Source organism: Panthera uncia, chromosome B4, assembly GCF_023721935.1.
Source record: "Panthera uncia isolate 11264 chromosome B4, Puncia_PCG_1.0, whole genome shotgun sequence".
Taxonomy (NCBI): Eukaryota; Metazoa; Chordata; class Mammalia; order Carnivora; family Felidae; genus Panthera; species Panthera uncia.
This window is the reverse complement of record NC_064809.1, coordinates 78,436,540-78,508,628: the sequence shown is the minus strand read 5'-3', so window position 1 is coordinate 78,508,628 and position 72,089 is coordinate 78,436,540. Positions and strand designations below refer to the sequence as shown.

The 72,089-nt window shown below is 45.1% G+C and overlaps 1 protein-coding gene and 1 long non-coding RNA gene across 4 annotated transcripts; both read left to right on the top strand.

Annotated features, from left to right (window-relative positions):
• The first annotated feature begins 42,150 nt into the window (after positions 1–42,150).
• Positions 42,151–46,285, top strand: LACRT (lacritin). The gene is made up of 5 exons (XM_049625670.1): positions 42,151–43,230; positions 44,020–44,067; positions 45,207–45,311; positions 45,689–45,775; positions 46,211–46,285. The coding sequence occupies exons 1-5, from the start codon at positions 43,173–43,175 to the stop codon at positions 46,270–46,272; spliced, it is 360 nt and encodes a 119-aa protein (XP_049481627.1). The 5' UTR covers positions 42,151–43,172; the 3' UTR covers positions 46,273–46,285.
• Positions 46,286–60,272: 13,987 nt separating this feature from the next.
• On the top strand, positions 60,273–63,722 carry LOC125919156 (uncharacterized). Of its 3 annotated transcripts, none has more exons than XR_007456683.1 (4): positions 60,273–60,655; positions 61,573–61,617; positions 62,366–62,590; positions 62,831–63,722. It is a non-coding gene; the product is annotated as an uncharacterized LOC125919156 (long non-coding RNA). The 3 variants fall into 3 exon arrangements; XR_007456684.1 differs by having other exon boundaries at positions 62,366–62,724; XR_007456685.1 differs by having other exon boundaries at positions 61,573–61,854; positions 62,366–62,724.
• The last annotated feature ends 8,367 nt before the right edge of the window (positions 63,723–72,089 follow it).

Below are 72,089 nucleotides of genomic sequence, written 5' to 3'. Positions count from 1 at the left end.
TTTCCCAGAGGTCCCCAGAAATTGGCAAGCAATGTGATTAAACATCTCTCACCCAAGGAGTTCAAGGTGGACTATTTCTGGAGGACCATTTACTCCCAACAGTTCCAGAGGACAACAGAAAAAAATTACAGAATAGCATTCACTTAATATTTTTAGCAAGTTATAATACAAGTATAAATGTTGAAATTCATAGAATGTAATAGACACATCATGCCTCAAGCCATACATGAAAAACTAACTTAAGCAGAATAATTATTCTGGGTGTGTACTCACAGACTTTAATCTGTATCCCCGCCATCTCTGTCTGAGGCCATGGCAACTGGTTTCATTCTCAAGAATATTCTTTCAATATGATTTTATTATTTTTTACCTCTTCTTAAAATTGCTAATAACCTTTGCCAGAGTTACATTTTACAATAAATTAGAAATTGTTGGCACCCTTAATTAACTCTTTTCTGTAGATCATGATATTTTAAGGAAGAATAATACTGTCCAAAATTGCTGAAGTACCTGGTAAACTCAGAAGGTTCTGCCAAATAAAATACTTCATTCTAACTTTTTCTTATTGAAATGTGTAAATATCTCAGGTCAGAAATTTCCACAGATACTGTCTTCTATCCTGTTCAGAGGAGCATTACTTGACACATAGTTTTGGAAGGCGCAAAGAATCAAAAAGTAATCTTACTGATGATTCTTGAATGTCTCACCAGATTGAGATGTTGCAATATCATACGCCTTCTTAATTGCGTCGAATCCCAGGATGAAATATCAATTTGTTTGTTTAAATATAGAAACTCTGTCAAAACATTCTTCCTACAAGGTTGAGCTGTTCTGAAATCTCGAAATTAAACCTTGTAAAATGTTTGAGTGCTCATCGTTTGATTTGTTTGGTATTTTGCTAGCTTTTACAGAAATAAATTTTAATGTCCTTCTGTTGCAGGCCTTACTTACCATTATTGCAATGTACTAAAAGTTTCAAACGCTGAAGTTTTTGGCATTTCACCAAATGAGTATTTTTATTAAGGACTTCCCATGAATTTTAAATCAAATGTGCTCAGAATTCACAGATTGACATCCACGAATATAAATCAGTAATAATAATAATCTGCTTATTTTTAAAATTAGGTTGATGACATCAGCTTCCTCACCAATTATATGGGTACAATTTATGATATGGATGTTTAGCATAGTATGTTTAGTATATCTAGAATGTTTAGTATAGTATGTTTATTATGTATATAAGTATTCTTATATGTATATTAAATATATACTAGTTTGTAATTATATATATATATTTATAAGTTGAACGCATATTTTTAAGTTTTGACAAATATACCTCTGTTTAGTTTGGTAGAATACTATTGTTTGGCCTCAATTATAAATTATATGGGCACCACAGGCACATTCCTATTTTTTTTTTTTCATTTTAAAACATTTTTACCACATCATGATCCACAAAACTTATATTCCAATTCTCACCATAAAAACAAAACATTTTTCTCTTCAAATTTCAACTGTTTAACTAAATTGACAATAGCGTTCCCAACAATGTCAAATGGACTTCCAAATCTTTACTTTGATTCCATGATTTGGATGGGGAAAAAAATTGAACCATTATTGGAATTAATTGAAAATATCTGATGACACTGATACAAAATCGGCATCTTTTAAATGTTTGCCAAGTGCTTTTGTTAATGGAGCCAATAATTTCACAGCCAGGTCACTCTTCACACGTGCTCAAGAAAACTTGGAATTTAAAGTTAACAAAAATTTTTTTAATTGACAAAATTAGTTTAGAACAGCCATTTTATCTAAATGAAAACTCATGCTTTCATAGAATAATACAAAAATATGCTTTCTGCAGCTGTAGATGTTAAATCATTGCCTTTAAGCGCAGTCTTTTTTTTTTTAAGTTTATTTATTTTGAGAAAGAGAGAGGGAGAATGAGAGAATCCTAAGCAGGCTCTACACTGTCAGCACCGAGCCCAACGTGTCGCTCATGAACCATGAGATCATGACCCCAAGATCAAGTCGATCTCTGGTGAGAGCCCCCTTCCTGGTGTATGGCTAACTCCTCACTGTATCCTCACATGGTAGAAGAGGCACAGGATCTCCTTTTAAGTCTCCGTATAAGGGTACTAATCCCGTTCATGGGGGCTCCACCCTCGTGACTTCAGCACCTCTCAAAGGCCCTACGTCTTAATACCATTGGGCACTGGCACTGCAACTTAAGAATTTTAGGGGAATATGACATTCAAACCATAGCACTCTGGTTTCTGTAATGGATAGTAAACGTCAAACATTTCATGCAAGTGTCATGTTCATCAACAACTTCCTCTAAGAAATGAATATCAACTACTTAATTTTTGTTTGTTGTTTTAGTTCATGGCTGCCACAAATGTTCAAAATTTCAAAAACAATACCAAACAATGAACTAAGTAAATGAAATTCATACCCTAAAACAATTAACAAAAACCACAGTCATAAGGGAAGTCGGGCTATTTACTCAGGTCTGCCTGTTGCAGACCTGATCAACCTCTGTGTCCCACAAATATCTCACATAACTTCCCAAGTTTCCTGTTGACTCTGTTAACCTACCCCCTGATTTCTGTTGCGCTTCCCAGGCCACTTCCCAAGCCACCAAACAAGTGCTCACATGCCAAGCGGCCAGCAGAGGGGGCCATGTCAAATACATCTCCCACACAATCCAGACCGAAAGGAAATCAGTGTCCCTAACTCTTCCAACTGTTCCGAGTATCCTGTGTGCTGTCTTTGAAAGGTAGGTGTTAGTCAAGTTGCATCTAGAAAAGACGAGAAGAAAGAAAGGTTATCACTAGCTGTCTTTCAGATTTAAACATGTGTTAAAGCCAGAGCATGGGTTTCCCCTGCTACCCAGTGAGACCATCGCTGAAATTCAAAGTGAAGATCTACCAAGCCATCTCAGTTTATTTTATTGTAGCCATTAATAATAACATTAATTTTTGCTACCACATGAAAAATCCAGATCACATGCCAACTCAGACCGGACTCTGGAAAAAATAGGTCTAGACTGGGACGGCACCAGGCAAAGCAGGACATATGGTCACTCTTCACAATACCCATTTAAAGCTTCTTGTTTCCACCACAGAAAATATAAAATCCCAAAGTAATAATCAAATCCTTTGACTTAAAAAAGAAAAGCTATTCAAATAAGGGGTGTCTGTCAAGAATTTAGCCAAACTGAATAAGATGCCCAAGCAGAATTGCATTAACAGAGCTCAAATATTATGTCTCAGTTTCATTGATTCAGCTTCTCCACTGAAGTATATCACTGTAGTCGTCTCTAAGGGAAGGTCAAGATTTCTCTTCACTCCTTGAGAAAATGCTTGGAAGAAGAGTCCAGATCAGATTGCAGACCCCCACTGGCCATGTTTTCCAGTTGGGGTTGGGGCAGAGGAAGATAAATACGACTATGTACAGTGAAAACCTCTCTCTGGCTCATTTTTTCTTTTTCTTTTTTTGTAAATATATGAAATTTATTGTCAAATTGGTTTCCATACAACACCCAGTGCTCATCCCAAAAGGTGCCCTCCTCAATACCCATCACCCACCCTCCCCTCCCTCCCACCCCCATCAGCCCTCAGTTTGTTCTCATTTTTTAAGAGTCTCTTATGCTTTGGCTCTCTCCCACTCTAACCTCTCTTTTTTTTTTTTCCTTCCCCTCCCCCATGGGTTCCTGTTAAGTTTCTCAGGATCCACATAAGAGTGAAAACATATGGTATCTGTCTTTCTCTGTATGGCTTATTTCACTTAGCATCACACTCTCCAGTTCCATCCACGTTGCTACAAAGGGCCATATTTCGTTCTTTCTCATTGCCATGTAGTACTCCATTGTGTATATAAACCACAATTTCTTTATCCATTCATCAGTTGATGGACATTTAGGCTCTTTCCACAATTTGGCTATTGTTGAGAGTGCTGCTATAAACATTGGGGTACAAGTCCCCCTATGCATCAGTACTCCTGTATCCCTTGGGTAAATTCCTAGCAGTGCTACTGCTGGGTCATAGGGTAGGTCTATTTTTAATTTTTTGAGGAACCTCCACACTGTTTCCCAGAGTGGCTGCACCAGTTTGCATTCCCACCAACAGTGCAAGAGGGTTCCTGTTTCTCCACATCCTCGCCAGCATCTATAGTCTGATTTGTTCATTTTGGTCTGGCTCATTTTTTCTGACACTGATGATTATGTCATCTCTCCTGACTGGAAAATTCCAAGATTTAAATTTGGGCTTAACAAATGGCACCGTTTAGGACTCCCAACCACACAAAATACATTTCCCATATGACCCAATTAAGCTTCCTAAAATTCCATATTATGGTTTGAAGCCAAAGATCCAGTCAACGAATTTTGAATGGCTCGTATATGTCACACATGTTCCAGATGCCAGGATTTCAGCATTGAATAAAAGCAGTCTTGGTCTTTTTGGAGAAAACTGGAATGAGGGAGGCCAGAAAAAGAAATCTCTTGGCATATTTCAAAATGATGAGTGCTATGATAGGCTATTAAGGAGTATGGGTTGGGGCACCTGGATGGCTCAGTCAGTTGAGCACCCGACTTTAGCCCAGGTCATGATCCCACACTTTGTGGGTTCGAGCCCCACAGTCAGGCTCTGTGCTGACAGCTCAGAGCCTGGATCCTGCTTCAGATTCTGTGTCTCCCTCTCTCTCTTCCCCTTCCCTACTCATGCTCGCTGTCTCTCTCTCTCTCTCTCTCTCTCTCTCTCTCAAAAAATAAAATAAAAACATTTTTTAAAAATTAAAAAAAAAGAAGAGTGTGGGTTAAGTGTATTAGATCTGTGCCTAATCCAGTCAATCCTAGGGGTTAGGAGATTTCCCAGAGAACGTGATATAAGATGAAAGATGTAGAAAGCATTACTCAAACATGCGGATTGGAGATGAAGGGGAAGGTGGCATTCCAGAAATAAGGATCAGCATGTGCATAATCCCAGGATAAGTGAACCAGGCACACTGAAGGTACTGACAGAAAACCTATATGGCCAGGACATAGACCAAGGGGGGAGAAATGGAACAGGAAAATCCTGAAGATTGGCAGGGAGAGGCAAAGAACCTTGTAAGCCACATTTAATTTTTTGTCTTTAAAGATGCCAGGAGAAATTAAAGCACAGGAGAGAGGGGAGATAATCCACAGAGCAAGATTTCTGCGAAGGCAGAAGACGGGCTTCGGAGCAGAGATGAAGCGCTAAGTCTCAGACAAGAGAAAGGAAAACTCAACATGGTAACCGTGGAGAAAGGGAAAAGTGAATGTGAGTACAGGTTAAGACCGTAGATGTTGCCAGGAAATAAAGGGAATGTATGTCAAAGCCCTTCGATTTCCTCTGGGAAGCCGATGAGGTTCCCCACTGTGGGCGAGTCAGGATGTGTTGGGATGGGTGGGTTAGGGAGCTAGAGGAAGGTCCGCTATAGCTTCTGTGGAGAATGGGAGGCAGCACCAACTAGAAAAGCATTGTGGGTTTGCTTGGAGAGTCAAGGGCCTAACCGAGGTTACACTCCAGAGGTTTAAAGGTATCATCTTTATAATTCTATATATTTTCCTTTCTAGATGTGCCCAATAAACCTGGAATAAGACCAGAGAAGGCAGATGACCTGATTCATCAAGGGTGGAAATTTTGCCAGAGTTTGTAAAAATGGGGCTAGAGAGTAGCATAGATTGGAAAAAAGAGTTATCTAGGTGGTGGGCCATGTAATTTACCCTGGAAAGGGAAGCAAGTGGAGACTGGAGTCGGCACATACATATAAAGAGAATATGGGGCACCTGGGTGGCTCAGTTGGTTAAGCATCTGACTTCGGCCTAAGTCATAATCTCCTCGTTTCCGAGTTCAAGCCCTGCATCGCACTCTGTGCTGACGCTCAGAGCCTGGAGCCTGTTTCAGATTCTGTGTCTCCCTCTCTCTCTCTCTTTGCTGCTCCCCCACTTTCTCTCTCTCTCTCTCTCTGTCTCTCTCTTTCTCTCTCTCAAAAATAAATAAACATTTAAAAAATTTTTTAAGGGAATAAAAAGGTCAGGGAAGTGAAATTTGCAAAACAGATGGAAAGGAAGTCTCAAAATGAGAGCCTTGGAAGGATAAGAGATTGCGGTCAGTGTTTTAAGAAGCAGAGGAGCTCCCCGGGGCACCTGGGTGGCTTAGTCAGCTCATGACCAACATAAACGCAAAAACAGTAGAGTAGCTCCGAGTAACATCCAGGTCTGTGCACTGGCCATGGCAGTTGCAATGAAAGTCAAGATAAGGTCAAGGAACCAGGAACACAGACTGCTGAGTGGGTCACGCCCGTGGATCCTTAAAGTTGTCCAGAATATTGAGACCAAAGGGAGCACCACCACCCAGGAGTGGGTCTTCCTTGAAGATCGGAGAATTCAGCAGATGAAACAGTGAGGCGGGGTGGTCAGAGGACCCAAGACCCCTTGGAGGAGGGGCTGTCAGTGGGATGTCTGGACACCGCAGTGGAGTCCAAGGTGATCGACACGTTTGTGTCCCCCCGTGCCCAACCTAAGGGCTCAGCTGTGGGAGTGGGAGTGAGCCACACGTCAAAGGGAAAGGGAGATGTTTGGGGAGAGCCGTGCTTCTTTCGGTTGGGATTGCCTCCATTTAGATTTAGTTAAATAATTTCCGGTTTTATATCGATTAATCCCCTCCTCTCCTTTTTTCCAGGGTGTTTGATTGGCCAGTTTCTAGCTACTAAACTAGCCACTGAATTTTTTTTACCAGGTGTTTTCTTCTCATAAAAGCAGTGAACACCAGGGGTCCTCCAAGAACTGCAAGAACTGTGTTGGCTACAATCCTGGTAAAGATGTGCAGGGTTCACATAGCACCCATTTCCAAACAATCGTAATTTAACATTCAGTTTCCTTTCCGACCCCAAAATTAAGACTGTTCTTTTTCCCCAGTGGTTAGGTTTTGTTTTCTTTTCTGTTTTTAATTATTACTGGTTCTCGAGGTGCCAGGGTGGCTTCGTTGGTTAAGCGTCTGACTCTTGATTTTGACTCAGGGCATGATCTCACAGTTTGTGGGATTAAGCCGAGCATCAGGCTGTATGCTGATGGCAGGGAACCTGCTTGGAATTCTCTCTCTCCCTCTCTCTCTGCCCCTCCCTCACTCGCTCTCATTCTTTCTCTCTCAAAATAAATAAACTTTAAAAAATTTTTACTAATTCTCTTTCATCTTTAATTTCTAACTTGTATCATCCTGTGTTAAGAGAATGTGGCCTCTATAATTTCTTCTGGGAGAACTGATTCAGATTTTCTTTGGTATGTAGTATTTAATCAATTTTGTAAAGCCCTGTGGGTGTTAAAAAGAACGTTTATTCTCTTCTCACTGGTGTAACACTCAAAGCAAGCTTGCCCATTGTGTTCGTCAAATTGTCTCCATACAAAATTACATTTCGTCCACATGAATTGTCACCTCCCGAGACTTACGGAATGCTGTCTCTTACAGAGATTTTGGTTTTGCCAGCTAATCTTTACTTTTATAAAAATTTGTGCTTTCTTTCAATATAAGTTCAGTGCATAAAAGTTTGTAACTATTATATCTTCCTGGCATATTTCACCTTTTTTCTTGCAATGCTATTTTAAATAGCACTTCATGTTTTCTGTCATAATATTTGGCCCTTGAATTCTATTCTGCCAGGTATTAATATTGCCATCGCATTTACCTAACATCTCTTTAACCATCCTTTATTTTCTTTCAGCTTTTGTGTATCATTTTTCATGTGTCTTTTATAGAAGTAATCTATGACTTCAGCACACTTTCTAACCTTCCATTTATTTATTTTGTTTTCTTGTTGTTCTTTATTTCTTTTTTATCCTTCTGCTTCTCAACCTTTGCCGGATTGATAAAGCCTTTGTTCTTCTTATTCTTCTATCAGTTTGGAAAAACCAATAAATCAGGATTCCATTTGGCTGCATGGAATAGAAACCCAAGACTAAACAGCTTCAAGACATGGTTTTCCTGCCCCACCCCTCTCAAATGAGAAAAAAAAAAAAAAAAAGTCTAGAGAAAGTCAGTCCAGCACTGGCCTCAGCAGTCCAGCCACATCTTATTTTTCTACTCCTCCATCCTTAGAACATAACTCTCAGTTCTCAAGACCATGGCAGCTGCAAGGACTTTAACCATTGTGTTCAATTTCTGAGCAGGAGGAAGAAAAAGGGGAGGCCACAAAAGGCATGGGCCGGCTGAGTCAGTTCCTTTTAAGAAGCCTTTCCTGACATTTCACACAGCACTTCCATTTACGTTTAGTAATGTGGCCACGACTTACTGCAGGAGCGGCTGGGAGATGGTGTCCTTTAAACAGACGCGTTACCCCCCTAAAGAAATCAGAATTCCTTCACTAAGAAAGCAAGCAAGAATGGATATTAAGTAGGCAAGTAACACACTACCACCATCTACATACTATACTCATTCCATTAGTAAATATATGTAAATTTCTAACAAACCTATTTAAATCTGGGTGTGCCTGGGTGGCTCAGTGGGTTGAGCTTCTGACTTTGGCTCAGCTCATGACTCAGTGTGTGAGTTCGAGCCCCACGTGGGGCTCTGTGCTGACAGCTCAGAGCCTGGAGCTGCTTTGGATTCCGTGTCTCCCTCTTTCTCTGCCCCTCCCCCACTCATACTCCATGTCCCTCTCTCTCTCTCACAAAAAAAAAAAAAAAAAAAGCCAGTAAACCTATTTTTGTGTCAATATCAACAATTAATATCCATGACTTTCCCCCCAAAATTAGATCTGTATTATGTATAATTTACCCCTCTGTTCCATTCAGTCTTCCAAGATTTAGTGAAATTAGGTATAATTTTATTTCAGATATTGTTAATTTTCTTGTTAGTATAACACATAATATAATCATATATAATTTTATATTTAGTTATATATGATATATAATATAATTGTCAATAAAATAGATACCATATTTCTATTTTAAGAATCATTTCTTTGTAGCTACATTAAACACAGTGATAACAAGAATTTTTTACATTTAGTTATAAATTCTGTCAGTTTCTCTGCTTCTCACTCTTTCTTCTATATCATGTTCCCCTTTCTTGAAATTGTATTCCTTGTGGACCAATTGTACCAAAAAAGGAGCATCAGTGATATGCTGTCATAGCTCTTTAATTTGCCCTTATAATGTTTAACTGGCTACAGAACAGCAGCTTTAAAATTTGGCCGACTCTGATCCATTGTCCTTTAGCTGTGTTGCAAGTAAGACACTGCTTATCTGATGTGCTTTCCTTTTTAAGTGATTTGTTTCTCTGTAAATTAATAAGACTTTTCCTTAGCCATAAAATCCAGAAATTTAAATGTGGGTGTCTTTCAGTATTCCTACCTACCCTTAGGAGGCACTTTGGGTTTTTTTGTTTGTTTTTTAATCTTTCTTTTAATTTTATTTTTTGTTTTTTAAAATTGACATCCAAATTAGTTAGCATATAGTGCAACAATGATTTCAGGAGTAGGTTCCTTAGTGCCCTTTGCCTATTTAGCCCATCCCCCCTCCCACAATCCCTCCAGTAACCCTCAGTTTGTTCTCCATGAGTGTCTTCTGTTTTGTCCCCTTCCCTGTTTTTGTATTATTTTTGTTTCCCTTCCCTTGTGTTCATCTGTTTTGTCTCTTAAAGTCCTCATATGAGTGAAGTCATAAGATTTTTGTCTTTCTCTGAGTGACTAATTTCACTTAGCATAATACCCTCCAGTTCCATCCACGTAGTTGCAAATGGCAAGATTTCATTCTTTTTGATTGCCCAGTAATACTCCATTGTGTGTGTGTATATTGTGTGTGTATATATATATATATATATATACACACATACACACACATCTTCTTTATCCATTCATCCATCAATGGACATTTGGGCTTTTTCCATACTTTGGCTATTGTTGATAGTGCTGCTATAAACAAGGGGGTGCATGTGTCCCTTCAAAACAGCACACCTGTATCCCATGGATAAATGCCCAGTAGTGCAATTGCTGGGTCGTAGGGTAGTTCTATTTTTAGATTTTTGAGGTACTAGGAGGCACTTTGAATCTTAAGTCTTAAGTTTAAATTGCCCTCAAGGAAATTTCCTTCTATTATTTCTTTGGCCTTTTTGTCTCATTCTTTTTTCTTCTTTTTATAGACAGAGGCAGAGAGAGGGGGGGAGCGGGGGGAGAGAGCCGAGGGAGAGAGAATCTTAAGCAGGCTCCTATGGAGCCCAGTGTAGGGCTTGATCCCACGACCCTGGGATCATGACCTGAGCTGAAATCAAGAATTGGAGGCTCAACCGACTGAGGCACCCACATGCTCCTCTTTAACCTGTCTTAAATGAATATTTGTTCCTCTAGATATGTCTACATGTCTTAACTTTAGACCATAATTTCTATCATCTTTTTGCTTTACGTAAAAAAAAAAAGACCTTAATTTCCAAATCACTGTTTATTCTTTAGCCAAGTACTTTCAGTTACTCAGCCCTCCTAGTAACTGCTTTCTTTTTACAATCATCTTTAAAATCTGAAGTCTTTCTTGTGTAATGATTGGCTCTTCTTCATGGAAATCTACCCTAGCTCTGTGGATTTGATATCCACTCAATGTTTTCTAAATAATTATAAGTTTTATGTGAAATGAAAAAAAAAAAGTTTGTTTCATTGTGAATCCATTATCCTGTATATTTGTCTTGGTTCTTCTTTTTCAAAATGCTCGTTTTCCTCAAATATTTTGTAATTCTTTGTTTTAAATGAGCTACGTCTCGGCCTCCCTCTCCTGGCACTTTGTAATGCTGTAAATATCTGGCATAGGTTTCTACAACTTTCTATACGTCTGTTTCCATGACGGACCTCTCTCCTTCTCCTGGAAGGCCTAAAGGGGCACAGAGGACGAGGAATGCTGACAGAAGGGTTTCCCATGAAGGTATGTGGTTGTATGGAAGTTGAGCCAACAGATAAGCCGGCATCGCCTCCCATAGAACAATCCTGCTTGCTTTTCTCCACTGTGACCACCTGAAGGCCCAGAGTTAGTGCAGGTCCCAGCTCACACCAGGGCAAACCCCTCAGCTGGTCGCTGTGTAAAGAGGAGGAGGGGAGAAGGAATGACTTGGCTGGCTATTCCGAGAAAAACCATTTGTTCACTTACCTTTACGAGCATCCTCTTGGAGGATGAAAACATCCTTGCATATCTCTGACTACCAGTATCTTTGGAGAAGAATGTCAACATGCCGGAGAGGAAGAGTGGCTTCCCCTCTTTGCATTAAGCTTAAGGAGAGAGGCGTCAAGAGAAGCATTTAGGCAGCATGACACGTGTCCTCTGGATTTGAAGAAATGGGGACTGGTATCACCCTTTCTCCAGAAAATTCCAGAAAAAGAAGCTGAGCCTGTCACACATGTCCAGAAGCTGGCAAGGCAACTGTTGCATGGGGTTCCCACAGGCCAGAGATAGGGTCCCTTGGGGGAAGCCTCCCTGGCTTGCCTTGAGATCAACTCTACCAGGAGGACACCCTGTAACCTGACATAGGAAAGAAGGGGTCGGGGACACAGGAGGGAGCATCAGCAGCCAAGGCAAAGGTACTGCAGGTGAGAGATCCTCAGTGATCGGAGGAGATCCTGAATAACCCACAAAAGCAGACTGCAAGAAAAATTCATATATGGAATCTGCTATATCTAAGAAGGCCAACACCAGACTACCTGTGCCACAAAAGCAGAATGCAAGAAAAATTCATATATGGAATCTGCTATATCTAAGAAGGCCAACACCAGACTACCTGTGCCAGACGGGTGAGACATTTTTTTCCCCTATCTCTCCTCCACTCCATTTCAATCCCAGAAGAGTCAGATGTAATCTCATGGATGGGGAAGGAGTAAAAGAACTGGTGGTAAAGAGGAGATTTAAAGGTCCCTGCCTCCCCTCCCCCACGACGTGCTTTCAAGCCAAAATAGTCTCTAAGGGAAAGGAAAGGTTTCAAATGGATGACAGTTTAGAGTTTTTATGTTACATTAAACTATACTGTTTATTGACTGAAAAAGATATAAAAACTGCAATTTCATCCAGGCGTGGGAAGCATGATTTTATGGAGCAGGTGTCCAAAGACGGTGGTGAGAAAAATATTAAGTTTCTCTTCTTTCTTTCTACCAAGTCCAGCTCATTGAGGAAATCATGCACACAGGTAACAGCGGCTCATAGGAAAATGCGCAACAGTTCTACATAGTTACTTTGGGTCCAGAGGCGGGGATTTCTCTTCAGGCTCCTCTCATTGGAGATACATAAGTACACTACCATCTGCTCAAGGAGGCTTTTGAGAGCCCAGGACTGTTGTAAGACAGTCGTCTACAGGGAACTGTGAGAGGAAGGGTCCGAATTCAAGGACTGGCTCCGCACTGGGTTCTGACAGGCTACTCCCAGTTCCTGATCAAGGTGTCCAAGGACCCTGATCCCTCCTCTTCCCCAGCTCCACTCCTATCCTTCTTCTCTCGTCCATCCTTAGCCTGTCAGATCTCTGGGAGAGGACACCCCAGCCCTGCAAGCATGCATCTGTATCTTTCTGTCTTGAACTTAAACCGAGATTTACATCTTTGGATCTGTTTCAGTGTGGACCAGGAGAAAGGGAGAAACAGAAATAGTCCTTGAGGTACTGGTAAGAGAACAAGAGGAGATAAAGCCTTGTCACATGTATGTGTGTAGATACCCGGAAAAAACTGAGAAGTGTAACAACAACTATGGCTGAATGGTAACATTCCAAGTGACTTCTTTTTCACTCTCGATCTTTTTGTTTCTTTCAACATTTTATTTTTTTAATTGTTCTAAAATTACCATAAATGTGTATCTGTATAGAAATAGACATTGAAACCTCTGGATGTGTAAGCAAGCAACATCCAGATATGTAAGTCAAGGCAGGCATCCTGGGAGAATGTCCTCATCACCGTAAGGATAGGATGGGAAGCAGAACGCTAAAGCCTGCAGCCTGCAAAACGGAGAAGTGTATCTGCCGGCCCTTTTCTGTCAGCATTTAGAGTCAAGTGTCTCTCATCTTGGAAAAAGCCCTCCCTGGACACCATATTCTCGAACACACAGGTCCGTCACCACCCAAGTGAAACTTCTTCAAAGTGTCTCTGCTCACTGCCCTCGCTTCATTTCCCATCAACCCCTTTATCACCTCACCAGAACACCAGCCTCCAATTTTCCTTTCTTGGCTAAACTTCAGGGGTCTGAAGAGAGTCCTTCTTACACGGACTACTGCAGCCACAGATGAAGAGGTGCCTAGGGAGGCCAGATGGTCTACTAAACACCAACTAGGACATTGCCCTCACCAGACACACGGAGAATTCTGGAGGATTAAGGCACCCTTTCAATCAAGACTGTGAACTATTCTCTTGTTTGAATGACATGTGATCGGAATTGTTATCTTTGCTTTTTGGAAAATCCATAGGAGAAAAAGTCAAACCACAGGATCCAAATAGGAGAGAACAAATCAAATATTAAGACTATGAATTAATCCTTTAATAGTTGGGCATGAGCTAGAAGGAAATGCATTAAAATATGAACATCTCGGGGCACCTGGGTGGCTCAGTCGGTTGAGCGTCCATCCGACTTCGGCTCAGGTCATGATCTCACAGTTCATGAGTTCCAGCCTCATGTCGGGCTCTGTGCTGACAGCTCAGAGCCTGGAACTTGCTTCAGATTCTGTGTCTCCCTCTCTCTCTGCCCCTTCCCCGCTCATGCTCTGTCTCTCTCTGTCTCTAAAAAATGAATAAATGTTAAAAAAAAATTTTTAAATATGAACATCTCTGGGGGCACCTGGATTGCTCAGTTGGTTGAATGTCTGACCTCAACTCAGATCATGATCTCATGGTTCATGAGTTCAAGTCCCACATTGGGCTCTGTGCTGACAGCCGACAGCCTACTTGCGATTCTCTCTTTCTCTCTTTCTCTGCCCAACCCCCACTAGCACTCTATATCTCAAAAATAAATAAACATTTTTTTAAAAAAATCTGAACATCTCTTAAAGCAAATAAGCCCAAACTGCCCCATATCCAAATTAGGAACAAGAGAGATTGAATTAAAAGATAGAGGAAGTACAGTATAGGGATTAGAGCATGACCTCTGGAGACACGTGACCTGGATGCAAATGCCATTTATGCTGCTTATTAACCTGGAAAAATTGCATAACACCTCTTGCTTTAATTTCCTAATTTGTAAAAACATATAGATATCAACAGGATTAGGACCCTGCCCACCCTGCTCTCCTTCCTAGCACAGTATCTGGTACACACTCAGGCTATTTTCTTTTTGCCATCATTGTATCTCCCCAAATTCTCTCCTGATTTCCATACTTGTATATGGAACTGCCTAAATAATATCTTGGTTAACACCCAGCCAGCTCAATACAACGTTTTGGAAACCAAATTCCTTATTCCAATCCACCTTCCAATGTGTGCTTCCTCCAGCGTTCAATAAATATTCTTTTTTTTTTTTTTAATTTTTTTTTTCAACGTTTTTTATTTATTTTTGGGACAGAGAGAGACAGAGCATGAACGGGGGAGGGGCAGAGAGAGAGGGAGACACAGAATCGGAAACAGGCTCCAGGCTCCGAGCCATCAGCCCAGAGCCCAACGCGGGGCTCGAACTCACGGACCGCGAGATCATGACCTGGCTGAAGTCGGACGCTTAACCGACTGCGCCACCCAGGCGCCCCTCAATAAATATTCTTAACGATGAATGTGTTCTCTTCATCTTGTTCATCCATATTTTCAAATATTTTATTTATTTTTAATTTTTTTAACGTTTATTTATTTTTGAGACAGAGAGAAACAGAGCAGGGGAGGGGCAGAGAGAGAGGGAGACACAGAATCTGAAACAGGCTCCAGGCTCTGAGCAGTCAGCACAGAGCCCGATGCGGGGCTCGAACTCACAGACGCTGAGATCATGACCTGAGCCAAAGTCGGATGCTTAACCAACCAAGCCACCCAGGCACCCCTCAAATATTTTAAATCAACATGTATAACGAAAAGTAGTGAATACTTTTATTTGTAAAAAAGAAAACTAGGCAGCAAAATTAAATTCATAAAAGAAATATCCAGTAAGGTTTAAAGGACTTTTTCCCCGAAGGTGTGTTACAGCAAAATCCAGATAAATGGATGTAGGAGTAAATGGAGAGATAAGGAAGAGCATAAAAGTCCTTTAAAGTTTATTGGGTAACCTGTTTCTTGGTAACAAAATGTGATTTTAGGAAGGGGCAAAGGAGGGAGCTGAAGAGAAGTCTGCAGAAGGAGGATCTGGAGAAAATTACCAAAAACAAAATCTCCCGCCAACCAAGAAAACCTACTTCCACAAAAGTGGGAGACAACAAAACAGTTTTTATGATTGAATAAGCGTTCGACCAGAATGTGATGCTCCTCACGGGAAAATTGACTAAAGTGATTGGGAAGACAGAAAAGAATCTCACCCTCTTCTATCACCAAGTACATGCAGCGGACTGCATACGTGTTCTCCAGATAACGACAACTAGTCCCCAGGGGAGAGGGCTTGACCACACCATTTGTTACACACAGTTCAAACTCACCCAGTAATTGGGGTGGCCGTGGGCATGAGCTAATTGCCTTTATCCAAAGGAAAAATACACTTCTCCGATCTTTATGACGGGAGGTGGTTTTAGTGCTTGGAGCCAGGCACCTTAGTTAGACTCCTACCCTCCATGGGGACTCGGAGAGGGAGGCCCTGTGGGCCCTGAGGATGACATTTCAGAGAGATGGCTCCCTGGGTCCTGAAAACAATATTCCTGGGTTGTAAAACCTGCAAGGAGCTCTTTTAAAGATTTATATCCCAAAGGGGCAGAAAAAGAATTTACAATTTTGAGTTTTCTAAAGTAAAGGCTCTAAGGAAAGGGAGGAGGAGTGAGGCCTACAGAAGAGAAAGTTTACCCGGAAGAGAATGAGAAGGGGGAAACCAGGATGAGTTAGCAAATTGACTCCTTGAGCTCTTGCTGTGGATCATGGGTTCTAAGTGGTACTTTAGCCCAGGTTGTTTTGTGCCTCACCAGTCTGTGTCTCCCAGGAACATGAGGAGGACCTGTGAATCGTGTGGTGCACAGATTCAGGTGCAAGTTGCACAGGCAAGTAAGGTGCACATGGCCACAGTGTCTAGAGATACTTGTCGTTTTGTTCTTGGAGCCATTTTATGCTACAATGTTTGTGACAGCATGTTGACTTTGAAATTCTAAATTACTTTAGAAATATCAGTTATTATGTTTTATTATTATTTTTGCTTCTTCTATTTTATTTTTTAAATGTTTTATTTATTTTTGAGAGAGAGAGACAGACAGAGAATGAGCAGGGGAGGGGCAGAGAGAGAAGGAGACATAGAATCCAAAGCAGGCTCCAGGCTCTGAACTGTCAGCACAAAGCCCAACGCGGGGCTCGAATTCATGGACCATGAGATCTTGACCTAAGCTGAAGTCGGACACCTAACTGACTGAGCCACCCAGGCACCCCAGTTATTATTTTTCGTATGAATGTCCTGCCACATAGACAAAAATGTTCATGCCTCTCGAATGCACAAACTTCAACGTAAGTATTCACCTTCTCTTGGATTCATCAGCCTTCCCAACTGCAAAATGAGTGGGTGAAATACTGAAAAGGAGGCTAAATTCCAAATTACACATGTATTCTTGCCTGAAGTTAAAACTAAGAAGATTAGAACTTCCCAGGTTGCCAAGAGGAAGTAGGGCAGTGCCCCAAACCATAAACTCATAAGGAAATCCTAGAAGGCAAACAATCCTAAGTTCCAAAGTCAGGAAGCCCATGTAGTCAAAGATGAAGAACCAGCACCAGTCTCAGGTGTGAGGTCATGATTCTTTCTGTTGACCTCATGCCCTGACCTCCATTCCCCAAACTCAGCACCAGGCCAGAGTTTCTGGGTTAAAGGGTTTTTCTGATCACAGCCACATGAAATACCTTTAGTCTCCCTCACCGGACAAGCCCAGGAGGCTTATCACCTGAGAAGTGGTAATGGCTAGAGCATGATGGATTTCTGAATCAACTGGGATTATGAAAGAGAAGCCATGTACTATAGCAGAAAGAGCCAGGACTAAGAATCAGCTAACCAGGACTGTAGTGCCAACTTCACAATTTATTAGCTGGGTGATGGGGGGGTGGGGGGTATTCTAAGCAAAAGGAGCAGCCATACAAAGTTCTGGTGGGGGGAAAGAGCACAGACCTGTCAAAGGGGACATTCATGCTCAAAATGGAGATATCAAAGGGGTGCATGGGGACTGGAATAGGGAAAGGAGAACTTTCTAGAAAAGGACTAGACTTATTTTCAATTTTTTATCATAAAATAAAATACAGATACAGAAAACCATCCAAAATAAATGCATACTTTACCGAATTATTTAAGGCAAACACCCATGTAGCCCACCAGCCATCTCATAAAACATTGCCGACCACCATAGAAACCTATCCAAGTGCCCCATCCCTATCACAACTGCCTTCATCCCACCACAAGTGACCACTATCTTAATGTTTATAGTATTTTCCTTGTGTTTGTTTATGACTTTATCACCCAAGTGTGCATTCCTGTCCACCATAGTTTAAAGTTATTTTTTTTTAATGTTTGTAATGTTTTTAAGTGCTTTTTAATTTAAAGGTTTTCCCCTCCATCTCTTTCTTTTCCTTTCAATGTACTGATTGAAGATAACCTTTGACCTATAGACAGACAGTTGACCTGTATAGTTTCTGACAGTCCAGATTTTTGATGATTCTGTATTGATGTTCAGCTCAACATGCTTCTCTCCTCTTGCATTTTCAGCAAACTGACAACTGAATCCAGACAACTCGATGTTTGATCCTTTTCATAAGACTATCTAGGCAGCATTTTGTCCTTTCACCAAGAGGCAGATAATATCTGATGCTCTCTTTTTTGTGTGTGATGTTAACAGTCACTGATGTCCAATGTCTAAATCCATTAATGAACTGGGAGCTGCAAAGTGGTGATATTCTAACATTTTTTTTCATGTATTAGTTGGAATGCATTTATTAAGAGACACTTCCTTCATCTACGATGTGGTTGCCCAATGGTACAGTCCATATAGGCAGAATAAGTACTCAATTATTTCTCTTTATTAACAAGTTGTAAAGGTAATGGATTGATTTCCTGTCATCCTCCAAACATGACGAGTAAGCCAGACACAGAAATACAAATACCCCATGATCTCACTTGCATATGAAATCTAAAATAACCAAATTCATAGAAGCACAGAGTAAAATGGTGGTCGCCAGGCGATGTTGGCCAAAGTGTATAAAGTTTCTGTTATGCAAATCAAATAAGTTCCGGAGCTCTAATTGCAATACAGTGACTATAACTAACAATACTGTACTGTATACTTGAAATTTGTTGAGAGAAAAACATCTTAAATATTGTCACCACACAAAACATTGTAACTTCGTAAGGTAATGATAACTAGCATGACTGTGGTGATCATTTCACAATGCACATGTATACCAAAACATCACATTGTGTATCTTAAATATATGCAATTTCTATTTGTCAATTATATCCCAATAAAGCTGGAAAATTTTTAAATAAATTAATGGATACCATTGATTACATTAACAGAATAAATTATTATTTATTAATAGAATAAATAAGGTAAATTATATAAATATCTTAATAGATGCAGGAAAGCATCTGATTAAATTTCATATCCATTCATGGTAAAAACTTTTGCAAACTAGGAATATAAAAGTGCTTTCTCAATCTAAAGTATCTTTTTATTTATTTTTTTAAAGTATCTTTTTTAAAAGACCTACATTAAATATGATATTGATGGTGAATTAATGAAAGTTTTCCACCTGAGACCAAAAATAAAACAAGAATACCTGATTTCACCATGTCTGTTCATATTGCATTAGAGGTCCTCGCCATTGCCAAAACGCAAGAAAAAAATGTAAGAATTGGAAAGGAAGAAATGAAACTGTCATCGTTCCCACACAACATGATTATATCATGATTGTAAATGTGGAAAACCCCAAAGAACTTGCAATCAGACTATTAGGTAATTTGAACTAAGTCATTGGACATAAGACCAATTTAGAAAAATCAACTGTATTTCTACATATACAAGGAGGGAACATTTAGAAAATAAAATCTAAAAATAGCATTTACAATGGCATCAAAAAGTCCAAATTGCAGGAATAAGCCTAAAAAATTTTTCTACACAGCAGTTACAAAACATTATTAATATTATATTGCTAATTCAAAATTAGTAATAAATGAAGTGATAGATCATGTTCATGAATGGACAGACTCAATATTGTAAGCTGTCTATTACCTCCAAATTGATCTATGGATTCAATGTTATCCCAATAAATATACCAGCCAGTTTTGGTCCTGGATGAAAAAAAAGATTCCTAATTCTTAAAAACACAGGATGATCAAACAGCCCCATAATCGCTCATTTACATTATTTTACATTATACAATAATAGTCTGAAAATAACAATATTAATACTACCACCTCCAATACTCAGAATGTATTTTTAAATTGCCTGTACTCTCCTCTGATTCTCATACCCAATATCTCAATCTACTGAATACATAACCAGCTCGTGCTGTACTCGCCTTTTAAACTCTCATTTAGTTTTAGTTCTACATGTAACTGTTTTTTTAATGCTTGCCACCATTCCTTCTGGTGAGATTTCTCTAGTCATTCTGATTGTCCAAAGCTCACACTCTTAACAGATTCCTCAGGACATGCACATTGGTAACAGTGACATAAAATCTTTGACTCACATTTTCTTTCCTTGAAATCTTAAATATTTTACTTCCATTTTTTTCTTTTTTTAAGATTATTTTGTTTTATTTTATTTTATTTTTATTTTAGTAATCTCTACACCCCTCTATGTGAGTGGGGCTCAAACTTGCGACCCCAAGATCAAGAGTTGCAGGTTCCATCAGCTGAGCCAGCCAGGCGCCCCCATTTTTTCTTGCACAAAGCATTGCCATCAAAAACCCTGATGATAATCTAATATTGTTGCCTACAGACCCAAAGGCTTTTTGTCTTACTTTGAAGTCCAGCAACTTGACTACTCTCTGTCCTGGTGTTCATTACTCTGGGCTGATATTCTCAAGCAGAAGGTATGCTCTTTCCATTTGTATCTTCAACTCTGTCTGATTTCAGGGAAGTTCTTGAAGTATGGATTTTAGTTTGTTCTAGTCCTTCTCCATGGTTTTCTTCTTTAGGGACTTCAATTATGTGCTTGTGGATTTCTTTTGCCTTTCTTCAACATCTGTCACTTCCTCTTGAATTTTATCTCTTCCACTTCTTTTTTTTTCTTTTTAAATTGTTCCTACTTTTCACTTCTACCTACCTGGCATTATCTGTTTTGTTAATTCATTTTTATATTCCTTCTCATGAAGTTCATTCTGAAGTGATTTTTTTTCTTCTATTCCTCTTTCTTTCCTGAGTTTGGCCACCTTGTTTCTGAGTTCATAATTCTGATTTATGTTGTTCTTTTATATCTCACAACATTTTCTCAATGCCTTTTACCTCATTTTGAAATAAAAGATTACCAGATTTGAACTGCCTTGTAAATATGTTTTCTTGGCTTTCCTTGTCTGTAGGGATGGTATCCTGCTTTTTCTTTTTTATAAATACTTTTCTGTTGCTCATTTTTTAAAGTTCATTTATTTTGAGAGAGAGAGAGAATGAGCACACACACGAGTCGGTGAGGAACAGAGGGAGAGAGAGAGAGAGAGAGAGAGAGAGAGAGAGAGAGAATCCCAAGTAGGCTCCATGCTCAGTGCAGAGCCTGACCCAGGACTTGATCCCACGACTGTGAGACCATGACCTGAGTCAAAATCAAGAGTCGGGTGTTCAACCGACTGAGCCACCCAGGCACCCCTCCTTTTGCTCAATTTTAAATGAAATTCATATCCCTGGCCTTTTAGAAGGAACATGGTTCAGAGTGGCTTTGCTAACTTTGCAGAGCCCCCTTTTCTGTTCTCAATATGGCAGCTTAACTGTGAGATTTCCCAGCTCTGCTCCCCTACCCTGACTTTACATTTTCTTCCCTACTTTTTGTCTCTTGTCCCTATCTTACTCAATTTTTATTCTCCTCTCAGAAGTTCCTCCTCCCTGGAAGGGACACATTGTGGTTTTGTATCAACTGTTTCCTAGGGGCTTTGGCCAACACCCTGCTGACTTAACACAGGCCACTGACACCCACCTCCTAGTGGAGTGAGGAAAACCCTTCTCATTTCAGCTACTGTTTTCAGATTGGTCTGCAATACCTTCTAGGGAATATCTTTCGGGTATTTAGGAGTTTTTCTGCTCTTGAGTTTGCAGGGTTTCCCGTTGTTTGTCTCTGCCTTCTCCCTTCTAAACAGGACTAACACACTCTTGTGTCAATGAGTGACTTCCTCTCATCCCCTTGTATTTGGGGTTTGTGATATTTGTCAGCAAGTTTTGTTGTAAATATTGTACATGAGTTTTGGGTTTTGCCATCCAGTTACTCTGTCTTTTAAGTGGATACTCAGAAAAAAATTAAATCTATGCCGCAGCTGCCCCATTTTCTTAGAATTCCCCCCCCCCCCCCCCAAAAAAAAAAGCACTAGCTTTTCAAAAGCCTTAATGCCGTGGTAAAGAGTTTAGAATTCATCTTGCAGGCAATGGGCTGACAAAGATTTTTGAAAGTAAAAGCTGACATGACAGTATGCGTTTTCAAAAGCTCATTCTGGCAAAACCATAGACAGAAAGCTTAGAGGCAAGGATACCAACTAGAAGGTTATTGTCATAGCACAAACAAGAGTTGTAGCATTCTGGATGTAGGCAGTGACAATGACAATAGATAGGAGGGCACAAAAGTTAGAGAATCCATGTGTCAGTGCCCCTAACAACTGGCATGCATGTTTCCTGGACACATTCCTTACTTTTTATTTTATTCCTTACCCTTTTATTTTCAACAGCCTGGCTTCTTCCTCCAAGGGAGCAGTCTGAAGAGCTCAGACCATAACCCCACTCTCCTTCATATCAGGCCTCACCCCAACACTGAGCCCCAGAACTACCTGGGGAGGAGAGTGATATGCTGGCCCAGGTCCCCTTGTCTTCCAGAACCTCAGAGGACGTAGGAGGGCATTCCCACTTTCCTTCGGGTGCATGGTCCCAGTCTCAGGCTTGCCAACCCTCTGAATGTTAGTCTTCTTCTCAGGAATATCCTTGGAGTTGGAAGAAGCTCCCTGGGATTTGGTCAAATAAAGAACAGAACCTGCACACAATCAGAGCAGCAATTCAAGACTGCTCCTCAGGACTCAACACCCAGCTTCCATGGTCTCTGGCCACTTGGAAGCAGCAAGCCTTAGAGGGAGACCTCAGTCCACGGACAAGGGAAGAGAAGCACAGGTGACCAGCTGGGGTCAGGGCATCTCCCCTTTGCCCACAGAAGGTAGGAAACGAGAAGAGATTTCTGTGTCTCTCTATTATTCATTGATTTGACAAACACATAGCAAGTACCTTCCATGCAAGTGCACTGTGGGATTACAAAAACAAAACAGGCAGGGACTGGACCGGGTGGATGAGGGAGAGTCTGATGTAGGGAGGGGTGGCCTCAGATGACTTCTGGAGGGAAAGGAGGGCCAAAGGGACCATCAGCCTGCTCCCACAGCACCCTCTGCTGTCCCAGATTTGCTGTGGCTGTCAGGGCAGCTTCTGATCTTGCTGGGACTGACTCCTTCAACACACTCAATCCTCATTCACCCAGAGGTCAGCCTCCACATCTTCAGAATGGGCTGCGGGAACAGGGAGAAGCAGAAAACACATAAAGTTGATAGAAAACCATTCTTAACCCAGTGTTTCTCTTAGGCAAAAGTGTCCTGGGGCTGGGGGAAGAGGGGCAGGGGCAAGGGTTATGAACACTGTCCAGAGCATGGACTCAGAATCCTCCCTGGAAAGGGAACTTTCCACCTAGGCAGCACTCCAGCCCCATTGCAGGCCATCTAGCATTGGCCAGAGAGCACTGGGAGACCTGAAGAGGGACCAGCCCACACGATGGGATGTCTGGAACCGGCAGGGGCCTGGGAGGGATCTAATGATGCCTTCTTGTTTTATACAGGAGGAGGCGGAAGCCAAGGGAGGGGTGGTAGCTTTCCGGGGAGACCCAGGGTGCCACTGGCAAAGTTGTGAGAAGAAACCAGGTTCTCCCAGACACTCAGCAGAAGGGATCCCATGGAATGACCTTTACAGACCAAAAGTGAGCTACACATGATGCAGGATGCTGCCTATGGACGTGATACAATGGAGGGAGGGGGGCAGAAACTCATCACTCGTCAGCATCAGCTATGGCAGAAGTGAAAACCATTCTAAGACAAAGGGACAGGATGTGGGACCAAGTGACTCTGCTTAATAGATACAGACACAAGGTTGAGACCCCAGGGAAGCCCCACGTAGACCCAGAATATGCCCGCAGTTCTGACAGAAACCATCCTACCTTGTGGGTCCCTGGCTACCACTCCTGATTCTTATCCACATGCTCTCCTAGAACAGGGCTAGTTTTCTTGACATTCCCCACACTCTTGACCCTCTTTGGAAACTCAGCCTTTAAATTATCCCTGGATATGAAAACTGCCCCTTTTCCTTAACTTTAAATTCAAACATGCTAAGAGTTTTTATGCTAGAAGAGAGAAGGGAGGTAGCCAGGCCAGAATCCGTTCTCATGAATCGTTCCAGAGAGTGTCACTGCTGTCTCACCACATTCTGGCCCATGAAATCCTCCCTACCTCATGCATGAAAAAAATACCCTCTGTTTAATTCATTTAGCCCAGCAGAAGTAGTCTGGAATGTTCAGCATGATTTTATTTAAACGAAAATAAATGGGGAATTAAGGAACAAAAAAACCCAGGATTCCAACAGCCCAGCGAATAGAATCCTGACTCCACCAGGGAATGCTCACTGTCCGGGCCCACAGGCTGTGCGGTCTCCTCCTTCCTCCCCAGACTGCTGCGGGATCCAGAAACAACTGGCCGAAACTGCAGGCGCCCCACCTGAGTTCTCAGCTTCCCTTGTCTCTGGCCTGTGTTCATTCAAATGAACTCTCTCCCACTCCACCATCCAGAAACATCCATGATACAGCCAAGCGCTGCCTCACTTAAACTCATGATGTAGGATCAGCCAGCCAGTTCTGCTTTCTGTGTGGCAATCAACCAGGAAGCTGGTGGCGGGAAGAGGCAGGATAAAGGACAGGCAGAGAACTGACACTCAGACTCGGTGTGTTACAACCAGCAGGGGCCTAAGGGTCAACCATTGCCCAACATTCAGGTGGGACTCTACTCCTTCTCCCGAGGGCCTCCTCATACATGCAAACCAAATTACATCATTCTTATTATAGAATAATTTAGAACAAAAATAAGTGGCTATAAACCTCATGCCTCCAACATAATGGCATAATTTATCCAGACTGTCCATTTTTTTGTGCATAAGAGAATATTTTAGTGAGCTTGGTAATGCCAAAAGAAAGGAAGGCAAAAGAAAACTAGAAAACTCAGAGGCCAATTTGAACATTTAAAACAAAGTATTTGGGGGGCACCTGGGGTGGCTCAGTCAGTTAAGCATCCACCTTCAGCTCAGGTCATGATCTCATGGTTCGTAAGTTCGAGCCCCACATCAGACTCCGTGCTGAGGGTGTGGAGCCTGCTTAGGGTTCTCTCTCTCTCTCCCTCTCTTTCTCTCTGCCCCTCCCCAACTTGTGCTCTATCTCAAAATAAATTTTTAAAAAACTAAAATAAATAAATAAATAAATAAATAAATAAAAGTATTTTTATTTGTGGTGATTACAAGGAATTCCTTTGGAAGAACAGGGCTCTCTGAATAAAACTCACAAAAGGTAAAGGAAAACAGCAAAGTAACAGTTGATCTGTTCCTCATTTCATTGGTAGAAAAACAACAGTTCACATGATTATCATATCTGCAAGGGTCAGTCTGTCATCTGCAGCCATTGGTATTATAAAGTCAGAGTTAAGTTTCTTTCCACAAGGGAGTTAACTTGCAGGATAAAGGCTCAGAAAAGAGGAAGAGTGCTTGATAAAATTGTGGTTTATTGTGATGTATCATAGGATACAAATTTTTCTCTCCAGCTGAGGTCTGTGTTGCACACAGCTGGCAAAAATGGGGGCATGCCTGGTGTCTGCCTTCTCAGTGGAGAAAGGTGGAGTTCTCTTGGTGGTAGGAGACAAAGAGAACTCAACTATTTAAACTAATGGGTAACCAGCACAGTGCACATGGCTGAGTGAGGAGATGAAAAATAAAGTCAGGTAAATGGATAAAGGTGCCAGGGTAACGATGATGGCCTGGAGAGAGTGAAGGTCTAAGGAGCGAGAGACAGTGTGAAGTTCCCTGTGGCAGTCAGAGCCAATGAAATCTGGGACATGGATGATGAATATTCACCATTAAAGTGCTTTTGTGCTGGAATTTAACCCCAAGTTTTCAGCAAAGACAAAAAACTTACGTTGGTGTTGCTCAGAGAAATTCAGAGAAGGGGGCTCTGTCCCATATTTGGGGATATTCAGGGCACAGAGAACAGTTCCAGGAATCAAGACACAAATGATATTTACAGTTGAGCAGGAAGAAAGTCATAGGGAAAAGCCTCAAAAGAGCAGAAGCTCTTGGGAATCCACACAGATATTAACAAGGAAATTGGATTTCTCCCAGTGGGAAGGGGGATAAAGTCTGTGTATTATGTCTTAAAAACAAGTATTAGAGAAAGCAGGTAACACTAAAGCTGTCCCTAACCCCCCTTGCCCACCCCTACATTGAGAAAGCTGGACTTCAAATGCATGAAATGAGGAATGCATGATACAGCAGAAATCACACAATTAGAATATAAGGCAAGGGAAAGAATTTCTCTCACCCTCTCCTCTAGACCATCAGCCCTGCCCATTTGCCTCCCTTCTTTCTGCCATTCTGATGCTATGGATGGAATGACTTCTTGAGACCCCCATCATCTAAGTGTCTAAGTCTCTGAGGAGGTTAAATGTTCCCACTTGCCCGGTGGGTGAGCCTCTTCTTTGTCATTAACTCAGAACAGGAAGTGGGGAAGAGGTTGGAATTCTCCCCAGGAGAGAGCCAGAGGACCAGACCGAGCCAACACTTGTGGCCAACTGAGGGCATCTCAGGACTGTGGTCTCTGGAGTTCTTAGAATCTCAGCAGAGAACAAGGCTAGTTGCCTCCTGCAAACCTCACTGGCAGCTTCTTTCCTCAACCTCCAGCCCCACAATGCCTCAGGCTCACACATGAATTAACAAGAACATAAAAATCCTATTTGTCCAAGTCACCTCCATGAGGAAATTGGCTTTCCACACAGCTGGCTCCACCCTCAGCACCTCTGGGGATTAGGAAGTGGGTCGTAAGCACTGTAAGTTGAGAACATAGACCTATTTCAGGTCCTGTATACTTTAGAACTGCCTCCAATTATCCAAAGACACAGACCAACAGGAGACACAATGACCTCCCTTTCTCCCTGTTTCAAACTCCGTTGTCTCACCTCAGCTTTCTACCAAATGCCCCTCCTCACCTCTGTTATTCCCCCTGATATAACGGGTCTCACCTCACTTCCACTCATTCATATTCCCCAATTCTGCATCCAAGCCCTACACTAACAAGTCCCCAGCCCTGAAGGCCCATATTCCCACTCCTCTCCTCGGGGTCTCTGTGTCCACGAAGTCTCCCCAAATTAGTTCCTCCCCCACAACTTCCCGTGGTCTGATAGTCCTCAACTCTCCATCCCCCCAGAAGAAAGGGATTGAGAATGTACTAAGTGTTCCAAAGACCTGGCAAAGGCCAGTTCCTAACTGGATGGTAATAAAGAGAGGAGAATATATTTGTCTCACATAAACCAGGACTTCTCCACATTCTTCAAACTTATCGCTTTGGAAAGCCATACTCATCCCAATGGACTTCCATTGCTCCAAAATGTTCTCCCCTTTTGAAAGGACTTTCAGAGGCAGTCTGAACCTGGTGATGAAAGGGAACCTGGTGATGAAGCAACCAAACCAAGTTTCAACCCAAACCTCTCTCCACCTTCTTCCTCACCATTGGTTCCAAATGGTAGTTGATCATTGCTAAATATTAGCTCACTTTCAGAAGCACATGATAGGTCCCTTTGGGAGTCCCAAAGCCTGGGACATTGACTCTGAGAACATTTTGTAGGCAGGCATATGTAACATTCAGCCAGTTTACCTCCTGGTCATACTCAATGCACTTGACCAAGATGACTGGTCAGCTTCTACCAGCTCAGGGAAAAAACTTCTTACTGCAGTGGCCTCAGGTGCTTGCCAGAAAAACCAGTGAAGTCACTCAGAGTGGTCAGTTGACCAGGTAAAGCACCTTCTGTCCATGTCTTAGATGCAGGGAACATCATCCCCATCCTCCTCACCCTCTATATTCCAGGTTCCCTAGCCTACTGTTGAGGATAGGGCCCCGTACCCAGCTAGAGAAGAAAGAGAAAGAACACACAGGACAGGAGGAGGGTCAGGTCAGCACCCCAACGATCACCAGGATGTTTAACCAGGCATTCAGGAACAATCACCTACTCAAATAACCCAGAGGACAGGGGTGTACTTTTCTTTAACCACATCCAGGGAAGGAGGAATTAAAGTCTTCAGGGCATCATCCCTGTCCCCACTCCCTCCCCACACCTCCTCCCTCTCCATTTTGGGTAACAGCCCCAGCTTGGTCACAGATCATTACAGAGCTGTTTTAAATTCATGAAAACATCTTGTTTTGAATTAATGAGAAAAAAAAAAAACTCTTTACCATTCAGACCTCTGACCCCTCACCACCATTCCTGGGAGTACTTGCCCCTTTAATTCCTGAGGCCCAGAAACTTGGAGAGTCAAGGAGGCAGGGGTGTGGTGCAGAGGCTGCCATAGGCAGCGCTGATTCCAGCACCCCGAGGGCTGATTTCCTCCTGGAAAAGACTTGTGCAAATAGCCAACAACGGTTCCTGTTGGCTGTGTAATGAACTGTCAAGATGACTTTTGAAATGAGAAGAAAGTATCCTCCTCTGCCTACACATACCTTCCACTCAAATACACACTACACACCCACACACAGGTACACACACACATACACACACACCACACACAAACACACCAGACACCATACCACACGCACACCACAGGCACTCACATACACCACACGTAGAACTACACATACTCAACCACAAACACAAATAACACACACCACACATAAACACGCATATATATACATCACCTACATATACACCATTCACCAGACACGACATACCACACACATACCATTTACACACACATACACCACACGTATACCCACACCACACACCACACGCATACAACTACATACACCCACACCACATACCCTCACACACACCCCTGTGCTCTGCTACAACTGGAATCTCACCCCACGCAAGGCCCTCCTATCTCGGACTCTCTCCTGCGCTAGGTTTCAGATCTCCAGGAATGTAGCACCTCCTATCCCTCACTCTCTTGTCCATAATACCTCTGGGTATTTCCTCTAACATTTCTACTCTTCCCTCAGCAGGTTTAGACCTTCATTTTTTTCCTCCTTAGACCTTCATTTTTTTTTTTTCCTCTTCCTGGCACACCTCACTATAGGCCATATTAACATCAAATTCGTTAGTTTAATTTTATTACCAGGCCTGGACTGTGAGCTCCACAAGGGTAGAAACCCTGTCACACTGACCTCTCTGATGCCAGTGTCCGGTATCTGCAGAAGAACTGGAGCCCCTGCCTACCTTCCTCTGAGGTCTCCCCGCTCCTCCCTGCTGTGCCTCCCACTTTGATATGAGACTTGACTCCCTGACTCCCAACTTTATTCCCACCCTAGACTACAGGAACTACCTGACCTTTCCTTCTGAAGACTCTTCTGGAAGCCATCAGTTAAACACAGTAGCACCATTCTCTGTCAAGCCGAATGTTCCCCATATCATAGCCTGTCCCCAGGGCCCTTCCTCGGGGGGTCCCACCACAGACCACTTAGGAATTCCAAACCCAGTGCCGGCCCTCTTTGCCATGGAACCCCATAGAGACCCTCCACACTTCTGAGAACATGCAAGCTTTCTTTCCAGACTCAAGGAAGCTTCTATGGCCTGAATCACCAGATTTCCACACTACAGGCACAAACCCACTTTGCAAGACAGAGGGAGCTATCAGCCTAGGTTCCCTTAATAAACCCCACAGATACCACAGCAAAGCATACCTCAAGGGACTGGGTATATAAGTGAAATTCCCAGTTTCCAAAAGATTAATCTAAACATAGTCCACTAGCTCCACATGCCTTCAGCCCAAATTCTGAAGGCATGTGGCTTCACACATTTAGTCTCACTTCATCAAAAAAAAAAAAAAAAAAAAAAAAAAAAACTGCCTTCTTACTGCGTTAAGGCATCTTGATTCGGGCTGTGAATACGAAGACAAGTTAAACATGGCCCTGGCACCACACAGCTTGAAGTCTGGTGTGGGAGACCTAGCTCTATTCAGATAACCTGGGGACGGGCTGATTGATGCAAAGAGAGAAGGAAGCACAAGGAACCAATAAGAGCACACAGCCCAGAGCTCTGACCTAACTGGGTAGGGAGAGGAAGGAGGGCAAGAATGCCAAGGAAACTTCCGGGAAGAGGGTATTCCTGGTCTGAATCTTGGAGGATGAATAGAAAGAAGCCATGCCATCTAGATGTAGGAGAGCATTAAAGAGAGTAGGCAGAGGAAAACACGTAAAGAGGCAGAAGCTAGAAAAAACAAAATTTATGCAAGAGATTGAAAGAAATGTGACATGACTGAAGCAGAGTCCAGATGAGGGAGTGAGGAGGGGTTGGCACTGAAGAGAGAGACAGGAGACCCTCATGAAAGGACACATGAACTCACCCAGGCTTGCCTATTAGAAATCACTAGACAGCCAGTAGACTGGAAGCTGAGACTATCAGAGGGAAAGCCAGTGATGGGACCATGTCTTTAGTGGAGATGAGAAATGGTGGAGCCCTGGAAATGACAAAAAGGCAGCATGTAAAGAGGGAGACGTGATGGGTGTCAATGACCTTGTGACATAGGTGGTCTGGGAGAAGGAAAAATGTGAAATTCCTCTCAGATGTCTATTTAGATTGCTGGGTGAATGTTGTGCTGTCCGAACAGAAAACAGTGGGAAAGGATGAGCAGGGGATGGGGGGAAGCTGGACGAGACCAGTTTGCAGCTTATAGGGTTTGATAGGTTTCCGGTAGGTCCTGTAACTGCTCATTTGTTGGTGGGTATTAACATCCGGGTGATGGATCAGAGCTGGAATGTGGATGTGGAAGTAATAATTGTGACTCTAGGGAAAGGGGGAAAGGGCTAAGAATAGAATACTGGAGGGCAGTGAAGGGGCAAGGAAAGGTGAGTCAGGGAGTGAAGGGTCGCCAAAAAAGAGAGGAAAGGAGGGGGAGAGAGAGAGAGAAAGAGAGAGCATCCCAGCATATCACAAGGTAAAGGGTCAGCTGTGTCACAAGCCCACAGGCTGGGAAGTGGAGATCGTATCTGAGCACCTTGATAAGGATTGTTTCTGTCCCAGGGATGGTAGTGAGAACATTATGGGGCGATGGGAACATAAAGTAAAACAAGAATGTTGAGGTAGTTTTTTTCAAAAGCTTGCTTGTAAAAGGGTTGGAAAGAAGTCAGAAAGGGATAACATAAACACTTTGTTTATTTTTTCATATTAAAACTTTTTTGACGTTTATTTATTTTTGGAGACACAGAGAGACAGAGCGCGAGCAGGGGAGGGCTGTGAGAGAGGAAGACACAGAATCCAAAGAAGTTCTAGGCTCTGAGCTGTCAGCACAGAGCCTGACACAGGGCCCAAACTCACAAACCGTGAGATCACGACCTGAGCCAAAGTCAGACGCTTAACTGACTGAGCCACTCAGGCTCCCCTATTTGTTTCTTTTTAAGATGTCTGTCTGTATATTGAAAAGAGAAAGCCAAGAGAGGATCACAGTGAACTAAGCAGGAGAGAACGGGGTGCTGTACAAAATGGGTTCCTGAGGTGAGGTGGGCACATCCAGAGCTCGGGGAGAAGCCTCTCTCCTTCTACACATCTGAACTTCTCCCACTGAACTTCACAAGTGTCCTGGATGGTTCTGCACACTGCTGAGACAGAGTCTGAGACTATGTGGCATGCCAAAGTCAGTCAGTTACTAGAGAACCCCACCTCTAACCCTGTGGACTAGGAGGGGCATGCCTTCTCTTCCAGGGCGTGATGACTCCTACTACCACTTATGCCAATTGTCATTGTATGCCAAGTGAGGCCCTTGCCCACTGTGTGTCCCTCAAGACAACACCACAACCCACTCACCTTTGCCTGTCTGGACCCAGCAGTGCCCAGCAGCACTGGTTTGATCGAAACCCTAGTTTTCATGTTATCCTCAGCTCCCCAGCTTGGGCCTGAGAACAGATGGAGGAGGGAGATGGCCCATCTTGACATAGATATTCCTCAATAATGGATAATTATGATTAATTATACCACAGGATAATGACTATGATTTCCAATCATTGAATGAAAAACAACTGAAGTGGGGCAAGTGATTGCCTCTCCCGAGGCCACACAGCTAATAAATTACAAAGTCAAGTCACAAACCCGTATCTCCAGGGCTGGCTCTGTCATCCCAACCAAACACAAGTCCACAGGAAGGGATTGCGAGGTGAAGAGGGCACTTTTGGATTCTCCACTAATCTGGATTATCCATACTACTGGCCATCCTCCCCAGCTGAAGGACAAGCCCAGAAGAGACTACGTCCTCCTACTAATTTACCCAGAGACCTTTCTGGAGTTGACAATGATTAGCTGGAACTGAAGTCACTTTGGTGACATCTACAGAGACTGAGAAACTCTGGTTACCGTATGGAGAGCCTCAGAGAAGTTCCCAGCATCTCCAGGCCTTAGTGAGGAGGGGCCTCAATATGTCCTGAAGGCAGCCTCCTGGGATGGACTTGGCCCAACCCCAGGGAAGCTCCAGCCACTCCATCATCTCCTGAGGAGGCTGAGTCTGACCTCCTGGGTCACATGGCCACTTCCCTGTGACGGAGACATTTCTGGGCACAGCCCTCCTGCCAAAGTCCTCTCCTCAGAAAGCTCTCACGGTCTCTCTTAGGACCCAGATATCACCAGAGATGGCAGCCCAGGTGATAGGTAGGATGGTGAGGGGAGAAGCAGGCAGAAGATGTTTGGATGCCAGTCAGGCTTGTGCTGGCCCCAAGGCTGATGTCCAGGACTGACCTACAGTGAAGGCGGCCACTGGCCAGCCCCAGCCAGCCCTTGTTGACTTAACAGGTGGCTCTGAGGTGGGAGAAGAGAGGAAAAAGAGAGCACACCACTGGAAGACTGGTTCCCATTGGTCCCTATCATCATTAAAAGAGGCCCAGAGAGACAGTACGCACACACTAGCTCCCAGGACCTCCAAGAATTCTGTGGTATACCTACTCTGGCACATGGAAGCATGAGGTTTACAACTCTCCTCTTCCTGGCAGCTCTGGCTGGGGTCCTGGTCTATGCCCATGAGCATGGCCCTTCCCCTGCACCCATCCTTATAGCCGCCCTAAGGTGGGCCCTGCCTCCCCTCCTCCCTTCCCCTGCTCAGCAAGGCAGTTCTCCCAAGTGTGTCTCTCCATCTCTCCTGCCTGCCACCGGGTTCACCACACAAGGGCCTGTGCCCACTAATGAAAGGAAGTGAGGCACCCTCCGGCACCTGCCTGGCTCTACAGCCCGGCCTCTGGTTTGCCCGTTCTTCTCTAGCTACTATGGAATTCCTTTTCTCCACCAATGAGCTTACCTTTGCCACCTCCCCAGGCTCTCATATAGCTGCTTGACCATCCCCCACCCCATTCTTTTACCCGCCCACTGTCAACGCCTCCTATCCAATCTTCAAATGCTTGCCCCTTTACCTCTTCATGACTATGGATTGATTTCCTCAGAGCAGCCTCACTGAAGTCCCAGAACAGTTTAATTCCCTATTACCCATGTTATTACCTCCTGTATGCCTCCTTCCTACCACCATCATGAATGTAATTAAATCATTTTTCATGTAATTATGTTAATTCATCCAAATCCCCAACAGACTGTCAGCTTCCCCAAAGACTATCTATCTTCCTCAAAGCTATATCCTCAACTTCTAACACAATATCTAGTACCTAATACGTGCCTCATTTATGTTGTTGAAAGAATGATGGAATGGAGGGTTGATAATAATCAGAACCCATCCTGCCCCATCACTACAACCAGGTCACGCCCCTTCCATTTTAATTAAGAAACTCAGACATCCAACAAGGTATAGAAGAAAGTCAGAAAATGATTCCATTCTAACAGAGATGTTATAAGTTAGCCTAGGTCTTTGGGGGAAGATAACAGAAAGACAGGTTTGGTTGAGATATTAAAAAGCATTTCTGGTAGACCTTGTGTGGCAGACATTTCTTTCCCATCTGTCCACACCCATGCTCCTGTGATTAGAGGTCTTGGAACTTCAGGGAGCCCCAGTTGGATCTGGCTTACCCACCTGACATGGCCACTCCTCCCTCCTTTGCCAGTGACACAAAGGCTGCCTCTGCCCCAGGATCGGTGAATTTATGAATCCTTCCTCTCCTACCTGCCCCAGCTCTGGGTGAGAGGGTTAATGAGGAGGGGTGTGAGTAGATGAAAGAAGAGAAGTAGAAGAGGCATTCAAGGCAAAAGGTCTGGGATACCCACCTCTAGGAGCCAGGGAGAGGAGAGACTTCCTGAAAAAGAAAATTATGTACCAGAACAAGATAGAGCCCAGGGGAGGAAAAGGTCACCCCTGCCAGAAGTAAAGGAGGGAAATGGAAAAGATAGGAAAGTTCGTCTTGACTAGCAGGAGGAAGACAACATGGTGGGGGGGTTGTCAGAAGTTTTCATCATGTCCCATCCTCAGCAACACTGCCATTCAAAACCTTTCATGTGGTTCCCCGTATCCTACCACATAACTCCCGTTTCCTGGCCTGATGCTCATGGTGCCCATGATCTGGGCAAATTTAATTTCCCCAGACTCTACCTCTTGCGTCTTCCATATCAGGCAAAGTGAATGACTTCCCTTTTCCTGGATAACTCTCCAACCCCTCACTTGTCCAGGCCTAGCATGCTTCCAATCCCAGCCGTTCTCCAAAGCCTGCCCCCCATCCCCACTAAGAGTTCCTCCAGGTCCCTGAAAGCCTATGATACAAGCTTCTTCTTTCCAGCTGAGCTCCATCCCTCCCACACCTGCACCCACACTCTAGTCTGTCACAGAGTATCTTGCTCTGTGTGGCATTTTCTGTGTGGCCCACTCGCATTCCCATGAGGGAGAAGTTAGTCCCCTGATCAAAACCTCTCCACACTAGGAGGCTGGTTTAGGGGATGAAAACCAGTGGTGAGGGGCGGTGGGGGGTGGTGGTGAGAAGGGGGCATTCTCTTTTAAGAGCCAACTGGTCTTTTCTTCTCTCTGAATCATAATCCACTGGAGGAAAAGTCCATGAAAGAACAGGAGACAGCAGGAAAAGACCAGAGCTGAAAAGGCCTGTGAAAGAGTAAGGCCTGGAGGGGATAAACACTACCACTGGGGGTGAGGAGGGAGCTCTTGTTCCTTTTACTCTCTCCACCTCTTGCAGCAGCCCAGGAGGCATCAACAGCTGAAAAGACAAATGCAGAAGCCCTGGAGTTAACCAAAAGGACACCAAAGACATCAATGATGCTATAGATCCAGCCTTGGACAGGAGGGGGGGGGGCAGGGGTTGGTTCCTACCTGCTCCCACACACAGAATTACTGGAGTGGTAATATATGCTGTGTATACCCACCTACCACCTTTCCCGTGAGAGAGCAGATGGTTCCCTCAGCAAAACCACTTCACTTTAGGGGTCCCCACAGTGCCTAGGGTGGGGGTTGGGGGTTCTCTTACAATAAAACCACTCTTCTGCCCTGAATTACTATCTGTCTTAGAAAATGGCCAAAAGGAAGAAGATGCTATTAAGGAACTCACAAAGCCAGCACTGCATACAATTCAAGCTCTAAAAAACAATGGTGAAGGTGAGTGTGTCCCGAGAGGAGTGGGACTTTGTGGGCCCCAGTATCAGCATCCCTATCCCTCCCTCCAAAGCCATGTACCCAATCCCACCCCACACGTGAGTCCTGGAACCACCACAGCACCTCCCCACTGAACCTTCACTCTTGCTGTGCCTTTAAAGATCTCCAATTTTTCATCCACATACAAACCACATGACCACCTGATACCAGATTGCCCCTGGGGTGTCAGCTCCAGCCTTCCCACTGCAGAGCCTGCCCAGGTGGAGAAAGGCAGGTCTCTTGGGCTCTGGTGAATCTACCCTTGGCTCCCGTGCAAGGCCCTCCAGGGGCTGGGTGAGGTTGGAAAGCAGAAGACTGAGTTGAGGAGAATGGACATGGCGGAGCTGGGGTCTGAACCACATTCATATTCTCTTCTTTCCCACTCTTTCCTCTCCATCCTCAACTCTCTCTCCCTCTGTCTTTCCCCCTCCTTTTCTCATTTTTCTATAGCTATCCTATATGATGTCATCCATGATATTAAGGATAGGGGCACCTGGGTGGCTCAGTCATTTAAGCATCCAACTTTGGCTCAGGTCATGATCTCACAGTTCGTGGGCTCAAGCCTCACATTGGGCTCTGTCCTGACAGCTCAGAGCCTGGATCCTGTTTTGGATTCTTTGTCTCCCTCTCTCTGTGCCCTTCCCCAGCTTGCACTTTGTCTCTGTGTCTCTCAAAAGTGAATAAATGTTAAAAAAAAAATTGTTTAAGGATAAACCCAACTTGCAGCCAAAACTGTAATGAGAAGCTAAGAAATGATGCCCAGAAGCACGCAGGCTTCAAGACAGTAGCATAAAACCTAAAAAAAAATTTTTAATTAAATTAAAAATAAAACCACTATTAAGCTGAAAGCATCAAACTTAGAGTATGTACGTGCTTTCTTCAAAGAGAGGGGTGGTGAAAAGCCTAGTCAGGTGTCCCCAGGATGGAGGGGTCCCCCCATAAGGCATCATAAGCACCCTGGCTCTTCACCCTGAACAATAGCTTCCAGACTGAGCTTTCCCAGAGAGCAGAGACCCCAGAGAGTTCGTTCACTCATACCTGCCCCCTCATCCATGTCTGCAGGAGCTGAGCCTCCCAAATTGGTTTTCCTTTTATTCCTCAATTTCCCTGCCCAGTGACATTTTACTATGCATCAGAACGTTGACTGAGACTTTTTCCACAGCCCCAGAATTGGCCCTAGGCCCACACCTGGAAGCCACAGGCCATGAATAGCCTACATTCCATGGAGAACTTCTGATACTAGGAGCATTACACCACTCTGCTCCCCACCCTGAGACTTACCAAGAGTTAGAAAAGCCACCCAACCCCAGTCTACCCCTGGGCTAGCATTCCATGCCTATGGAGTAGGAAAAAATGGAATCATCAGAGTCACTTGCTCTGTGGGCAATGCAGTGCTCCTACCAGAGTTTTTTCTTGAATGTTCCATGGAAGAAGGAGGGAGATGCTCCTTCCCTCCTCCAAGTCAAGTAAGGGGCTGTGGGAATCACTCATAGATTGGAGGTTCTAGTCCAAAAGGAGACTGGTACTCCCCTCTCTGAATGGATGCTCACTCTAGGCTAACCCGGATAGCCCAGACTGGAGCACAGTAGGACAGCTCTGGGGAGAGCCTGTGTCCCCAGGTGGCAAGAATATGTTAGTGAAGGCTACACTACTATAAATAATAACCCAAAGTATAATGGTTCAAACACAATGGTACATCTTTCTCATATACCAGATTTGAGGGAAGGGGGCAGGAGTCAGACCTCTCCATGTAATCATTTGGGGATTCGGGCTGGCAATTGCTTTGGCATCAAGGTCATTCTGTCATCTTCTTCACCATTCCAACCACACAAATGTGGAAGGATCCCACAAGATTGCTTGAAGGTTTGTCTGGGCTACACTAGTAAGTGATATAGGTTGTTGGCAAGAACTCAGTCTCATGGCCACACTTAACTGCAAGGATCTAGCAGGAAGATGATCAGCATGAATGTTGGTGTCCCTGTGGCAGAAGTTGTGGCAGAGTGAACCGCAAAATTGGTGCCTGATTGCCATCTGAAACTTCTGGAGGCAGGAAGTGTTTCATGGTAGACCATAGAAGAGATCTAAGAACACACTCCCACCTCAGTCTCCTGAAGCCTTTGGAGGGCAAGGGAGAGAGCTTAGAAATTCCCGTTGCTCTCATGAATGCATTTAGAAAAGTGGTCAAGGGCCAAGAATCTGTACAGGAGGTTCCAGGCCAGGAGAAAGGAGGCAGAACCTGGTGACAAGGTTGAGTTGTAAGTCACTCACAGGGCCCCAGAGGAATTGTCACTTTTTGAGGGGTTCCACAGCAATGGCAGGAGCTGGGGTGAATCTGAACACCGTCCACCTGGAGACCATCACACTCTACATCAGTGGAAGTCCCTAGAAGAGCAAATAAATGGAGACCAAGCCAGAAGACCAGGACCTCTCCCTCCATTAACAGGAACCAGTCACCTTAGACGATCTCTGCCTGTCCTGTCGCACCTCCCTGAGATGCAGAACCTGACCCCTTTCCCCCTTCGTGTCTCTCCAGTTAAGTGTCTGCCGGGGAAGAAAAGGAGGAAAAGTTTTAAACTGGAAGGACTCTTAACCAAAAGACACTAAAAAAGGTAAAATCTGCTTAAATATGTCACTAAAAATGGGAAAGGGAGATTTGACATATTTGGAAGCACTGTTTGCAAAAAAAGAAAACACCAAATCCTAGCTAGTCAATTAACTGTTGTTTCCAAAGATAAAATTAACCCACAAGGACCAGGATCTGCCATCATGGAAATAGCCAAGAACTGAACACTCAGTTCTGAAGGGGTCTTCTGTCATGTCTACTAAACATTCAACTCCAATTCTCCAAAAATTCAGGAAAACACACAGAAGGAGACACAAAGAATGATAAAGCAAGCATGATTAAATGTTAACATTTCTGGACTCCAGTTCCCAGTGGACCTAGGAAGAGTATGTGAAGATTCTTGGTACTATTTTTGCAAATTCCCTGTAAGTCTGAAGTTATTTCAAAATAAAAAGTAAAAATACTACAGAAAATGTAAAAGGAGAAGGAGAAGGAGGAGGAGGAGAAGGAGGAGGGAAAATAAAATCAGGAGGTTTCACATGGAAATCCAGATCTCCAGTTTCTCTTGAAGTTGAATGTCTGGCAACAATCAGCTTGAGGGAGGGGCAGCTGACCACTTTAGAGGCCCCAGGCACACCCCAATTGGCTCCAGTTCTACCACTTCCTCCTGACTCCCTAACCCTGAGGTGGAGGGACACTTCTCATTCATCATTGCACTGTTGTCTGCCTTATATCTGGCCTGCCTGGCTCATCTATGTTACCTGCCTGACTCCCGGATGCATTGACATTTGCAACCCTTAACCCTGACCTTTGACTCCAAGTCCCTGGATCACATGGGAGCCATGAGAATTCTTTTGGCTTAGACCATAGGCAGAAAGGCTGGCTCTTTGTTCTTTATGGCTCCCTGTGGCTCCCTGGAGCTCGCCACTTCACCTGTGAAACCAGAAACGGAAAAAAGAGTCCTTCATATTAAGGTCTGGAAAAAGCTTCCTAAAGTTGCAGAGGATGTATTTTTCCCTCTAGGCCCTACCTGATGTCCACTAAACCTTCCAAAATCAAAATGTTGAAAGATACTGTAATGGTTCATTTTATGTATCATCTTGACCGGGCCACGGTGCGCAGCTATATGGTCAAACATCATTATGGATGTTTCTGTGAGAGGGGAGTTTGAGTGAGATTAATAGTTAAATCAGTGGACTTTGAGTTCAATGGATTGCCCTTCAGAATATGGGTGACTCTCGTGTAATCAGTTGAAGGTCTGACTAGAACAAAACACTGACCTCCCTGAGCAAGAGGGAATTCTGCCAGCAGTAGCCTTCAGACATGAACTACAGATCTTGGACTTTCCAGCCTCCATAATCATATGAGCCAATTCCTTAAAATAATACACACACACACACACACACACACACACACATGCAATTAGCTCTATTTTCCCTAAAGGACCCTGATTATTACAGGTACTAATTAGTTAAGACTAGAGAAACAGTGTTATAAAGGCCTAATGTTTACTATAAAATAGATTTCATATTCAAGCATAGAGTTGTGGTTGATAGCAAAGACTCTGGAGCCAGAAAGCCCATGTCTAAAACCAGCTCTGCCCCATACTAGCTATGTGATCATGGGCCAGTCCTTTAACCTACCTTTACTTTAGTTCCCCATATGTAAAGTGAGAGTATTAACAGTACCCATCTCATTGGGTTGTTATGCAGATTAAATGAGATAAAATTTATAAAGCTCTGAGAACAGCGCTTGCTTGGCACATATTATATGTTGTATGTTTGTTAAATAAGTAGAATAAGAGTCTTTAAAATAATTCTACTCATTGCTTTGTCTTCACACCTCCCCCACGAACAGATGAATGATCAAGGACATTAGGGGAGTGTAGCAATTTGGGCCAGCCCATAAGAGCTTGGCAGAGAAGATCAGCCATGTGAATTGCACCAATCAGGGTAAGATACCCCTCATAAACACAGCTTAAGTCTGTGTCTTGAATATGTGAACTATCTACCCCAAGAGTCTGGGTCACTTTCTCCTTTAGAGTGTCTTCTAACTCTCTAACCCCAGGACAGGGTTTAACACACAGGAGAAGGGGAACAAGGAGGAGACATTCAGCATGGGTCAGACAGGGTGGAACGTATCACTCAGGGTCCTGGCAGAAAACCTATGGCATGATCAGAAAGTTTTTTTAAGAGATGTTTTAATGAAAAAAAAAAAATTATTTACAGAGGTACAAGTAAGGACTCACAGCAGCAGAAAGCCATTACCATCCCTAACACTGAAGGGAGAGGAAATGGCATTCCCTGACACCAGTTAGGAAATGGAGCTGTGGAACCAGTGTCACCAGACAAGCTATTGTCATAGAGGAACACAGCCACTGTTACTCCATGCTGTATTAATAATCGGTGGCTTCATAACAAATTATTCCAAAACCTAGCAACTTCAAATAACATCATTTCTTACTTCACAATTGCTGTGAACCAGGAGTCCAGATGTAGCCTAGCTGGGTCCTCTACTCAGAATCTCTGACAAGGTACAATGAAGATATCATCAAAACTGCAGTCACCTCAAGACTCAACTACAAAAGGACCCACTTCCAAACTCAATCACATGATTGTTGGCAGGATTCAGTTTCTCATGAACTGTTGAACTGCAGACTAAGGCAGCCCTCAGTTTCTTGCCACCTGGACCTCTCCACAGAGCAGCTCATGCTATGGAAGCTCTCTTCATCCAGGCAAGCAAGCTGAGAAGACTCAGAAAGAGAGAGATATTATACACATAAGCAGGACAAAAGTCATAGTCTTTTATAACCTAATCTCAGAAATGATATCCTACCACTTTTTCCATTTCCCATTTGTCAGAAGTGAATCACTAGATCCAGAACGGGTATTACACAACAGCATAGATACCAGGAGGTGGGAATCGCTGGGCACCATCTTAGAAGTCTATCTACCAAGGTATCTACCTGCCACACTTGCCAAAGCAGGGAGAGAACAGGAAGAATGAATGCCTTAACCTCTCTTCCCATTCTGACTTCCCACTAGTGTCTCCCATTGGCCAAACTCAACTAGAAGCTAGAAGGCAAGAGAGCCCAGGTGGTGCACCCCATAAAGGTCATCCTTCCAGACCAGTGCAGAGATGGTCAGAGAACAGATCTGAAGCAGGGAAGGAAGCAAAGAACTATGAATAGAGAATAACCAGGAAAATAACGAATAAGAAAAGACACCTTGGCAGCTGACAGAGTTATCATGGAGGTCAGATACCTTAGAAGACAAGACATCACAGAAGACAGCTCTTCACCCAGATACATGAGGTGCATCTCTCTTCTTTAAGATACATATCCAATTCTTTCCCAGGCCCTATAATTTGGCGTAACATTTCTCCTGGGCCCTGTTATAAAATACTGAAAATTTTCTATGGAACTAAGTTCCCTACCTTCCATCTCACCCACATTTATGTCAATACCTGCCTCTTTAATTCATGAAGCCAAGAGGAGAATTAGGAGAGGAAAAGGGCTGAGCAGTGACATTTGGAGAGACCTTGCTCTGTGACAGCTCTAGTGTTGATGCCAAAGTTCTAATTTCCTCTTAGAAAAACTTGTGCAAATATCATGGTTTGCTCCTGTTGGTTTTTTTGATGTGCTCATGGAGACCGTTGGGATCTAGAGGCACAGCCTCTCCTACTATAACGTACACATGGACACACATACATGCACCCACACACACACACACACATACCAGGGCACTGATGCAGTCAAAACTCTCTCCTGCTCCTCAAGATCTCCCCATCAAGTTAAAGCCACCACCATCTTCAAGGCTTCCAGGCCTGGACCCTTAGATGGGTTGTTAATGCTAAGTCTTGTCCCTGCATTAATTCAATGCACCCCTCTTCTTCACCTACTGGCCATCATTAAATGCCAGATAAATCTTAAGTATCAAATCACACAGGGAGTTAGTGGGTGAGCAGTCGCTTTAAACCCAGTTCCTACTTGACATGACTGGAGCAGATCAACCTCCTGAATGTCATTGTCATCTTACCTGCAGGTTAAGGATGGGTGAAACCTAGATTAAGGATAGCCCCAAAGGACCCACCCCTCATGCCTGTGATGTCCCACTCCATCAGTTTTCTCTTCCTTTATCTTATGAGGAGACTAATGCTCTGAACCCAAGCACCCAAGCACCCTCATGTTATAAACTTCCTGATACCCCCTCTCCACACCAATCTTCAGAACAGCCTTGAGGCAGAAAGCTGCAGGACCACCCAGGGCCTGGCAAAAGCCAACACCAAGCAAATGAGAGTCACAAACTTGTATACAGAACCCTCTTCTCCACCCACCACCCCTTCAACCGTCTCCTGTGTCTCCTTCACCCCATTCTATTTGGCATTCAGCACCAGCCTGAACCAAACCTACCCAGAAAGATGAGCCTTCTGCAAACTACAAGTATCCCACACATCTGCATAGAATTTTATTGTTGAAAAAATGCTTTGCCATGTATTATCTCACTTAATTTCCATCACAGTTTTGTACATAGCAGCTGTAACTCCCAGACGACAGATGAAAACCCTAAGGTCTTCAGTATATAGCAATGTACCATCCTGTGTATATGCCAAAGCCAGAACTCAAGATCCAGGCCTTTTGAATGCCAGCTCAAGGAAGGAAGAAATCCCAAGTCAAACACAATTATCTGCTTCTCTGGGTTGTTCACACCATGGATCAGCTCCCCACTTGAAGGAAGAACCAAGTTCCAACTTCAGTGAACCACCATTGTCCTGTAATCAGAAGATCCTCTGAGAAACAGGGGCTCCCATCAGTTGGGCCTGATGATAGAGGTTGACAGGGGTCCATCTGAGGGTTAGGAGTTCCTCCTAGGGGTTAGATAATAACTTCAAGAGCAGGAGACAACTCCAGAGAAGTCATTCATGCCTCCAAACCCGTCCCCTCAAGAGGAGAAAGGAACCATGAACTTAGTCCCCAGATGTTCTGAGTGTGGCCTCCTGGGGAAGGAAGCTCACATAGTCTGGGGAAACCTTCAAGCCCCTGCACGGAGTCCTGTACAGATCGAGGCAAAAGGTAGACAACATGATCTTACAAACACCCAACCTCCTCCTGGGGGAGACGCCAGTCCTATTAATACCATCAACAGACACATTCTAGAATCTCCCCAAACAAAATTTGCTCTGCATCTGGTCCCTGAGATCCCAAGGATGTGAAGCCAGAGGGCAAATAGGAAGGAGAAGGAAGGGGGGAGGAAAAGGATGGCTGGAAGTCAGTAGGGAAAGGATGCCAGCTACTAGCCAGCCCCAGATATCCCTTGTTGACTTAGCAAGTGACAGTCTGGGGAAGAAGGGGAGGAGGACACAGAAGTCACACCCCTCCAAACTTGATTCCCATTGGCCCTCGGGATCCTTAAAAGGGCCCAGGAGTATCTGCACTGGTATTCCTGGACCCTCTGAGGATTCTGTGGTTATACTTGCTTCTCACTCCACAGCATGAGATTCTCAGCTCTCCTCCTCCTGGCAGCTCTGGCTGGGGCCCTGGTCTGTGCCCGTGAGTATGGCCCTTCCCCTGTACCCCACCAGAGCCCTGACAGTCCAGGGAAGCCTTAACTCTGGTCTTCATTTTTCTCTTTCTCTCCCAGTGCTGTCCTGGCTCCTCCTGTTCCTGCAAGTGACTCCTGCCCCCAGTTCTCTGCCCATAGGCTCTTTACCCGCGTTGGTCAGGGAGCCAGGAACCCCCTGGCGCTGTCTGCTCTCCAGCCCATCCCCTCATACACCTTCCTTTATCCACTTTATCCACTATGCTCCAGCCACCCTGGCCCTCTGTAGGCCTTCTGGGCCACCACATAGAGGTGCAGGTTGTCCCCTGCACAGGGGTGCCAGGCAGGGGATGGAGGGGGCTGAAATCTAGCCCATGGTCCATTTGCCAAGCAATGGGCCCTGCCCATGGCCTTGTGTCTCTGGATGCCTCTTCCTGAGAAGAGCAAAAAAAAAAGAAAGAAAAGCGCTATTCGTGCCAGGACAACCCTGCTGCCCCTCGAACACTGGGGCCTTCCTTCTTGCTCTTCTTTCTGCCTGGAATTCTTTTCCACTCCTTGTCACTCTCCTCCAGCCAATCCAGAATGTCACCTGGCCAATGCTTTCTCATCTGTCAAATCTCAGTTCAGATATCAATTCCTCAAAAAAGCCTTCCATGAACATGTAGGAAAAATTAGACCCTGCTTGCTGTTATCACACCACTCCGCACTTACCCCTCTAGCACCGTCACACAGTGACTCAATAATTATGGCTCAGATGGGTCGGGTTCAGTCCTTACTGTCACCTCTTTCTTCCACTGCAGAAGATGCCTCTTCTGATCCCACCGAGGCTACTCCGGGGACTGTGGCCAGTGAGTCCTTCTGTCCCTCCTGTCCCTGTGCTCAAGGGGAGGGTCTAACAGCCAGGGATGTGGGTGGAGGCTGGAAGAGGAATGGGGGGTGGGGGTGGGTCCTGCTCTTGGTGGTAACAAGAGGAGCATGGATGGGGGTGCAACAAGGCTAAGGATGAAATGGGACAACCCAGGCAGGCAAGATCAGTAGGAAGAATGGGGAAAGGGTTTGTTACGGATAAAAGGGAGAAAAAGATGAGGTTGAGTGATAAGGGAAATTATACCCATGCGGTATTAATACCTTCACCTACACACCCTTCCTGTAACTCCCAACTCCTTAGCAAGTTGCCCGATATCCAGCTTCAGACTCCATTTGCATCCTGGTTTTCCATGCTTCTCCTTCATGTACAGCCCACATCAACTAAATTGAACTTGTTTGCATTCTCCATTCCTATCCTATACACACCTTCCCCAGAACTCTGGCTGACTGACGACTTCCTGCCCCCAAGGAAGCCCCTTTAGAATATCCTCCCTGCCAAAATCCTGCTTTCAAGACCCAGCGTCGCTCTGACTAGCTCCTTGATTCCCCCCATATCCTAGCCCAAATACCTCCCCAACCCTGCCCATTAGAAGCATGCAACCCTGCCCTCCAACCCTGCCATCCAAGAGGCACTGTCTTAGTCCATCTGGGCTGCACAGCAAATCACCACAGACTGGATGGCTTAAACAACAGACATTTATTTCCCACAATTCTGGAGGCTGGAAATCCAAGATCAAGGGGCCAGCATGATCAGGTTCTAGTAAGGACCCTCTTCCAGATTACAGACTGCTGAGTTTTCACCACATCCTCACATGGCAGAAAGAGCCCTGGGGTCTCTTTTATAAAGACATTAATCCCATTCATAAGAGCTCCACCCTCATAACCTAATTACATCATAGGTCCCACCTCCTAAGACCATCATACTGAGGGGTAGGATTTCAATATATGAATTTGGAGGGGGACATAAACGTTCAGTCCCTCACAGGCACTTGTGTGTAGAAATCGTATCATCTCCGTAGCCTGGCCCCCAGCACATACTAGGTATCCTGGGCTCTGCCACTCGTTCCAAAACTAAAAACCATTTGACTTTGCTAAAATCAACAAATTGGCGTGTTTGCAGCTGAACCTGAAGTGACTACATCTCCAGCGGAAACTGTTTCACCCCAAGAGACACCCCAGGAACCAAACAGCGCCACCACAAGTAAAGAAGGACTAAACCCACTGAGTAAGTCTCTGTCTCTACGCCAGATGACAACCCAGAGGAATCTCTGGTGGCAGGCCTCCATGACACTTCCTCCCACAGAGACGAGTCCAGGGAGAAGCAGACATACTCATTCCCCTGACCGTAAAGTCGCAAGTAGGGGCTCACACTGTACCCACTCACACAGCTTCCGCGATAGATTTTGCTGCCTGCACCCTCCATGGTTTCTTTCCTGGCCCACCCGCCTTCCTAAGAGAAGAAGCTGGGCCCCTCAGCAAAACTTCTTCACTTTAGGGATTTGTATAGGAACAATGTCTGGTGAGGGGCAGGAGGGGGAAGGGGGAGTTTTCTCGAAATGATGGGACTTTTCTGCTAATGTGATTCTTCTGCTCCAAAATTAGAATTCCTGGTGAGCAAAGGTAGCTTGGTAGCAGAACATGGCTTTCAAGAAGCAAGAAAAAAACTGCGTGAAGGAAAACTTTATGAACGTGAGTATATCCCAAGGCAGAGCCTTGTGGGAACAGGAATACTCACCACTCATCATCCAGGGGCAGGAGGTGGGTCAGAACCCCCTTGCCCAGAGACCTGGAAGTACCACAGCCCCTCCCCACTGAATCTTCCCTCCTGTTGTCTTCAAATGTCCCCAATTTCTCACACACACTCAAACCACAGGGTTGCCTGATGCCAGATTGCCCCTGGGTCTCAGCGCCAGCCTTCCCACTGCAGAGCCTGCCCAGATGGGGAAGGAGTGGGCGGGTCCCTGAGGCTCTGGCAAATCCACCTTCCATCCCTCTGACTCCCATGAAAAGCTGTCCAGGGGCTGGGTGAGGTTGCAAAGCAGAAGAGGGAGTTGAGGAGGATGGACAGGGTGGAGCTGGGGCCTGGGGCCTGTGAGCCTCATTCTCACCTCTGCTTTCTTCTAGGTGGAGTTGAATTAGCAGAAAAACTGAAGAAATTCGTTCCCAGTTCCTTTCTTCTAAGTTGAATCTAAGAATTTGAAAAGAACAGGGCCCCTGGACTCAAAGCCTTAAACATGCTTGCAGCCCAGAACGATTAAACTGAAGCATCCAACATGCTGTGTGCCTGTGCTCTGTGGGGCGGGCCCGGGAGGAGGTGGGGAGCAAAGCCATCCGCTGGAACGCCAAGAGACCCTGGGTGTCCTGACCCAGGCCCTTGGGCCTGTCACGCCTTCCTTGAGGACACAACCCCTAACAAACCCTTTCATTTGCACTGAGCCACCAGCCACACGTGCTGGGCCTCCTTCTAGTGCAAATGCCTCTCCAGTTCTGGTCTAATCGCTCACATAGAGTGCCTCATGACATTTGAGCATTTCCAAAAATTAAATCAACCTCCAAAGAACCAGGATTTGTCATCCTGAAAATAGTCAAAGCCCGAGTCACTCTATTAAAGCCATTTTCTGGTGCCCTTATTAAAAATGCATCCCTCCTGCCTCCCATTCACCCTTTCTACACTGGGCCCAAGTGAAGGGCAATGGCTAATTAGACCAGATCAGTAAAATAATGAGCCGCTGAAGTGAGAGCTGGCACTTGACTAAAAGGCCTATTAACCCACTGCAACAATCCATGTGATTAGCGTACCCCGTTTCCCTCCACCACAGTCTGGGATCGCACGTCACACTCTGCACACAGGTGAGCAGGGGAAGAATATTCATGACTGTGGAGGAAGACAGGACAACGCTCTCCTGCCAACCCTCTTCCCAAGCCTGGTGTGTGGCAGGGTGTGCTTTCTAACACTCCCAGAGTCCTTGATTCTAGATGGTCCTTCCTCCACCCCACCTAACACCCACCCCCTCTATCCTTGGAGTGAGAGCATTCGACCTAGACCCTGTTTTATTTATTTTTTATGTATTTATTTATTTTGAGAGGGGGGCAGGGGCAGAGAGAGAGGGAGGGAGAGAGCGAATCCCAGGAAGGCTCCACACTGTCAGCACAGAGTCTTATGTGGGGCTTGAACTCACAAACCATGAGATCATGACCTGAGCCGAACTCAGATGCTTAACCGACTGAGCCACCCAGGCACCCCGACATAGACCCTGTTTTAAATGGGGTGAAGAAATTCATCTCCTTCCTCCCTCCTCCCACCATGACGACACATTCTCCATTTCTGAGAGCACTGCCTACGAAGCACAGAGAGACCTCCAGTAGCAGGTCCCCCCTGAGCGCCAGTTACAATCAACACTGGGTAAATAGGGCACTTCACACTCAAGTAGACTGCCACCCTTTTATGTGTTCAGTTGTGTCCCCCAAAAAGATTTGTGGAAGTTTTAACCTTATTTGGAAATTGAATCATTGCGGATATAAATTAGCGAAGGTCATACTGGACTATGGTGGGCCCATAATCCGATATGACTACTGTCCTTATAAGAAGAGAGAAAGTTGGGGGCGCCTGGGTGGCTCAGTCGGTTAAGCGGCCGACTTCGGCTCAGGTCACGATCTCGCGGTCCGTGAGTTCAAGCCCCGCGTCAGGCTCTGTGCTGACTGCTCAGAGCCTGGAGCCTGTTTCAGATTCTGTGTCTCCCTCTCTCTCTGACCCTCCCCCGTTCATGCTCTGTCTCTCTCTGTCTCAAAAATAAACATTTAAAAAAAAAAAAGAAGAGAGAAAGTTGGACATAGAGTCACCTATGATGTGAAGACACATCAAGGGTAGATGACCATGCGACATGGAGTCAGGGACTGCAGTGATGCACTGGTAAGACCAGGAACGCCAAGAATTGCCGGCAAACACCAGAAGCTAGAAGAGGCAAGAAAGGATTCTCCCCTACCAGTTTCAGAGAGAGTATGGCCCTACAATAAATTTGCCATTCAAAGTCATCCATTTGACTTTATTATGGAAGCCCTAGGAAAGTAATACACACCCCCACCCCCATCCCCAAACACATCCTCTCTTCATGCTCCTGACTTTCATGTTATCACCAGAACTTCATACCCTTTGTCCTCTGTCACCCATTTCCCCCACTTCCCAGCTCCTGGCAACCACCAATCTACTCTGTCTCTACAAATTCAGGTTTTCCTAGATCCTACATAAGTGAGTGAATACACAATGTACCCTTCTCTGTTTGACTTATTTCAATTAGCCTAATGCCCTCAAGTTCTAGCCACACTGATATAAATGGCAGGATTTCCTTCTTTGTCATGGCTGAATAATGTTGCATTATATTGACATGTATCTCCTAGAGTTTCACTGTAAACATCTTTCACCACCTTGTTAAATGTATTCCTAACTATTTTTATTCTTTTTGATGCTATTATAAATGGAGCTGTTTTCTTAATTTCTCTTTCCGATAGTTTGTTCTAAAAAAAAATGTTTTTAGGGGCATCTGGGTGGCTCAGTCAGTTAAACGTCCGACTTTGGCTTAGGTCATGATCTTGCAGTCCGTGAGTTTGAGCCCCACGTTGGGCTTTGTGCTGACAGCTCAGAGCCTGGAGCCTGCTTTGGATTCTGTGTCTCCTTCTCTCTCTCTGCCCCTCCTACACCTGTGCTTTCTCTCTCTCTCTCTCTCTCTCTCTCTCTCAAAAATAAATAAACATTAAAAAAAATTTTTAATTGCCACTTCCCGCATATATTCCCTGCTTTATTTTTGTCCTTAGCACTTCTTTTTTTTTTCAGCTATTTTAAGATATTTTTAATACACAAAAAATGGCATGTAGTCAATGCATACATTTTAGTGAGTTTGGACATACGCATATACCCATGATACCATTCCCACAATCAAGGTAATAAACATATCTATCACCTCCAAAAGATTTCTTGTGCCTATGTGTGCACACGTGTGTGTTAAGAACACTTGGCATCTTAGCATGAGATTAACCCTCAACAAGTTTTTAAGCCATGACACTGTATTGTTAATTATAGGCACCATGTTGTAACCCAGATCTCTAGAACTTATTCACTTTGTAGCATTTCTCACTATCTAATATACTATATAAGTTACTTGTCTGTTTTCTTTGTTTTCTTCACTAGAATGTAAGCACCATGAGGGCAAGGGTTTCTATTCTTTTCACTGAGGCATCCCCAGTGCCTGAAACAGTTTCCGGAACATAGCAGGCACTCGATAAACATTAGCTGAAAGTTAAATAAATCACCACTTCCACCCTCCTCTCCATTTTCATCCTGTGAAATTAATGTCTCCATACTGTGGTTTTGTGCTGGTCTCAGCCTATCAATAACCAATGTGGTGGCCTTCGTGGTTTTTCTTATGATTGCAAGAAGCCCTTCGGCAGTAACCATTGTGAAACTTTGGGGGGAAGAAAAGGTCATTACTTATAAGCCCCGTAAATGACATAGCGCACCTGGCACCACACAGGAAGGTTGTGGGCAGAAACAGAGAGCACACAGGCCTGGGCTTCCGCTTTTACTGGGGTCAAGGGTTTCATAGGCTCACTCTTTATTGATGAATTTAAAACATAAAAGCAGGAATTTAAAGTTAAGGCACCTGGGTGGCTCAGTCAGTTGGGTGTCTGATTTCAGCTCAGGTCATGATCTCACAGTTTGCGGGTTCAAGCCCCGTATCGGGCTCTGTGCTGACAGCTCAGAGTCCGGAGCCTGTTTCTGATTCTGTGTCTCCCTCTCTCTCTGCCCCTCCCCTGCTCATGCTCTGTCTCTCTCTCTCAAAAATGAATAAGTGTTAAAAAAAAATTTTTTTAAGTGCTAAAAGAGGAAAAACAAGCAGCCCAAAGGGTTAGTTATCGAAACCAACCAAGACCTCTAAACCAAAGGAGCTCGAGTGAAAGAAGGCAGCCTGGCTTTTTATCCAGTCATGTGGCTGACTTCATCTAGTCTTTATCTAGTCATAACCCTCTTGGAAGTGGATGCTGTGCCAATCAAAGCTTAGGTCGGGCGCTTGCATTATGAGAAAGAGAAAACCATGAGAAAACCATCAGGGGGGTTACACTACACCTCTCTATTCTCAGAACGTGTTTTCGGCATGCTGTGCTTCTCCACCAGGCAGGTGGCTGGCAGAAGTGAGTCTGCGCGAGATCGCTAATGCTCAGTAGGTAACAGATGCTTAACAAGTGGTCTGTGTATTTTTATTTTTTTTATTTTTGAGAGAGAGAGACAGAGAGTGGAGGGGTGGGGGCAGAGAGAGAAGGAGCCAGAATCTGAAGGAGGCTCCAGGCTCTGAGCTGCCAGCACAGAGCCTGACGCGGGACCGCAGATCATGACCTGAGCCGAAGTCAGGCCCTGAACCAACTGAGCCACCCAGGCACCCCAACGAGTGGTCTGCGTACTTAAAGGAGATTCATGTAGCACCATCCACTGAGGCCCATACCTACACACAACACTTGTCCCATTTTCCCCACTGATAATACCCACCCAGTCTCCTGGGCTATTTGCCTTCTAGCACCCTGACGCGCCCCAGGTCCTCTAGCCTCAAAGGAGAAAAACTTCAGCCACCGCACATCCAAACACAGGTGCCTTTGGAGGCACCGCAATGGGGACAAAGCCTGATGAAGGGGAAGAGCTTCCCCAGATACCGTTTCGGAGGAACCCCCAGCCGGGATGCAATGGCAACCCTGGAGGACCCAGGCAGGCCACAGAAAAAAGGAGCAGACAGCTCCCCCTGGTGGTACGGGTCTGTCCACTCCAACACTTACTCTGGTTGGGAGGTGGGGGCCGGCCGTGTGGTTATCTACCAGCAAACCCCTCAAGGTACACACGCGCTAACACATGGAAGTCTAACCGCAGCTCTTTACCTCCCCCCCCCCCCCCCCCCCCGCAAATTTCAGGAAATACCAAAAAATAATAATTGCTTAATTAAAATTGGCTTCTTTCTGGCTTGTTTTCCTGCTTTCTGGGATTATGGATGTTTAATGTTCAGATATAGATTATATTCTAAATAAATTACATAAAAATTAAGGGGAAAAAACAGTAACATAATTCCAATATAAAGAGGAGGAGTAAAGACAAATCTACCAACTTCTTATCTCTGAAACCAGTTGAACTGATCACAACAAAAACAATTCGCACAGATATGTAAATTCCACTTGGGGTGAAAATAGAAAGCACTTACAACCCCAAATAACACTTTCTATGAAGAACTCCTGCCAAGTCCCCTGAAACTGGAACCAAATGGAGGGAGGATGCTGACTCAGCGTCCCATTATGACACTCATGGGCAGAGCTGACAACACGCTTCTCCAAGGGACACGATATGCTCAGAGGACTAAAACCAAGAACACCTCGTCTGTAACCAGATCTGCCACACGTATACTTCCTGCTCCTGAAAAAGAGAACACCTAGAAAAGAAAAACATAATTGAAGACAGTGTTCCTTAAAAACAGAAGAAAATCGAAATCTGGTTGGGCGGGGCGGGGGGCGGGGGGGGGGGGGGGTGTGTAGGAGGAAACCAGGAACCGCTGTTTAGTGAGTATAGAGTTTCAGTTTTGCAAGACGACAGAGTTCTGGATGTTGGTTGCACAACTCCCTCAATATACTTGACACCAGTGAACGATTCAAAAAGACTAATGCTGAGAACTGGCCCAATAAAGTTCAGTATCTTCAAAGATGAAGGATATTTGGGCATTCAGGCAAAACTACCAACACATTTGCTGAGGGGGAAAAAAATATATTCAGGTCGCCTCCAGACTACACCACCAAAAGACAGTGAAGAAATCCCTACAAAGTCCTCTGGAAGAAGAAAAATGAGGCCCACACACTTTGTACTAAATCAAACTATTTTACGAGACTAAAGGCAACAGACACGTATTTCCAGGATGCCAAATTCAGGGCATTTCATTCCTGTGAACACTTTTCAAAAACACTATTAGACATAAACTCCAACCAGCCTCCAGAAAATGAGGTAAAAGGATTGGGTGTGAATGCTAAATCCATTTCAGTGCAAGAGAAAAAGCTCAGGGGCGCCTGGGTGGCTCAGTCGGTTAAGCGTCCGACTTCTGCTCAGGTCGTGATCTCGCGGTCCGTGAGTTTGAGCCCCGCGTCGGGCTATGTGCTGACAGCTCAGAGCCTGGAGCCTGTTTCAGATTCTGTGTCTCCCTCTCTCTGACCCTCCCCCGTTCATGCTCTGTCCCTCTCTGTCTCAAAAATAAATAAACGTTAAAAAAAATTTTTTTTAATAAAAAAAATAAAAGAAAAAAGCTCAAGTCGCTGCAGGAATTATGGTTACAGAGCAGAGTAAGTGTTATAAACTATGAGAATGTAACCAAAGATCAGCATGGGGACGGCTGGGATGGAACAGCAAGCAGGAGTTAATATAAATCAGGTGACACGTGCAACTTTTATAGTTAGAGTATCAAAAACTATTTTTAACCTGCAAAAACAAGTAACTAAAGTATAAAAGAAATCGGGGCATCTGGGTGGCTCAGCCAGTTGAGCATCCATCCGACTTGGGCTCAGGTCATGATCTCACCGTTCGTGGGTTCGAGCCCCACGTCGGGTTCTGGAGCCTGGAGCCTGTTTTAGATTCTGTGTCTCCCTCTCTCTCTGCCCCTCCCTCACGCGCACTGTCTCTCTCTGTCTCAAGCATAAATAAACATTAAAAAAAAAATTGTAGGGGCGCCTGGGTGGCTCAGTCGGTTAAGCGTCCGACTTCAGCTCAGGTCACGATCTCGCGGTCCGTGAGTTCGAGCCCCGCGTCGGGCTCTGGGCTGATGGCTCGGAGCCTGGAGCCTGTTTCCGATTCTGTGTCTCCCTCTCTCTCTGCCCCTCCCCCGTTCATGCTCTGTCTCTCTCTGTCTCAAAAATAAATAAACGTTAAAAAAAAATTTTTTTAAATGTGTAAGCATAAAGGAAATCACTAGAAAAAGTAACACTAGTCCTATTATCCATGAAAATCAGACGGTGAAGAGGAGAGCAGGAAGTAGAAGTACACTGTTTTAATCATTGCTGGTGGAGGGAATCAATCTAAGTGATACAGCATTGAGTACATCATTTGAAGTTATGGTTATAAAGATAATCACTAAGACTATAAACAAACTGAATCTTTTATATTATCAGAAGAAATACACATAAAAGAGAAAAAATAAATAGGTCATGTAGCCAAATATAAATGATAAAAAATTGTAAAGTGGAAGGACAGCATGAAAAAGATAAAACAAGTATCAAACACATGTCATTTATATGAATAAATTAAAATAGCACAAATTCATGCATTAAAAGCAAAAGATTCTCAGATGGGATCGCAAAGCAAAACTACACTATAAACAGTGAATTAAAGGATATATCAATAAGAAAGTAGCCGCTTCATTTTGTCGTCCTCTCAACTGCATTCAAACACACATCTTATGCTTGCATTCCTGACTTCCTCCCTGAATAATCCTGTACAAAAGCCAGTAGGCAGAACCCAGCAAGGTAGGTGTCTGCAGGGGCGGGAAGGATGGGGGGTGGTACATCACTGGAAAGCTGGAGCAGGGTGTTGGAAGTGTAGAGCCATGAGGAGGATATCTGCCCAGGGAAAGCAGGGACAAGGGGAAAGGTGGTGGCCTCTCGTGGGGTATCAGAGCCCAAGCAGGCAGGGGAGGTGGGGGGGTCTATGTGTTGCAGGGTGAGCAGGCCTGAATTCTATGGTGCCAGACTGAAATTGGGCATAACAATGAGAACTCATGGTTTTCAGTATATGTAAATAGATGCAGAAATACATCTAGATGTAAATGTGCGTGTGTTATTTATTTGTACAAATACACATACATACACACACATGTGTATATGTACATACATTCATATATTCCCTAGTTTTGACCTTGGAAGGGCCTGGAAGTGGCGACATCTCAAGAACAATGAGCACACCGAGAGCCCGAATCTTTGTTTCTAAATACCATTAAGAGAGCAGAGTTCCTTGCAAAAATGGCTGCTACCAGGCTGGGCTGGCGCAGAGAAAATACACGATGAGTCTGGAATGCCTTGCTGTGCCAGAAAGGAAAAACTGCTCAAAGAATGATGGAGACATGACAAGAGAATACACAAGCTAACCAAAAGGCTAGCTTACTCCCGCTATGGCCAACTTGTTTCAGACTAACCATGGTCAATGGAGAAGAAAAGTATTATAAAAGATTATAATAATAATGAAAACCAATGGTAGTAACAAAATTATAATTCATTGACTAAATAGGAAGTTATGAGCCCATATTGATATAAATAAATGAATAAATAAATGGGGAAGTGAGAAAGATTTGCCTTACAGCAGAATGACAGCTAATGAATGTAGAGGGAATGATTGACCTAGAAAATCACTATTTGGCAACCATCGCAGGAATAAGTAATTCAGCCTAAGTAATTCAGCCAGAAAGCATCAATGAGTGCTAAAACTAATTGGTAAAAGTTTGACGAGGAACAGGATATTTACATAGCCTCAAATTACTTTGCAACAAAATATATATATATATTAATTACAAAGAAGGAAAAGAGTAACTTCACACTGGAGAAAACTGGCAGACGTCTGGTTAATCAGTGATCGATCGATCAAAGTTAACATCGCAAAAATGGGACAAATCAAAATTACGAACCACCTGATAGAATATAATATAAAGAATATAGTATGGCTTGCTGATACTCTTGCCAAAAATGCAGAACCTGCCTCTAATAATGCGGAAACATCAGATGAACCCGAAGTGGGGGACATGCTCCACAATTGGCCCCTCATCTGCGGAAGAGGAAAAGCCATGAAAATCAAGGAAAGACTGAGGAACTGTGTCAACAGCATTCTATGCGTAATCTTGGATTGGGTCCTTTTGTCATAAAGGACATTATCGAGACAACTGGCCACATTTAAATGGGGCCTGTGAATTAGATGGTAATAAGGCATCAATGGCGTATCGGATATTATGTGTGTAGTTTGAGGGGTGGTTGGTAGGGCTTTCAGAGGAGAGGGGGAAAGCATGCCCAGGGCCCCAGGGGTGGGTGAGTGGGTGCTCAAGAGGCACCCTAGTAAACTGCAGCTTTCAGGGTAGCCTCTCCATCAGCTCTCGCAGACCCCCAGTGCAGCACGCCAGGCCTTCTAGGGGGCACAGAGCAGCCAGTGCACGTGGACAACATTATCAAGGCCCCATCTCCAAGATGGAGAGTCTTTTCCACAGACTGCCCAGGCAGAGTCAAGTTTGGCCCAGACCTTCCGGCAGAGAAACTGGGTATGGCTGGAGTGAACTTGCAAGCAATGGACCCTGAAGAAGGGAACAACAGGCTCACTCAGGAAGAGCTGCTGGAGCCCGACTGAGAAGCAAGACAGAAGCTGCTCTCCCTCCCTGGATGCTCCAGAGTCCCCTGGAAGTGCGATCTTTCTGCACTGAACTGTTGACTCCCTCCTGAACCCTTTCCTGTTTCATCTCCCTCTGGCTCTGTTACCCTCTGAGCAACTCCCTGCTCCCCGGGGATGACAGGCAGTCTGCACCCTGCTCCCCGGGGATGACAGGCAGTCTGGGAAGTGATTTGAGGCAGAAACATTGATTTCCCAGGGTAGTCAATGGGTCTGGAAGAAACAGCACAGAATATGTAAAATGGATCCCCCCTGGAAAAGCAAGGGTTTATGGTTGCCGCACTGTGGAGTCAACACTCGCGATGCTTCGTGGGGGCGGTGAGCCATGGTGAGAAGAGCATGGAAATCAGAGCCAAACAGATCTGGATTCAAATCCCAGTCATGTCAGGTGACATCTATATCCCCTTGCTAAATTTACTTCACCTTTCTGAGCCTCAGTTTTCCAATCTGCCATCAATACCACCCTATGGATCAATGTGAGAATTAAAATCATCGTGCGTCTGGCTCCAGATCAGACGCTCACAGAATGTTAGTCTCCTCCTCCTTCTCTCCAACCTCCAACATTCCAGCCAGCAACCACCATAGTAATCTCTCTCTCTCTCTCACACACACACACACACACTCAAAACAATAGACTTTCTCCCTCCCAAAATCCTTACCAGAAAAAAAGAGTTTGAGCTTTTGTTTAAAAGCCACCCTATTGCTGAAGGGAGTGTATTCCTCAACACTCCTGCATTAGAATTTCTCTGGACACTGGTTTTATTTATTTTTTAAAAAATTTTTTTCATATGTTTATTTATTTAAAAAAATTTTTTTTTGATGTTTATTTTTGAGAGAGACAAAGACAGAATGCGAGTGGGTTGGGGCAGAGAGAGAGGGAGGCACAGAATCTGAAGCAGGCTACAGGCTCCCAGCTGTCAGCACAGGGCCTGACATGGGGCTCAAACTCATGAGCTGTGAGATCATGACCTGAGCCGAAGTCGGGACTCTCAACGGACTGAGCCACCCAGGTGCCCCCATCAAATGTTTATTTATTTTTGAGAGAAAGAAAGAGAGAGCACGTGCATAAGAGAGGGGGAGGGGCAGAGAGAGAGAGGGAGACAGAGGATCCGAAGCAGGATCTGCGCTGACAGCAGAGAGCCCGACGCTGGGCTCGAACTCACAGAATTGTGAGATCATGACCTGAGCCGAAGTCGGATGCTTAACCGGCTGAACCATCCAGGAGGCCCTGGACACTGGTTTCAAAATGCAAATTCCCACACTACATCCCAGACCTGCTAAATGGAGAGGAAGGGAGCAGGTGAGTTTTCCTTCTCTCTGTCTCACATTCAAAATTCACTGAGAGGGATCTCATTGACCTGGGTTGGAACCATCCAGTGTGGAGGGTCAGAAATGGACAAGTCTTGGGGTACCTCTGGGGGCTCTGTGCTGACAGCTCAGAGCCTGGAGCCTGCTTTGGATTCTGTGTCTCCCCCTCTGCCCCTCCCCTGCTTGCTCTCTCTCTCTCTCTCCCTCCCTCAAAAATAAATAAATCATTAAAAATTTTTTAATAAAATTAATTTAATTTTAAAAAAAGAAATGGACAGATCTCTTACCCAGGCCTCCTCAGAAGCCACTGGTCTTCCTTCTGCCCAGCCTGTTGGTGATTACCTCTAGATAAGACCCTGACTCCCTCACCAAACAGGAGTGGCCAGAGTAACAGGATCATCTGACCAAAGTCTGGAACCTATGTGCAGAGAACCATTGTGACCTCTTTTCTCAGAACGAAGCTACACGCACGGCACACAGTCAGCTCTCCCATCCATCTTTGCCCTGCTCCAGAATCCTTAACTGAAAGCAGGACGAAGCTGGGCTCTTGGAGGGACAGATGGTCGAGGCTGGAGGCTGGTGGGGAGCCCTAAGGCAGGATCGCCATGTTTACCAAATAAAATATAGAACACCCAGTTAAGTAAGCAAAGTTTTACTATAAGTATGTGCCATGCAATATTTTTTAGGCTAAAACAATTATTCCCTGCTTATCTGAAAAATCATACGTTAACTGCATGGCTTGCATTTTATCTGGCAATCCCACCTGGGAGAGCAGGGACCAGGTCTGTTTTGCTCAGTGTTGAACCTCCAGTACCCATTTCATGTCTGGCATATGGCAGACGTTCAATATATTCTTTTGAAATACTTAATTGTTGAAAAAGGCCTCTCAGAGGTCCCTCTCTCCCCACTAAAAGGAAACATATCCCCCAGGGGCCAGCTTTGAACTCGCAAATTGACTCATTCAAATCATTAGACTAGAGCACTTAGCTAGTGTTAAGATCTGTGCTAACCAAATTGGAACACAGAGATAAATAAACTGTGGCTCTTGTCCTCAAAATGGCAATTAACCAGCAGGAGCAATAGATCTGAACTGAGAATTACGAGAGAATATGATAGATGCTAGACAGTAAAACCAGAAGGTCAGGGCCGGGTGATTTTGCTCACCATTTTATCTCCAAGCACCTACAACCTGGCAGGCACTCAGTAAATAGTGGCGGAGTGGAAACGTGAAAAGACGGAGACAGGAACAGTGCATCGCAGGGCGGCAGAGGGGAGGTGACTAACTGAGGGAGGCGCGATGGTGAGAAGACTGGGGTCACTCCAGGGAGGGAATGACACCTGGTGTGGATTGTGATGTCGGAACACAGCAGACAGATGGAAAGGAAAGAGCATTTCTGAGAGAGGAACAGCATGAACACATACAACATTTTATCGAGCAGGAAGTAGCACCTGGGGGCCAGTGATGAGGTCAGAAACGTGGAAAGCCCTGATCACATGGTCAAGGAGACTGGGCTTTATCTTAGGGGTAATGGGTGGTCCTTAAAGACTTTTGAGTAGAGCCTTGGCCTGCACATCAGGCATTAGCATTAGCATGGAGGGTGGACAGCAGTGGAGACAGACTGGAGGCCGGAAGCCAGTGAGAAACCACTGAAATAGCCTAGTCTGCAAACGATGGAGGGCTAAACTTGTGGATTATTGGGGGCATTGGAAAATAAGCCTGCAGGATGGAAACGGTACCCTTAAGGATTCGCTGTGAATGCCTCCTCCATCTGTCCCCACCCTGTTCCTACGTGCCCCAGGCGATGGGAGGGGAGGCTGCCCCAGAAAGGGGCAATTGTGGAGGAAGGGGAGATGGGAGGCAGCCCAAGACAAACTTCCTTTACTTCGAAGACTTGCCCAAGGAGACAGCAGGGCTAGAGCGATTGGAGGCTGACCCCAGCCCCCAGGCTCTTCCCTCCCGCTGCTGCCAGGGGGGAAGGGGGGGCGGGTAAGAAGGCTTCACCTCGCACCTTGGCCCACAGAGTCCACAGTTCTCTTGGGGCCTGCAGGTGGGACCTTACCCTCAGGGTGTAAGCCACGCCCCCAGCAAGCCACGCCCCCTGCTGAAGACCGGAGGTGCCTACAGCCGACCCCCTCCTTCCTGGAGATGATCCCAAAACATGTCCCAGAGAGATTATCAAAAATTCCAACCTAGTATTTACCCAAAGAATGCAAAAATACCAATTCAATGGGATACATGCACCCCGATGTTTATAGCAGCATTATCTACAATAACCAAATTGTGGAACATATATATGTGTATATATATATATACATATATATAATATATATGTGTGTATATATAATATAAATGTGTTTTATATATATTATATATATTATATATAATATAAATATAAATATATAATATAAATGTGTATATATATACATATATATATAATACACACACAATGGAATATTACTCCATGAAAAAATAAAACCTTGCCATTTGCAACAACATGGATGGGGCGAGAGTATTAGGCTGAGCAAAATAAGTCAGAGAAAGACAAATACCATATAATTTCACTCATATGTGGAATTTAAGAAAGAAAACAAGCAGGCAAAGGGGGGAAAAAGAGAGGTGGGGGAGAGGCCAACCAAGAAACAAACTCTTAACAATAGAGAACAAACAAACTGATGGTTACCAGAGGTGGGGGGGGGGGGGGGAATGAGTGAAATAGGTGATGGGGATTAAGGGGGGCACTTGTGATGAGCACAGGATGACGTACGGAAGTGTTGAATCACTACACTATACACCTGAAACTAATATGACACCGTATGTTAACTAACCGGAACTTAAATAAAAACTTTTCAAAAATTCCAACCTGAGGGAGGCACAGGAGATCAATGAGTTCAGCCCTAGGCCCAGAGCCAGGCCCAAGTCCTGGGTGCGACCCCCACTGCCTCTCATGTGGCTCTTTGGGCATCTCACTGCTTCATCTCACCCACCTCTGGAGCCACCAGACCTTACCTGTAGCAGGCATAGTTTGGAGTTAGACTCACATGGGTTCAAATCCACCCAGATATGTGACCTCACCTTTGTGAATATCGCTTTTCCTGCTTGATGAGTAACACATACCTCACAACCATGATGAATTAAGTAAAATATCCCATATGAACAAACTGCACAGTACCTGGCATGTAATCAGAATTCCTATAACGGCCGCATTCCTTCATTCCTGAACTGACAGAGTTTTATCTGCAGCCTACCTGCCTTTATTCATTCACCCTCCTGATATATTCTGGGTGCCTACTATGTACCAGCTCCTTCTAGGTTCTGGGAAAAGAGTGGCAAGCAAAACATAGTTCCACCACCCATCACGGAAGTTCTGTCCTCCTGGGGCACAGAGATATTAACTGATCACACAAATAAAAATAAAATTACACCAATAATGAGTACCATGAAGGAGAGAAACTCACACCCACTTAGTTATTCCAAGGACTTCCGGAGGTGGAGCCTGGGGCTGACACACCTTTGGCATGGCCCACGCCAGGGAAATGCTGGAGGTCTTACTTTCCTGTTAACTGGTTTCCCAGAAGCTCCATTTCCTAAAAACAAATGTATTCAGAAAAGGGAACTTGGGAGGGGAAACCTGGAATGCCCCCAGATCCAATCCGGAACCAGGTTCCCCAGAGCCCTTTCCCACCCCGAGATAAACAAAGCCTCTGCCGGACTACTGCCTCTGCAACACTAAACAGCCTCCCCAGGGAAGACGGATCTGGCTACAGGTTCACCATGAAATTCTTTACCATCCTGCTGCTGGCCACCTGAGCCTCCACCTCTCTCGCCATCCTTAATGGTGAGTCTGGCTTCTGCTACACTCCTCTTTGTTCCCCAGAGGTCACTGAGCTGTCCGCTGGAGAGTCGTCAGCACTAGGAAGACCCCTCCTTAATCCTTGTAATGCACCGTGTGGAGAACGCATAACCAAAAGTGCACACCCGGGATGGCTGAGGTGTGGAGGCAGGGGACTAGGACTCATGATACCAGGAATCCTGCACCCTAGAAATCCTGGCGCTGGGGCCAGAGGAGCCAACTGGACCCAAATCAAGGTGGACTATGGGTTAACAGAGATTCAGATAAGATTCCAGCCTCTGAGGGTGCTGGACACGCCAAAGCCACTGACCTCCTCTGGGCCCCCCTGCCTCCCTCTGTAACAATGAGGGCAAGACATATACACACATTCATTTAACGACTATTTATTGAGCACCTACTCTGTGCCAGACACACAGCTCTAGGCACTTGAGATACACTAACAAAACAGAGACCTCAGTCATCATTGAGATGTCATTCTAGGAGAAAGAAACAGATAATTGGCATATTAAACAAATTATGTAAGTGTGTTAGAAGTGCTAAGACAGGGGCGCCTGGGTGGCTCAGTCGGTTGGACGTCCGACTTCGGCTCAGGTCATGATCTCACAGTTGGTGAGTTCAAGCCCCGCGTCAGGCTCTGTGCTGACAGCTCAGAGCCTGGAGCCTGCCTCAGATTCTGTGTCTCCCCCTCTCTCTACCCCTCCCCTGCTCATGCTCAGTTTCTCTCTATCTCTCAATAATGAATAAACATTAAAAAAAATTAAAAAAAAAAAAACAAAAAGAAGTGCTAAGACAGAGAACAGGATAAGGAAGGTGGAAATGCTGGGTGGGGAGTGGGTGCATACAAGCATCTCACATGTCAAATGTCTTAAGACCTCTGGAAACTCTAACCCCTTATTTTTCAGAGCCAGAAGATGAGATCCACTTGCAGGCTCAACGCATAAATGCCCGTAAGTCTCATGTTGGCATCCTTTAGAGGGAGTTGGTGGTAGTGAAAGATGGTCCAGTAAATGATGAATTCTCCACCTGAGGAAGAAGTGGAGCAGAGACCATCCCTCCTGGCGCTGGACCTTAATCCTTCCTGCTGCACTAATTGGCCAAGATCTGGGGGCCGGGAACAATTTGAACAGCACTTCATGCTGGGTAGTCATTGAAGATGACTATATCTCATACCCAAATGTTAGCAGGTAGGGAGTTTCAGCTCACCCTGAGGGGAGGATGCTGGAGGGGCTCCTCGGTCCCAGGCTCCTCCACCACCTCAAAGTCATGAATATGACAGGACCCTGCTTTGTAGATTATCCATAAACACAATTCAGTCTCAGGCTAGCTTCCCCCAATTTATCGGAGAAGGAAGACTCAAGCAATACCCAGAACTCAGAAAAAAAGAGCCAGTATTTATTGAACCCCTCCTATGCACCAGACAATGGATCGGGTGTTTGCATAGTTAATCTCTTTTCATCAGGAAGGTGAATGTGTTAGAAATGAAATCCCTATTCAACGGCATTCAAAATCAGGGGTGTGCCCTTAGGTGCTCATAGATTTGGATGCGGGTATTGGATCTCAATTCTGGTCTACACTGACTGAGCAATGGCTCAACCCTGACATTCTCTGCATGTTAAGGGATATGGCAGAGAGCTGGCTGGCTGTTGCTTACCATGAGCTCTTTCTCTGCCCCTCATTTCATCTCCTTGGTCCCAGCTGCTCAGCTGATATCTGAAAAGGACCATGTCTCCATTGAAAACCTTTCTGAGGAATCTCTCATCTCCAGAGAAGAGCTGGTTTTTGAAGAGGATGATATGACCAAATCTACCAGGAGACCAAAGCGTCAAAGGCCCGAGCTGCTTCACCCCATCCCCCAGGAGGACAGTATCAGAAATGCTGCCTCTCAGTCAGAAGAGACTACAGAACTCACTCCCAGGGCTGGTAGGAGCCAGGGCCAAGGGGAAGAAGCCGGGAGGGAGGCATTAAACAGAAAAACGCAGTGGCCGGACACTACCTTGGGGGAGAAAGTTGGGGATGGAAAGAGAAAGGAAGCTGAAGGGGAGCAAAAATTAAAGGTAAATGAGATTTGGAGGATCCACTGATTGTGCCAGCACTGAGGAGTGTGGGGGAGGCGTGAGGGGACTAACCTTACTTTGCCATTTCTCTCCCAATGTTCCCCAGCAACCACCTCAGAGGGAAAACTGGCCAAGCTCGGCCATAAAATCGGGAAGAATGTGGACAAAACAGTAAAAGAAACCATGAGCTATCTGAAAAAACCTACTCCCTCATGCCTATGAAGTCATAAGGCCCTAATGATAATAAGGCCCAGTCCCGGCCAAAGCTGGTGTCTACAGCACCCAAACCCTCCTTGCCCTGACCACCATCTCTCAGCTCCCCACGTCCCTTATTAAAGCGTTGCATCCCAGTCTGGCTCTGTGGTGGCTTTGTCGGGCCAGGAGGCAAGGCGGAGGCCCCCACTCCACTAGGATTCTTCCTGAGTTACCCCATCGCTCTAATTTTAAACCTCCCCTCCTCAGCTTACAACCTGTTCAAGTCTCCACGTCCCAAAATATCCTCTGTGAGGTCTTGACTCCCCTCAAGCTGCCCCTCCTCTTCATCCACACTGCCTCCCTGCTCCCTCACCCCCTGCACCCCTCACCCCCTGCAATCTACATTTTCACACCCTCCAGCAACTGCTCCCCCCAACATCACTGACGGCAACAAGCCCAGTGGCTATTTCTGGTCCCTACTCCTCTCTTCATGGTCTCTGCAGAACTGGACACGATTACCCCTCCTAGAAAGTTTCCCCGCACTGACCTCCCAACGTGCTGCACTCTACTGGTTCTCCAAGCCCCCCATTTCCTTCCTGGCACATTTTCTGACCATGCACTCTATGCTCCCAGGGTCCCATCCTGTGCCCTCTCATCTTCTCTCCACCTTCCTTCCTCTACATCCCCATTTGCCAAGACTTCAGCTTCACCTCAGGGTGGATGGGGTCCCATTTACCCACCACCACACAACCACCCAGTGTCTACTATATGTCACACTCATCTACCTAATATGTGCCAAATTACCCCGCCCCCCCCCCCACACACACACACACACACAACCCTGGGCAGTTTTCACTATAAAGGCATATGGGACCAAATGGGGAAAGAAGAGACTGGGAAAATAAAAATCTCTCTTGGTCTTACAAACGGAAGGAAGATTGCCCATTCAAAGGGAGATAGGAAGGAAGGCAGGAAGGAAGCTATGAGATAATAGAAAATATATGTATTGGTCTCTGTTCCCCCAAACCTGGCACAAAGCTTCAAAATCCTTGTAATTTCCTAAGGGATAAGCACATTGGAATCATCCCTGTTCTAGTATCTGGACTTTGACACATCCCAGCGATGGGGATCCTAAGACTCTTGTAAGTTCCTAAGTGATAAGAGTGACAGGAGCATCTTTTGTTCTAATGAGGTGACTCCGGTGCGCTCTTGGAGGCTCCTGGATGGAGGCTGGCCGCCAGAAGGACCAAGCCATCATTAGAAGCTTGGAATTTTCAGCCCCACCCCTACTTCACTGGAGAGGGGAGAGGGGCTGGAAACAGAGTCAATGATTGATCATGCCCCATGTGATAAAGTCCCCATAAAATCCCTCTACAGTGAGGTTCTAAGAGCATCCAGGTCGGTGAACACATCCACACACCAGGAGGGTGACATCACCCAGTTCCACTGGGATAGAAACACCTGCTCTCAGGACGCTCCTGGACCTTGCCCTGGGTATTTCATTGTCTGCCTGTTCAACTGTATCCTCTATCATATCTTTTAATAAACTGATAAACTGGTAAACAAGCATTTCCCTGAGCCGAAGCAAGTTAATTGAACTCAAGGGAAGGGTCATGGGAAGCTCTGATTTATATGATTTATAGCCGATCAGTCAGAAGAACAGGTGACAACCTAGACTTGCAATTGGCATCTGAAGGAGGACAGTCTTGTGAGACTGAGCCCTTTCCCTGTGGGAGCTGATGCAACCTCCAGGTACTGTCAGAGCTGAGTTGGATTGTAGGACACCCAGTTGACCAGAGTTGCTTGATGGGAGAAAACTCACACGCACTGGGAACAAGAAGTGTCAGAAGTGAAGTGTTCTGTGTGTGAATAAGGAAAGACAGATGAATGACTGAGTTTTTCCAACTCAGGAGCCACCTCTGATGTCTATTATCCTACCCCCAGGACATAAAAAAAAAAAAAAATGCACTTGGAAGATCAACAGGGTGATCCACCCACAGCAATGCAGGCCAGGTGCTGCCCTGGCCCAGAAAAAACTGGAAGTGTGTTCACAGCTGGGGGCAGATAAAATAATCTCCATCCTTCCTTCCTTCACTTTTTCCTGGTACAGAAAGTTTCCACCTGCCCACTGCCCTTAGTTACCCACCCTCCCCTCCAATACAAAGACACACTCACAACTCCACCAAAAACATCACCCAACCTAGATGGAAAGTTCTATTATAGGTCTTTCTCATAAATTCTTGCCAGGCATAAATTCTTGAGATGAGGCATAAATTCTTGCCAAAATGACAGAGGAAGGTGGTGAGAGATTCTGGAGTTTAGGAAAGAATTGGAAGGGAAGTTCCTTGAGAAGATTAGGTTAGGAAAATTGAAGTGTCTTGGAGATTAAAAGCCCCAGACTCATTGTTCTGACCCTCCAGTTGAGACCAATAAAAAAATGACATGAGGGTCATTACATAATGGTGAAAGCATCCAGCTTCCTAGCAGCTGGACAGATGTTCTATAAACCCAAAATTCAGGGCTCTTGGTTAAAACTGGATAGGAGACCCCAGGCCAAAGGAGCCTTCGGCTTTGACCCCATCTCCCCATTCCCACCCCACCCTACCCCAGCTCACCCCCGATTCACAGACTAAACAAGAGATAGGGCAGGATGAGCTACTCTGGGGTTCTCAGCCATAGGATCGTCTACTTTTCCCCCAAAGGAGAGTAAGCAACACACGGGAAAACAGGCTGGGAAGTATTCCCTCCAACCTGTTCCTCTTGTGGGGAGGGTGCTTCTAAGAGGGAACACCCTCAACATGGAGTAACCTTCTCTTCTCTCCACCCTTTTGGCTTAACAGGTGGACCTAGGATCTGCAACCAATCACAGGTATGGCTGGAAAGACAGGAAGGGAAGGGGAAGGGGGGGAGGAGAAGACAAGCCATGCATCAGAGCAGTCTCCCACGTCACAGATATTTGGCCATCCCTGACCTACAAAGTGGCCATATCAGGGGCACCTGGGTGGCTCATTCGGTTAAGCGTCCTCCTTCGGTTCAGGTCATGATCACACGGTTCGTGGGTTCGAGCCCCATGTCAGGCTCTGTGCTGACATTTCAGAGCCTGGAGCCTGCTTCAGACAGCTCAAAGCCTGGATTTTGTGTCTCACTCGCTCTCTGCCTCTCCCCCACTCACGCTCTGTCTACCCTTTCTCTCAAAAATAAATAAACATTAAAAAATTTAAAAACAAAACAAAAAAACCAAAGTGGCCATATCATATGGCCCACTGATTTCTGTAGCCCCTGCTATGTGAAAGGTGGAAATAAGAAATAGATTTCCAAACAGGAAATGGAGAAATAAGTTTCTGAGTGCTTTACATATATTTGCTCACTTAATACTTGCAAACAAACAAACAAACAAAAAATGAAGTAACAAGTTCTCATCACTATTCTTTGTATATCCTCCTAGAATCATTGGGGTGGCCAATTAACCACTGCCCCCCAAGTCCTCTTGATTGGGTCCAGAGGGGACCAAAATTAACTCCAAGACAACAGAAACTCGGTTTCCTCTCTCCAGTTGGCTGTGTCGTTGTTCAGTACAGCTCACCTGCAGGTTACAAAATAAACACTACCTGGCACCATAAAATATCAAATACGTCAATTCTAGCAACCAAGAAATACTCTAAATTTGAACCTAACCCCCCCTCCTAATTTCAAAAGTAACACAAAACAAAATCTCAGTATACTTTTCTTTTACATTAGAATGCAAGAAAATGAAACATCCAAAATTCTTCCCTTTACCATGTCCTGTTCTGCTCGTTCTTAGCCAGGAGGCATCACTCCGAAGGAACCTAGCTTCGTCCATCTGCCTGGACATCCCCGGTCCTCAAGAATATCCGTCGGCCACAAGGTCAGTTCTCCATTTCCCCCACGCGGCTGCCAGGGCTCTGGCGGGGCCTCCCCACCTGACAACACCCTGTGACCTCTTGGGATGGGCTGGAGAGGGTTCTCTGTGTGGGCTCCAGCTGTTTGGGAGAAGAAGGTCGGGATCTGAAGGGAGGGGTAGGTGCACATAGTCTCCCTGCAACTTCAGCTTCCCAAAGTGTGGGGAGGGGTGAGGAACCTGATCTGTCCTCTCCCTGGCCTGGGGGGAGCCCCATCTCCAGACCCCCAAGGTGTGACAGCAGGATGGACTGTGGTGAGGCCTCAAGCCTGGTGAGGATGAGCAGGGTGGAGAGCCCGAGCCTGGGGAGTGTCCCCCCAGAGTCAGGAGCAAGACTGTTAACGCCCGGAGGCAGGAGACTGGCTACATCCTGGTCTTCCCCCCTGAAATGTAAACAGCTCCTCCAGGCATCTCCAAAGTTAACTTAATCTATCCCCAAGCAGCTCACTGGTCCCTCTTATTCAAAGTCAGAGTAACTGGGACGCAGAATAATACTATGGCACCAGCTTTACACCAATGAAACTTAGAAGCACGAGCATATTCTCAGGCCTCAGAGCAATCATGTGCCCAGAATCTAATGCACAACAGTCTTGTGGGGTTTTGGCGGGGGGGGGGGGGGGAGGCGGGGGGGGGAGAACCCTTAATGAGGATTCAAGATACAGGAGGCCAGCCCTTAGCCACAGCGGCCTCCCGCGTCCCATGGAGAGGTGAATTTGGACATTCAGTTTACCACTAGAGGGTGGGGAGCATGCTACTATCTCTTCTCTTAAAGTCGGGCGTTTAAGACATTTCTGCCATCTTGTGATATTTAAAAATTTGGAATAATGCTCCCAGTAGTCCTAATTTAACTTAGATGTGGCTAGATCTATATTTCTTTCCTGCATGAATTCCCCTTAGTGTGTATTTCATCTTCTCACTGCTCAGGGAGCAGGGAGGTCCTGACCACAAATTCCTGGGCCTGCCCCTCAGGGCATGGGCAATACCTCCGCCACCCCTCATTCCTAAATAACTGTGTCCCTTTGAAACTAACCTAATAGCCGCTGTGCTCGCCGCTAAGCGGGTCCTTTCCTCGCCAACACTATGCAAACCCTTCTACGTTGGTTTCTCACCCCATCCAGGCTCCCTCTAGCGGCCTCGGTCGGCTTTACATCCTTATTAAATCGGCCCCATTCATCCTCTCGGATCCAGAAATGAGTATTTCTTTCTGTTTTTCTTTTTGAAATTTTTATTTAAATCCCAGTGACTTTACACACAATGTAATATTAGTTTCACGTGTACAATATAGTGACTCAACACTTCCATACACACCCGGTGTTCATCACAAGTGCCCTCCTTGATCCCCAGCATCTAATTAATCCATCCTCCCACCCCTCTCCCGTCTGGTAACCATCAGTTTGTTCTCTATAGTTAAGAGTCTGTTTCTTGGTTTGCCTCTCTTTTTTTACTTTATTTTTATTTTTATTTTTTTAATTTTTTTTTTCAACGTTTATTTATTTTTGGGACAGAGAGAGACAGAGCATGAACGGGGGAGGGACAGAGAGAGAGGGAGACACAGAATCGGAAACAGGCTCCAGGCTCTGAGCCATCAGCCCAGAGCCTGACGCGGGGCTCGAACTCACGGACCGTGAGATCGTGACCTGGCTGAAGTCGGACGCTTAACCGACTGCGCCACCCAGGCGCCCCTTATTTTTATTTTTTAATTTACATCCAAGTTAGTTAGCATATAGTGCAATAACAATTTTAGGAGTAGAATCCAGTGATTCATCCCCTATATATAACACCCAGTGCTCATCCCCACAAGTGTCTTTCTTAATGCCCCTTACCCATTTAGCCAGCCCCCCACCTACAACCCCTCCAGCAACCCTCAGTTTGTTCTCTATATTTAAGAGTCTTTTATGTTTTGTCCCCCTCCCTGTTTTTATATTATTTTTGCTTCCCTTCCCTTCTGTTCATCTGTTTTGTATCTTAAATTCCACATATGAGTGAAGTCATATTTTTGTCTTTCTCTGACTAATTTCGCTTAGCATCATACCCTCTAGTTTCATCCACATAGTTTCAAATGGCAAGATTTCATTCTTTTTGATTGTCAAGTAATACTCCATTGTGCATACATATCACATCTTCTTTATCCATTCGTCTGTCTTTCCATACTTTGGCCATTGTCAACAATGCTTCTATAAACATTGGGGTGCATGTGCCCCTTCAAAAATAGCACACCTGTATCCCTTGGATAAATACCTAGTAGTTCAATTGCTGGGTCGTAGGGTAGTCCTATTTTTAGTTTTTTGAGGAACCTCCATACTGTTTTCCAGAGTGGCTGCACCAGTTTACATTCCCACAAACAATGCAAAAGGGTTCCTCTTTCTCCGCATCCTCATCAACCTCTGTTGTTGCCCGAGTTGTTAATTTTAGCCATTCTGACTGGTGTAAGGTGGTATCTCATTGTGGTTTTGATCTGTATTTCCCTGATGATGAGTGATGTGGAGCATTTTTTCATGTGTCTGTTAGCCATCTGGATGTCTTCTTTCGAAAAGTGTCTGTTCATATCTTTTGCCCAGAAGAAATGAATAAATACTCTGCTCTTTTCTAGTTCAGTCCTTAAAAACACTTGATAGGGAGACATTTCCTTTTTCTTTTGCTATGTCTCAAATAAGGCCCCTAAGAACTCAACCTTTCTCCTGAGAAAATCTTATCTTTCTCTCCAGCTCAGTCAACAGAACTTCCTTCTTTTTTCTTTCCTCTTCTTGCTGATTTTTCTCCCTGTTAAGACCAAGACTTGCATCTCAAATGCTCCCCATATCTGCTTGATTCCCTAAGTCTGATTTCTAAAGACACAATATTCAAGACACCTTGATAAATAGATACAAACCCAACCTTTAGGTTTGTAATAATTCCATTGATTCTTTTCATCCACATTGGTGTTTCCTCCACAGAAGGGGTCGTGGTCCTTTTTATCTGTGCAAAGTGCACCACACCTATGTGGTTAATCCCACAGCAGGCCTCTGAGATCAGAGGTCAGGGCTGACTTAATAAATGTACAACCCAGAGCCAACTTGAGGCTGTGTGGCAGGAATAATTCTAGGACCCTGTGGGCAGGCCATAAATAAAATCCTTCCATGCTTCCATCTGTAGCCTTAAATGTAGTTTAAAACAAAGTAGACAATCAGGATCGGGGACAGCCAACCTCGCACCACTTACCAAAGATTAGCACAAATAATCGGAAGCCAAAATGTAACCATTTTGTGCTCTGTACCCACATGAAATTGGGGTAATTTCATTCCCACTTCAGCTGCACCCATAAAGCTGCAGGTCAAAGTTAACTTCAAAGCCTTTGCCTGTTAAAATCCACCGTGCTGGCGTCCCCCTAGGCCAGTCCCTGATTTTACTGTCAAGGCTGCAGGGTGGCCCAACAGCCTGTCAACCCTCCATCCCTCTGAATCAGGCCCATGGAGAAGGTGCTCCCAGAACAGGGGGCAGAAAGGAGAACAAAGCATCACTTTTATTAATGGCCAGACAAGTGCCAGACAACCCACGGTACTCTGTCCTCTCTGACAAGCTGAACTAAAGAACGCGGTCAAGACACAAGTCCAAGCGAGGCCTCCTCTACTTCCTCCCTACCTGAGCCAGTAAGCAGACGGGGAAACAGCAGACATACCCCAAGGGAGAGAAGGAGAAGGGAAGCCTTGTCCAAATGTGTGTGTTTGCATCATGAGAGGGCAGCAGAGAAAGAGGCAACGCTATTCAGGAACGTTCCTGTTAACACATGGACCGCTCTCCCTGGTGAAACCTGTCCCATGAGTGTTCTGTCTCCCCAGCTGCCACGGCACCCCCACGCTGCAGGAGGGAGCACTTGCCTGCACGAGGAGATCCTTTCATCTTGTATTAGTTTCCTAAGTACAGTGTCTAAATACAAATTACCACAAATGTACTGACTCAAAACAACACAGCTGTATGATCTTGTAGTTCTGGAGGACAGAAGTCTAAGATGGGTCTCACAAGGCTGAAATCAAGGTGTCAGCAGGGCCACATTCTTTTCTGGAGGCTCAGGGGAGAAACCCTGTCAGTGCTCACTCCAACTTCCAGAGGCCGCCCACATTCCCTGGCTTTCAGTCCCATCCTCCCATCTTCGGAGCCAGCCACAGCCAGCCAAGCTCTTCTCGCTTTGCCACCCATCTGGTTCTCTCTCCTGAATCCCTCCCCACATTTAAGGTTCCTTGTGCTTACACTGGACCCATCCAGATAATCTGGAATAACCTCACTATTTTCAAGCCAGCTGACTCGCAACCTTAATTCCATCCCAAACCTTATTTCCCCTTTGCCGTGAAGGCTAACATAGTACAGATTCTGCGGATTGGGATATGGGTATCTTGGGGGCCATGATTTTGCTAACACTCCCATGGGATCGGCCACCACTCACACCCACTTAGGCCTTGGTACCACTGGAATCAGTTGCCAGAGGTCCCAAACCATCCAGGGAGGTACTAAAATCTATACCCTGTTCCAATTGCTCTCAGAGGAAGGTGGGTAACCGAATCCCTCCTGTCACACCCGTTCTGTTTTCCTCAGTCATGGCCAAAGTCAAGCCAAAGCCTCCAAGACCCAGTTATCCAGACTCCCATCTCCCTAACCCAACCCAATTCTCTGCCCGGCCTCTCTCCCAGACCCTTCTACTGTGACTTCAGGAACTCCTGGCATGTGATCAGCAAACTCCTTGACAGTGCCAATGTCTTGTTTTGAGTGTTCTCTCAATTGACTAGTCTTAAATTTTTAAGATTTCCTGAGAGTCCCACAGCCCCTACAAGGCTCTCAAGAGGAGGCTTCTCTCCCTCTCACTGCCAATTACCTCAGAGCTAGAATGTGGGAAGGGAAGGCCTCCCGGTTTCCCACTGCTGCTTCTATAGCTCTGCTCCTCCTTCCAATTTCAAAACCTCCTCTCCTTGGAAGCTCTGAACACAGGCTGTCACCCTCCTCCCAGCCCTCCCCCCTCGTTCACTGATGACCTCAACTCCTGCTCTTCTTCCCCTTACTTGCTCCTGTCAACATTCCTGATGATGTTCCACATTCACACAGATGATCTCACCGACCCTCTGGCTTCTCAGTCCTTGACCTCTGTACCTCAGCCTACACTTCACCACAGTAACCTCCAAAATCTCCAAGAATCACATCTTATCTACCACCTCCTGACCGTCCATCTCCTTTCCTCTAGAAGTTCAGTTGTACCAACTCTTTGGCCTTACCCAGACCCCTGATC

Coding starts and splice junctions, on each gene's coding strand:
- LACRT (XM_049625670.1), top strand. CDS start 43,173: ATGAGATTCTCAGCTCTCCTCCTCCTGGCAGCTCTGGCTGGGGCCCTG. Junction 45,312..45,688: donor AGAAGGACTAAACCCACTGA/GTAAGTCTCTGT, acceptor CTCCAAAATTAG/AATTCCTGGTGAGCAAAGGT. Junction 45,776..46,210: donor TGAAGGAAAACTTTATGAAC/GTGAGTATATCC, acceptor GCTTTCTTCTAG/GTGGAGTTGAATTAGCAGAA.